The sequence below is a fragment of the Silene latifolia genome, chromosome 6 (assembly GCF_048544455.1).
Source record: "Silene latifolia isolate original U9 population chromosome 6, ASM4854445v1, whole genome shotgun sequence".
In the NCBI taxonomy this organism is placed as follows: domain Eukaryota; kingdom Viridiplantae; phylum Streptophyta; class Magnoliopsida; order Caryophyllales; family Caryophyllaceae; genus Silene; species Silene latifolia.
In genome coordinates this window covers 109,535,007-109,607,095 of record NC_133531.1, presented here as the reverse complement: position 1 = coordinate 109,607,095, position 72,089 = coordinate 109,535,007, and the positions used below count along the sequence as shown (strand labels likewise).

At 36.8% G+C, this 72,089-nt stretch overlaps 3 protein-coding genes and 1 non-coding gene across 4 annotated transcripts; 3 read left to right on the top strand and 1 right to left on the bottom strand.

Annotated features, from left to right (window-relative positions):
* Positions 1-13,022: 13,022 nt before the first annotated feature.
* LOC141589105 (small nucleolar RNA R71) lies at positions 13,023-13,129 on the bottom strand. Its single transcript, XR_012520058.1, has one exon. It is a non-coding gene; the product is annotated as a small nucleolar RNA R71 (small nucleolar RNA).
* Positions 13,130-45,697: 32,568 nt separating this feature from the next.
* LOC141588465 (F-box protein CPR1-like) lies at positions 45,698-46,897 on the top strand. Its single transcript, XM_074409908.1, has one exon. It carries the CDS (start codon positions 45,698-45,700, stop codon positions 46,895-46,897), a length of 1,200 nt encoding a protein of 399 aa, XP_074266009.1.
* Positions 46,898-50,466: 3,569 nt separating this feature from the next.
* LOC141658897 (F-box protein CPR1-like) lies at positions 50,467-52,072 on the top strand. The gene has a single exon (XM_074465643.1). It carries the CDS (start codon positions 50,673-50,675, stop codon positions 51,951-51,953), a length of 1,281 nt encoding a protein of 426 aa, XP_074321744.1. The 5' UTR covers positions 50,467-50,672; the 3' UTR covers positions 51,954-52,072.
* A 676-nt stretch (positions 52,073-52,748) lies between these two features.
* On the top strand, positions 52,749-54,005 carry LOC141588464 (F-box protein CPR1-like). The gene has a single exon (XM_074409907.1). The coding sequence runs from the start codon at positions 52,749-52,751 to the stop codon at positions 54,003-54,005; it is 1,257 nt and encodes a 418-aa protein (XP_074266008.1).
* The last annotated feature ends 18,084 nt before the right edge of the window (positions 54,006-72,089 follow it).

Here is a 72,089-nt window from a genome sequence, read left to right as displayed (position 1 = left end):
AAACGTTATTGTAAAACGCCCATGGTGTGCATCGTGACCTTGTTGTAGTGCTTAAGTGACTGATGATGTTATTGTTATCCCCTAAGAGTGATAAGTGATTAGGTCGTGCCCTTGAGTTAGAGTAAGTGTTCTGTTTACCAATGTGACTAGAGTGTCGCACTACGGTGTAGTTGTTGGTGATGGAATAGTATGTTTGTGTTGGTTGTTTACCTTGAATGTTTTGTTTTATCGGTGTAGCAATGATGGCCATATGGCCAACTACTGTGTTTGATTCGATTGTTTAATGGTATATGAGTCACCATCGGTATTTAGTAGCATCTATGTGATGGAGTAGGAAGGTTTAGAAATGGGTTTGGGAACTAAAATGTTATACCCAGGTGACACTCGACCGAGTGAACTATGTACTCGACCGAGTGGCCGCCTACTCGGCCGAGTGACCTCCTACACTCGACCGAGTGGTCTTCTTTAACCCTTGTTTTGTTGAAATCTGACCAAATATTGAGCGTGTACCCTCATTTCACGATTTATATTAGTTGACTTGTGTTGGATGACCATGACTGACCTTACATGTGTGATATGTGTGGATTTTTTACGCTTGATCATATGGTGTAGAATTTTGCAAGTAATGGAAATCGTTGATCTGACAAGAGTTGGTTGATGACAGAATTGATATGAAAACCTTGTTTGGTGTGTGTTAATCGACGTGAGTTCATTTCGTTGCGTAAAAGTAAGATGAAAAATGCAAGTTATGTGTTGTATAGTGGTCATTTGCATGATTGTGTATATGGTCTTCCATATAAGCGGAAATGTTGGTAATAGATGGGAATGAATGATTGAAAACAAATGTGTGATCATGTGGTGAATTTGACGCGGTATAGGCATGGCATAGTATCCGAAAAATGGGAATGTTGAGCATAGTTGAGTCATATGACGAGTGACGTTGCATTATTTGGTTGTTTCATAGAGTCCGGGCATGTTTATGATTGAATTGCATACACGTGCATGTATGTGATTAGACGTGATATATATGTGTGTAGTAATAATCGAGTTATACGCCGAGACTTTTGCGTAGACTTAGAATAAATTGAGTCGGGAGTTGTTATGGGATTAGGTGTAATACTCCGTATTTATAAGTCTCTGGGTACTCTATCGAGTAGGCCTTACTCTGTCGAGTAAGGGTGAGTTGCGTTTTAAAATAGTTTCTGACCTGTTAGGTACTCAATCGAGTAACTATGATACTCGATCGAGTAAGGGGGTACTCGATCGAGTACCTTAGCTACTCGATCGAGTAGCCGGTTTACGGGGAATTATTTCACGGGTTTTGTTAATTATGGAATTAAGGTATATAATCTTTTCCGTCATTGTTCTAAACACTTTTCAAAACATAATTTACTGTCAAAAGAGAAAGCAAAGTACGTTCATCACCTTAATCGCATTGTTAGCAAATCCCGGAGTTTGGAAGGTCGGATTTCATCGTTCTTTATACCGTTGTGATCCTTGCGTCAAGGGTAAGACCTATATACCATTTTTATAATGTTTCTTTAAAGTTGGTTAAACCCTAATTTGGGAATTGGGGGTTTTGTAGTATGTTATACTTGGTAGTGATTGTATGTTTGTATGTTAGGAGGAGGATTCGTAGAGGAAGCATTTTGATATCAGCTGTGAGATCGTCTGTGCTTTCCATGTAGAGTTTCCCTACTCAGTATTAGTTACATAATGTGTGGTGATTGTGTTGTAATTAGTGCTTGTTGATTGGTTTCATGACGGTTGTTGATTGATTGTTGTTGATGGATGTGATTGCTTGTCTCTGGTTCTCGAGATGCGTTCTCGACTGAGTGGAGTCACTTGCGGGAGTGGATTCACGCCCTAGTTTCGCCCTCCGTGGAACCCGCCACGGGAGGGGATGTGCACATTAATGGGACAGGGTTATCGCTCGGTATGATGAGCGGGGCTTAGGTGGGAACGGCTGCGGTCCCCCATGGCGTGGCTGGTCCGGTGGAGGATCGGTGACGGAGATGGAGTGGAGTGGATGATTGTGTATGATAGTATGAGCCGTATTGTTTTCATTCCGTTGGTTATATGATTTATGTAAATAGTAACGACCCCGATTATTGTTTTAAAACTGCGGTGATCCATTCGGGATGGTGAGCAGATATTGAGCGGTATGAGATGAAATCTTGGGATAGTGGGATGTGCCACGATCTGATGATAGAAGTCTTCCGCTGTAGCTTAGTAGTTTTCATGACATTTCAGTTAGATCAGTAAACAGTCAGTTTGAGAACATGTATTTGTACTTTTGGTTTTGGTTTCGAGATTGTAACCTTTCACTAAGTATTTCTATTTAAACGTTGTTTCTCTATTGTTTATTTGATTATCATTGCCTCGGGTAACCGAGATGGTAACATCCTTATACCTGGGTGGTCCTGGTAAGGCACTTGGAGTATGGGGTGTTACAAAATGGTATCAGAGAGACGATCCTAAAACCTGTAACCAATGAACCCAATGAATATAGGGAGTCAATTAAAATGAACCTGGGGTAAAGGTTTTAGGAGCTAATGCAAAGGCTTGGGAGACGTCCTAAAGTTGCGAAATCGCCCTACAATTTTGAACTGGTCACATGGAGGGGTGTATGTCAAGTCGTATGTGTTGTTTGTTAACTTGTGTGTGTGGATGTGATGAAGTATGTCGTAATTGTTGGATGTTTGGAGTAGAGGATTGATATATGAATGAAAGATTGATGAGATATACAGAATTGTTGTTGGGAATATAAAAGTATGTTGGATGATTACTATGTGGCATTTGATAATATGACGTCACTGTTTAGTTGATTATATGAAAAACTTGATAAAATTTCATGCTTAGCTATATCACATGTTGCGTTTATTATGTTGCTTAGTATGTTGGGAGATGTGAGATAACATGCGGGTAGTTTATGCGAGTCAGCATGACTCGATCGAGTAGGGGGATACTCGATCGAGTAGGTGAGATACTCGATCGAGTGGGTTTAACTCGATCGAGTGGGTATTTGACGATTTTGAATCCAGAATCGTGTTTTTGGGCACTCGATCGAGTACCTCGGGCACTCGATCGAGTAGGGGGTCACTCGATCGAGTAGCCGGGCTACTCGGTCAAGTATGTTAGAGGTCAGAAGGTCTGTTTGGGTTCTGGAGTCGAGGCACTCGATCGAGTATGTTGGGCACTCGATCGAGTGGCCTCTTACTCGATCGAGTAGGTTTGGGTACTCGATCAAGTATGTCCTGGGCAGCCTGTTTTCGTGTTTTGAGATTTAGTGCGTGTGTTTATGTCTACCCTTTCTTATATATAGTTTCAAGATGCCGCCCAAGAGAAACGCTTACTATGCGAGAGCTGAGACCATGAACATAGATGATGTTGTTAAGATGTTGGAGCACCAAGATGCCCTGACTGAGGCCTTAAAGAAAGTGAATAAGGATAAGGAGATTGATCACTCTAAGATCAGTCTCTATATAGCGAGGTTTAACCCAAAAGAGTACACGAGAACCGGGGAACCGAACCTTCTTGACAACTGGCATCGTGAGATGGAGAACATCCTGGACCTGGTTCATTGTCCTGATGAGATGAGAGTAGAACAAGTTGCGTTCTACCTGAGGGACGCGGCTGGCAAGTGGTGGGATACGGTGAAGGTGAGTGCTAGGGAGATGTATGTGAACCAGGGCTTACCTGTTATACCATGGGACGAGTTTCGGAGAGCTATGAGGAAGGAGTTTGTACCGGAACATGTGAGGAGTAAGCTGAGAGAGGAGTTCGATGGGTTTAAGATGACATCTGATATGTCAGTTGCTGAGTATTACAAGCAGTTTAATGAGAAGTCTAGGTATGATGAGGATATGGGTCTGAGTGAGGAGAACCTAGCGCTGAAGTTTTAAAGAGGGTTGACACCCAAGATTATGGATAAGTTACCCGTGGGAGTCCTTACCGATGTTAAGGAAGCTTATGAGAGAGTTGGGAGAGCTGAGAGGCTGGTTGAGATGGCTCAGGAGAGAGTGAGTGAGAAAAGAAAGGCTGAGAGTGAGGGTGGAGGCCAGTCTAGTCACAAGAAAGGCAACCACAATCAAGCTAGAGGGTTTTCTTCTGGGTCAGAGTTTAGTGTTGGGGCTTCCTTCGGGCGTGGCCGTGTGAGTAGCAGTGGTAGTTGGGGTATGACTTGCTTTGGCTGTAGCGGTGTGGGCCACAAGAGACATGAGTGCACGAGTGTGTCTGGAGCTTTTCAGGGATCGGCTCGGGGGAGTTATTCTCAGGGACCTGCTCAGAGTTATGCGAGTAATAGACCGTCTGGGTCATGGTCTAACCGGGGAAGTCAGAGCTATCAGGGTGGAGGTAACCGCAATGGTGGTAATTCTTATCAAAAACCAGCTACGAACAACAACAACAACAACAACAACAATCAGGGGTCGGGTGCTAAGCCGACCACATCAGCCAGTACTGTCCAGGGAGGTGGACAGAAGACCAGTGGAAACCTGTTCATGATGGACAAGAAAACAGCTGAGGAGGATGCCCATGTTATCACTGGTACTTTTATTGTTAACGGTATTCATACCTTTGTTTTGTTTGATTCGGGGGCTTCTCAGTCGTTTGTATCTTCGATTCATGTTAAAAGGTTGGGTCTGAGAGTATATGAGTCTGTGAGTGAGAAAGTTTTTATACCTTCGGGAGAGTCTGTATCATGTGGGAGGTTGTTTAGAGATGTGTCTATGATAGTTGGGCAAGTTGATCTGCCTGTAGACTTGCTAGAGTTTCCTTTTGACGGTTTTGAGATGATAGTTGGGATGGATTGGTTAGGAAAGTATAAAGCTAAGATAGACTATCATCAAAAGAAAGTGTCTTTGAGAGGGCCTAAGGGTGTTAGTGTGTCTTATCGTGGGTTTCTAGTCAAACCCAAAGTTAAGTTGATTGCAGCTGTCACCTTGAAGTCTTATCTGAGGAAGGGATGTCCTTTGATCTTGTGCCATATGAGAGATGATCGGATAGAGAGTCCGACAGTTGATCAGATACCGGTGGTGGGAGAGTTTGCAGTTGTTTTTCCAGAGGAGATTCAGGGGTTGCCACCGAAGAGGGAGATAGATTTCACCGTTGAGTTGAAACCGGGGACGGGGCCAATCTCTAAGGCACCGTACCGGATAGGTCCTAAAGAGATGGAGGAGCTCAGGAAGCAGTTAGATGATCTGATAGAGAAGGGATACATTAGACCTAGTGTATCGCCGTGGGGAGCACCAGTTCTTTTTGTGAAGAAGAAAGATGGGAGTTTGAGGTTGTGCATAGACTAGAGAGTCGAACAGAGTGATGAAGAACAAGTATCCTTTGCCAAGGATAGATGACCTGTTTGATCAGTTGAGTGGTGCATCAGTCTTTTCCAAGATTGATTTGAGGTCGGGGTACCATCAGGTGAAGATTAGAGAGGTGGACATACCAAAGACAGCTTTCACGTCGAGGTATGGCCATTATGAGTATGTAGTGATGCCGTTTGGGTTATCTAATGCACCGACTGTGTTTATGGATTTGATGAACAGAATATTCAGACAGTTTTTGGACAAGTTTGTGGTGGTGTTTATCGATGACATCTTAGTCTACTCTAAGACTAAGGAGGAGCATCTGAGGATCGTGTTACAGACTTTGAGGGAGCATGAGTTGTATGTTAAGCTGTCCAAATGTGAGTTCTGGTTAGAAAACGTTGCTTTTCAGGGGCATGTGATCTCTAAGGAGGGAGTAGCTGTGGATCCGGCGAAGATTGAGGCAGTGACAAAGTGGGAAGCACCAAAGAATGTTGCTGAGATTAAGAGTTTCTTGGGTTTAGCTGGATACTATAGACGGTTCGTGAAAGATTTCTCCAAGATAGCTAGACCTATGACAGCCTTGATGAGGAAAGAGAACAGGTTTCGTTGGGATGAGAGTTGTGAGAAGGCGTTCCAAACATTAAAGGAGCGTTTGACAACAGCTCCTATCTTAGTATTGCCTGAAGGGATCGAGAACTTTGAGGTTTATACAGATGCATCAAAGAATGGGTTAGGATGTGTGTTGATGCAGAACGGTAAGGTGATTGCCTATGCTTCTAGGCAATTGAAGCCGTACGAGGAGAATTATCCTACACATGATCTAGAGTTGGGTGCAGTGGTGTTTGCTCTCAAGATTTGGAGACATTGCCTTTATGGGGCGACCTTTAAGGTATTTTCAGATCACAAGAGTCTCAAGTACATCTTCACTCAAAAGGAGTTGAACATGAGACAGAGGAGGTGGATAGAGCTGATTGGCGATTATGACATGGATATTATCTACCATGAAGGGAAAGCCAATGTTGTTGCAGATGCCTTGAGTAGGAAGAGTGTACATTCCCTGTGTACAGCTCTATCTTTGATGAGGTTGAGAGACGAGGTGGGGAAGTTTGGGATACATATGATACAGAGAGGGGATGCTGTGGGAGATTTGATTCGGCTGATCTTTATGATGATATTCGAGGTAAACAAGGCTTGAGATCCTAAGATGGTTGAGTGGAGAGCTGGAGTAGAGAAAGGGACAGTGTCCCGATTTTCTATTCATACAGATGGTAGTTTGAGGTTCGATGGTAGGTGGTGTGTCCCTAATGATGAGGAGCTGAAAAAGACAATCATGACAGAGGCACATTGTACGCCGTATTCAGTACATCCGGGTGGTGACAAGCTATACAAGGATTTAAAGAACACGTTTTGGTGGCCTGGGATGAAGAAAGAAACAGCAGAGTTTGTGGCCCGTTGTTTGACATGCCAGAGAGTTAAAGGGGAACAGCGACGACCACAAGGTAAGATTCAGTCTTTAGAGGTACCTGAGTGGAAGTGGGAATCCATTTCTATGGATTTTATCGTGGGTTTACCAAAGAGTCAACAGGGTAATAACATGATATGGGTGATAATGGATCGACCGACCAAGTCACTCACTTTGTTCAATGAAAGATACATGGACTAAGGCACAATTGGCTATGGCTTATCGAAAGAATGTGCTAAAGTTACATGGAGTCCCTAAGGACATAGTGTCTGACAGAGATGCGAGGTTTATATCACGGTTTTGGAAAGAGTTGCAGGAATCTTTGGGAACAACTTTGAAGATGAGTACGACATTTCATCCTGCGACAGACGGTCGGATCGAGAGAACAATCAAAACTCTTGAGGATATGTTACGAGCTTGTTTGATGGACTTTAGTGGTAGGCGGGAACAGAGGTTGGATTTGTGAGTTTTTTCTTACAACAACGGCTATCACACTAGTATTGGCATGGCACCGTTTGAGGCTTTATATGGGAGGAGATGTCAGAGTCCGATTTGTTGGGACGCAGTCTTTGATCGAGGCAAAGTGGTTCTAGGACCAGAGATGGTACATGAGATGGTTGAGCAGATTAAGATGATCGGGGAACGGATGAGAGCAGCTCAGGATAGGCAAAAGAGTTATGCAGATCTACATCACCGGGATATAGAGTTTCAGGTTGGGGATAAGGTTCTTCTGAAAGTGTCTCTTATGCGTGGGGTTATGAGATTTGGGAAGAAAGGTAAGCTGAGTCAGAAGTTCATTGGGCCCTATGAGATCTTAGAGCGAGTTGGGGAAGTTGCTTATCGTCTGGCTCTACCTGCTGCGTTAGAGAGAGTGCATAATGTGTTTCATGTATCGCAGCTGCGGAAGTATGTGAGTGACCCGTCACATGTATTAGAGGCAGAAAGCTTAGAGCTAGATGAGTCTTTATCATATCTTGAGGTACCTAAGCAAATTCTTGACCGGAAGGTTAGGAAGACTAGGAGTGGTGAGATAGTTTTGCTTAAGATCCTTTGGTCTAACCACGAGACTGAGGAAGCTACATGGGAGGCAGAGGAGGCCATGAGAGAGCGCTACCCTTTCCTTTTTTATCAGGTATGTTTGGTTACGAGGACGTAACCTTGTTTCTTTTAGGGGGGTAGGAGATGATCGCAATGAGTTTTTAAGAGCTTTATACCCTTTTTATGTTGTGTCGGTATGGTTGTTGTCGTTTGAGTCGGGCTGAGTTTGAGTTAGTAACATGTTTTATGTTGAGTTTTGTTTTGTTGTTGAGTCGGGAATGCGTAGTGTGAGTCTTTGTTTTGTTGTGGTTTGAACTTCGGGGACGAAGTTCTTTTAAAGGAGGGAAGACTGTAATACTCCGTATTTATAAGTCTCTGGGTACTCTATCGAGTAGGCCTTACTCTGTCGAGTAAGGGTGAGTTGCGTTTTAAAATAGTTTCTGACCTGTTGGGTACTCGATCGAGTAACTATGATACTCGATCGAGTAAGGGGGTACTCGATCGAGTACCTTAGCTACTCGATCGAGTAGCCGGTTTACGGGGAGTTATTTCTCGGGTTTTGTTAATTATGAGGTATATAATCTTTTCCGTCATTGTTCTAAACACTTTTCAAAACCTAATTTACTGTCAAAAGAGAAAGCAAAGTACGTTCATCACCTTAATCGCATTGTTAGCAAATCCCGGAGTTTGGAAGGTCGGATTTCATCGTTCTTTATACCGTTGTGATCCTTGCGTCAAGGGTCAGACCTATATACCATTTTTATAATGTTTCTTTAAAGTTGGTTAAACCCTAATTTGGGAATTGGGGGTTTTGTAGTATGTTATGCTTGGTAGTGATTGTATGTTTGTATGTTAGGAGGAGGATTCGTAGAGGAAGCTTTTTTATATCAGCTGTGAGATCATCTGATTGTTGTGCTTTCCAGGTAAGATTTCCCTACTCAGTATTAGTTACATAATGTGTGGTGATTGTGTTGTAATTAGTGCTTGTTGATTGGTTTCGTAACGGTTGTTGATTGATTGTTGTTGATGGATGTGATTGTTTGTCTCTGGTTCTCGAGATGCTTTCTCGGCTGAGTGGAGTCACTTGCGGGAGTGGCTTCACGCCCTAGTTTTGCCCTCCGTGGAACCCGCCACGGGAGGGGATGTGCACATTAATGGGACAGGGTTATCGCTCGGTATGATGAGCGGGGCTTAGGTGGAACGGTGCGGTCCCCCATGGCGAGTGGCTGGTCCAGTGGACGATCGGTGACGGAGATGAAGTGGAGTGGATGATTGTGTATGATTGTATGAGCTGTATTATTTTTACATTCCGTTGGTTATATGATTTATGTAAATATAATCGACCCGATTATTGTTTTAAAACTGCGGTGATCCATTCGGGGATGGTGAGCGAGATATTGAGCGAGGTATGAGATGATCTTGGGATAGCCGGGATGTGCCACGATCGATGATAGAAGTCTTCATTTGTAGCTTAGTAGTTTTCATGACATTTCAGTTAGATCAGTAAACAGTCAGTTTGAGAACATGTATTTGTACTTTTGGTTTTGGTTTCGAGATTGTAACCTTTCACTAAGTATTTCTATTTAAACGTTGTTTCTCTATTGTTTATTTGATTATCATTGCCTCGGGTAACCGAGATGGTAACATCCTTATACCTGGGTGGTCCTGGTAAGGCACTTGGAGTATGGGGTGTTACATTAGGGTTTCGAACCGTGGGCTGAACCTTGTACCTTGACGATTGGGAGGCTCGTAGAGTAAGGTTATATCATGGCATTAGAAATATGTGTGATTCATTTATAAACTTACAATAAGTAGGAGAGAGTGTTGAACCTAGAACATGGTCACTTGTGGAATTTAGTAATGAGTGTATAAGACCGTATTTTTGAGATTGATAGTTGAACTTCGGGACGAAGTTCTCTTTTAGGGAGGGTGAATGTAACAATACGGAAGTTTAGGAAAAAGGAAATACGGAATGTGAGAAAATAGTGAGAGTTGTGAGGAAGTAGTGAGAGTTGAACACCGAACTTTGGGAAGAAAGTACACATGAGATTTGCGGAAATAGTCGGAAAGGGAAGAGTGAGGTGAAACTTCGGGGACGAAGTTTATTTTAAGGGGGAAAATTGTAATACTCCGTATTTAATAATTATATAATAATAACATTTTATTATATTTAGCGAGTTATGTTGAGACAGAATAATATAATAATAATAATAATAATAATAATAATAATAATAATAATAATAATAATAATAATAATAATAATAATAATAATAATAATAATAATAATAATAATAATAATAATAATAATAATAATAATAATAATAATAATAATAATAATAATAATAATAATAATAATAATAATAATAATAATAATAATAATAATAATAATAATAATAATAATAATAATAATAATAATAATAATAATAAGTTGTAATTATAATAATAATACGTAATACGGCACATGTATAATATATCTATACTATACTCACCTTATATACCCTTATCCACCCATCAACCTTATCCTAACACAATCTCACAATATCCACCAAAATCCTAGAGAGAAAGAAGAGAGGAAAAAAAGAAGAAAGGGAGAAAAAGGGAAGATCGTCTTTTGTCCCTCCGCCTCGAGATCGTAAGGTAAACCATCTTAAACTAGTTTTTATATTATTTAATTAAGACCATTGACCCTTCTTGACCCCGACTCATCTTTGACCCATGTCTTTGACCACAGTTGACCGTGTATATGGGCGTGATGCGACCATAATTGGCGCATATTTAGCCCCCGAATTACCATTGTTTCTATGCTTTTTAGTGTCTATTTGGGTCATTTCTTATCTTTAGTTCTTTGTTTTGCATATTCTTTGAGATTTTGATCCCTTGGTAGGAAAGGAGTAAGAATCTTGCATTTTCATGGCAAAACAAGGCTAAATTGATCATATTCAATGACCAAGCATCAAGGAGAGACAAGACTAGAAGGCCTTTGTACATAGCATAGTAGAAGAGCATTGTTGAGAAAAGGATCCTTGAGTCCCCAAGGAAATCCCCAAGAAATTCATGAAGAAAAGGGAAGAAAAAGAAGAAGGAAAGTTGCTGAACTACAATCCGAACGGATTGTAGAGAATCCGTCCGTCCTCGCCAATCCGAGCGTCCCGCAAAGGAATCCGCTCGGATTCCCCTCGCCTTGATCCGAGCGTCTTGCCCAAGAATCCGCTCGGATTCCTCAGCCCAGATCCGGCCGTCCCGACTCCCACCCGCACGGATTGCAGCACAGCACGTTTTTATTCCTCAAGCATCGATAAGAGAAGCCCTTCTCTCGGATAATCCCGGAGGCTCCTTGCTCAACTTAAAAAGTGTAATTACTAGTTTAGCCCTTAGTTAACCCTAATGCATCCTCCCTAATTTTCACTATAATTACCCATTAGTCTAATTAGAGGAGCATGTTCTTCTTATCAATAATTAGTGTAGTTAATATCAATCAAATCTCTCTTCAATATTGTAATCAAATATTAATCAAGTTTTAATCCAAGTTTTAGTTCTTTAATCTCTCTCTTGTTCTTACTTTATTTTGGGTAATTGAAGATTATTTGGGTTATTGTTGGGAGATTGACAACCTCTCAATCTAGGATTCAAGTACTTCTATTATTCTTGCTTTATTATTGGAATCATTAGTAGGTATAATCTCTTAATCCCTTTCTAATTATTGCTAATTACTTTCATTTATTCATCATGTTTCATTATGTTAGTATGATTGACAACCTTTCTAGCATGATCAATATGATAATGAGTGAGTAGTCTCTTAGCTAGGGTTTAATGGGTGATTAGGGGAAACCAACATGGGGAATGATTCATGCTTAAATTAATATGCTTTCATATCTTATTTGCTTGCTTGTTTTGATCTTAATACATGCACATGTTATATTTGATGAAATGCTAAGCCTATGAATCCTTGCATTTACTATCATCTTCTATCCTTTCAACTTGACTTGTAAGACATAACCCAACTCGAGTCTTGTTAGACCATGCATGTGTTAAGTAGGGAAGATTAAGTCGACTTTTAGGTGTTGTACAATCCAAGAGATTCCTCAAAGGACCCAAACTTTCCTAGGATTGTAAGATATAACCCAACTCAATCCATCACAACAATAATTGCTTGCTTATAATTTGAGAACATGTTTGTATGATCATATCCCATGATTCCCCTATGAACCCATGACACCCTAGTGCTTTTAATCAATTGTTTACACCCTTATTTTATTTATCTTGTTAGTTTATTTTCATTGCTATTTTAGTTTAGTAACCTTCTACATCAACCCAATTTGTGACACCCCTAGACACCACTAGTTACAATAGAGTCTTCATTTCAATACCCGTCCCTTGGGATCCGACCTTTACTTGCCTCTTTACTAATTGTAGAGTTGTTTGTGAAGTATAAATTGTGTTTTGTATCGACCATTGACCAACGACCACATATGCTTAATTGTGAACACGAAATGGCTCCGATCAAAAATGGCGCCGTTGCCGGGGACGGTGTTTAATTGATTTAAGATTTCTTTTGTTGTTATTAGTTGTGTCTTTCTTCACCTTGGGGAAGTAAAACTCCTCAAGGTTTGTTCTAATTGTTTTTGAGTTGTTTGATATTTTGCATGTCTAGAAGGTTACAAAGAGATTTGTTACCTTTTGACCGTGAAATCGAAAGAACCTTGACGAATAATAGGAGACTTGTTAGGAGGAATTTGGGAGGTGTTGGTGAAGTTGTTCAACCCACTAGTGAGTTTGTCAATCCCTTTGCAATAGAAGGAGAAGAGAACCCATTAAACAATACCACACAAAATCCACCTACAATGCCTAAATTCTCGTCACACTCTATACCCACCGAGGAGGATTTACCAAATGGTACTCCTACCCCACAACATCTTACCGGAAACTTTATTGCCAAGTCCGCCTTCATCCAACTAGTTGAGAGGAGCCAATTCGGGGGAATGCCTAGTGAGGACCCTCATTCTCATATGGAAACATTTTGTGATTATTGTGAAGCTATCTCTCAAACGGGCGTGACTCAAGACCAAATAAGATGGGTCTTATTTCCTTTTTCGTTAATCGGCACCGCAAAGCAATGGTTGAAGGGCCTTGATAAGGCCACCCTTGGAATAGATTCTTGGAAGAAGCTAGCTCTAGCTTTCTACAAAAAATTCTACCCAGCGGAAAAGACCAATATGCTAAGAGCTCAAATTACGGGTTTTAAGCAAAGGGATGAAGAATCTTTGTATGAAGCTTGGGAGCGGTTCAAAGGTATTTGTCGCTCATGTCCTCACCATGGACTTAGCGAATGGTTTTTAGTGCAACAATTTTGGAATGGTTTATATGAAGATTCAAGGAACATTCTCAATATGGGATCAAATGGAATGTTCACCGAAGTTGATGACAATCAAACATGGAACAAGATTGAGGAAATGGCGGTCCATAATTCGCAATATAGTAGGCCTCGCAAGGCTACTAGAGGAGGAAAGTATGAAGTGGACACCGTTACTCAATTGGGTGCTCAACTTAGTGCTCACATTGACACAATCAACTTGAAGTTTGAACAAGCTATGGCTAGACTTGAGGAAAACTCAAAATCATCAAAGCATCATGTCAATGCCATGACGGCATCCTCATCAATCCCAAGCGGGATATGTGAGAATTGTGGAACCTTGGGTCATGACTCAAGTGAGTGTAGGGGAACAACCGAACAAGTTAATGCTTTCCAAGCTTACAAAAGTGGTACCCCTTATTCAAATTTTTACAATGAAAACACCAAGTTCCATCCAAATCTCTCATACAAAAGCCAAAATGTTCAAAACCCTCAAACAAAATACACTCCACCACCCATGAGAAATCAAAATCAAAGACCCTTTTTCAATCAAAACCAAGGTTACCAAAATCAAAATCCATACAATCACCACAATGACCAAGGTTTTGATGTCCAAAAAGCGGTCCTCCAAATGCAAAAGAATCAACAAGAATTTTTCACCCAAATGCAAAAAGATAGCCAAGCAAAAGACACCACCATCAACAACATTCTAGCTCACACCAAGATGTTGGAAACACAATTAACTCAACTAGCATCTTCTAGCTCACAAAGACAAAAGGGGCAATTACCACCTCAAGGTAATCCCCCTAGACATGAAACGGTTAGTGCCATTCACTTGAGAAGTGGTACAAGGTATGAAGAACCGAAGGAGCAAGTTGAGGATGAAGTTGTGAGAGCTAGTGAGAATGAAGTTGTGGTGCAAGGTCCCAAAGAAGGGGAATCATCAAAAGAAGAAAGCTCAAAGAAAAATGAAGACAAAGCCAAAGAAAAGGAGCCCATTGTGATTAGACTTCCTTTTCCAAGTCGTCAAGCCAAGCCTAAATTTGATGATCAACTTGGGAAGTTCATGGAGATTGTGAAGAACTTAGAAGTCTCAATTCCTTTCACGGAATTAATCAATCACGTTCCGGCCTATGCAAAGTACATGAAAGATATCCTCACAAAGAAGAAGTCGATCCGGAAACTTGAGACTATCGCCTTTACTAAGGTGAGTAGTGCAATACTTCAAGGGAGTTCACCTCCAAAATTAAAGGATCCGGGAAGCTTCTCAATACCGTGTACCATTGGCGACACAACGATCAACAAAGCCTTATGTGATCTAGGGGCTAGTGTGAGTGTCATGCCGTACTCGGTAAGTAAAAGGTTGGGAATGGGAGAACTTAAATGTACCAATATCACTCTTCAAATGGCCGATAGATCGACGAAGACACCGCTAGGGATATGGGAAGATGTCCCCGTGCGAATTGGGAAGTTTTTCATCCCGGTGGACTTTGTCATTGTTGATATGGAGGAAGATTCCAACATTCCAATCATCTTAGGAAGACCTTTCCTACACACCGTCGGTGCGGTGATTGATGTGAAACATGGAGAGCTCACTCTAGAAGTGGGAGATGAAAGCATAACTTTTAATCTTGACAAAACCATGAGAGCTCCTCGTTTGCATGAGCCATGTTTCATGATTGATCATTATAGCCGGAAAGATGAGAAGAAGAAATCGGAACTCCAATGGAGGAAGAAAATTGAAGATGCTCCATTCAAAGAGCAAGTGAATTGTGACAAGGAGAGCTTGCAAAGCTCATCAAAATCAACCAAGGAAGAAGATGATGGCCTCATTGGCCAAGAGAAGAAATTGGGAGAGTTGTCTCCATCTAAGCAAGAGATTTTCAATGATCAACTCAATGAAGTTTGTGGTCTTTGGGACGACGAATTTGAAGGGATCTTTAATCCCTACATTGGGCATGCCATCGATCATGATCAACAACAAGAATCACGGTCTATTGAGGACCTCTACCATAACAATGAACAAGCTTTTGATTACTTCTTCAAGGTGTTGAGCAACATCAACAACACCTTGAACATGCCTCCTTGACATCTCATCAAGAATGAGAGTTTGGTGGAGTCCTCCCTAAACCACCACTTGTAAATATTTCTAACTCCCTAACTTACTTTTCAATTTTTGTATTGCATTTTTGTCATTTTTGGATTTATTTTTACTTTGATCAAAATAATTGTCATGAAAAGAGAGAAGTGAGGGAGGGACTAATGATTTTAATTTATGTGTAGTGCTTTACCTTAGTGTGGGGATGGCAATTGCCTAGGCTATTCATGCCTTAGTAGTGCCCCCACAATGAAGAACACAAGATTTGAAAGAAAGAAAGAATGAATGATAAGGGAATGCGTTGGTGCACGGATGGAACTGAATCCGTGTACACAAGGACCAATCCGAGCGGATTCCGAGAATCCGCCGTCTGAGAGAGGATCCGAGCGTCCTGCGAGAAGACGCCCGTCTTGGCTGAGCTGAAATTGCAAAAATTCTTGATGTTGAAGAATCCGAGCGGATTCCGGAAAGACGCCCGTCTCACGTAATCCGTCCGTCTTTTGAAAAAAGACGCCCGTCTTGCAAAAAAACAAAGAAAAATCTCCGGATAAGAATCCGTCCGTCCCGCACGAAATCCGCCCGTCTCATCTCGGAAGAATCCGAGCGGATTCCCTGAATCCGCCCGTCTCTAGGCGGGATTTTTGAAATTTGAAGTGAAGAATCCGAGCGGATTGCGCCTAATCCGCACGGATTGCCCTGCGTCCTAATATTGTCGAGTTCTTTAAATACCCATCCCACCTTCATTCATTCATTCATTCACTCATAAACACTACCCACAACATCAAAACCCTCATCCTCTCCATCTCAAAAACAAAAACCCTCAACAAAACTCACCAAAATCAAATCAAACCATCTTTCAAATAACAAATCAATCACTCCATCTTCATTAACAATCAAAACCAAGCACAAAATCTTCACCTTTGAATTGATTTTTGTTCTCATAAAGGCAAAGCCTTTCACCTTCAAAATCGATTTGGGCATTCTACAAATTGAAGATTTTTGATCTTTTTCTTGGTTAGCTCATCAAATGGCAAGAACAAAGGGAGCAACAAAAGCAAAAGCAAAGGCAACAAAGGCACCAAAGGCTACAACTCTCTCTCAAAGGCAAAAAGCTCTACAAATGAAGAAGGCTTTGGCAATGGTGGTATCAACACCAAGCTTGGAAGTGCAACAACCTCAACAAATTTCTATGGAAGCATCACCCTCTACTCCGGTAATTAATCAACTCTTGCATTATCCAGAGGTAACATTCATTTCCGATTCCCATAGAAATACATTTGTCAAGTTTGCTATGAAACAAATTCAATCCACCAAATTCATATGCCAAGATGCTTTAGAGAAGTTGGGTGTTCTTGAACAAACAAGAGTCTTTTTCAATGCCATGGGTTTAAAGAAATTGTTTGAAATGAAGGAAGTAACATACCCTTCCCTTGTCTTGGAATTCTTAAGTTCTTTAAAAGTGACAAAAGTTGAGAATAGGGAAAATATTGAGTTTCGTCTAGCTAACACTAGTAGACGCATTACCTTTCCGGAATTGGGTGCAATTTTGGGTCTTAGCGATGAACATAAATTTTATAAGCAATATGGGAAGTATGATCCCGAGCCTCTTTGGGAGGCAATCTCCGGGAAGAAATTTGAAGATTTTAAAGCTTGTCGTGCTCTTTTGGTCCATCATCCGGGCATAAGAATATGGCACAAAGTTGTGGGAAATACCATAATTGCTAGGAAAGACACCAATCATTTCACGGGACTCGATTTTATTCTCCTTGAATCAACTTTGAATATTGGAAGAATTCACACCAAGCCTTACAATTCTTTGAGGCTATTGGTTGATAGATGGCTCCATGTAGATAGTGGGAAGAAGGGTCAAACCGTTATTGTTAATGGCGGCCTTGTCACGGTCCTAGCCAAGCACTTTGATCCTAATTTCAATAAGGATAGCAAGTACACGGCTAAGGATGGTGGCCATCTTATTGATATGTCCATCTTGATTAACAAGTTTAAGTGGGTTGCTCACAATCCCCTTGATACCAAGTATGGGTGGCTTACAAGTGAGGCTCGATCATTCACTTTACCCGCAAAGATTTGCCGTCTTAGTGTCCACCGGACCAACTATTTACTTCCCCTATCCAAGGAAGCCGAGTACATCATTCAACAACAAAAGGGTGATCATGAAACCCCCTCCTCTTCCATTGTTATACCACCTTACCCCTATGATTATGAAGAGTTCAAACCGCAAGGAGTTGAAATTGGGAAAGACTATGTAACTCTTCTTATGCAAGCCATGCACAAGCAAGCTTATGAAGATCGGAAGAATGCATATTTGGCTCAATATCCTCCCCTCCTACATCTAGCTAGGCAAGGACTCCTCGATCCATCTTGTTCTTTGCCTAGTTGGGCGGATAGAGAAGCCTTATTTCCGGGTGCATCAAGGGACGTGGTGGAAGACAATGAGGTTGTTGGAAATGATGAGGAAGAAGCAAGTGGAGATGAAGAAAGAGATGGTGAAGATAATGATGAGGAAGATGATGGTGAAGAAAGCAAAGAAGAAAGTGCCAAGGAAAGTGGCAATGTGACCACTTCTCATGAGGGAAGTGGTGATGATAGTAGCATGATGGAAGACTAGCCTTGGAGATTCCTACTCTCCCACGGTTTGTCTATATCTCTTTGTATTTTATTTCATTTTGATCATTGTTGGTTTAGTCCTAGCAACATCAAAGGACTCACACCTCGGTTCCTTTGAGGTGTTCTTTATTGTTCCCATTTTTGAAAATCCAAAATGACAATCTAGTTTCATGCATAGCATAGCATGTGCATGAACTCCCCCATGCTTTGACATTAGCAATAGTGTCTTACTTGGTTTGGGGAAGCTAATGCATACGCAACGGGAGGTAATCTAAATTATCCTCTCCGTCATAACAAAAACCATGCATCATGTAGTATAGCTTAGTGTAGAATTGCATTTAGTATAGAAATCATGCATCATCTTTGCATAATTTCCATCATTTTGGCCATTGAGGACAATGCCCATATTAGTGTGGGGATGGGAATTCTAACACTTAACTTTTATTCAAAAACCATAAAAATTGAAAAATTTCAAAAATCATAAAAATTTGAAAAATTGAAAAACCAAAAACAAGTTCATTTCCTTTGTATATATTGTCTTGTATATATTGTGTTTGTTCATCCTTGTTCACTTTGATTGACTACGCCACATCCGAGACATGAGGATATTGAAGACCGCATGGTATGATCTTTCCAATCTCCTTTTTCCTCTTTATGTTAATGACTATGTGGCTTTATTTTGATTGATGCGGTAAAACAATGTGAACTTAGGATTGCATTTAGAATTATTTGGCATATTAGTTGGTAGAATCATTTGCATTAGGATGTTTATATGTTAGTTGCATCATGGCATGTAGTTGCATGTTAGAAAAACTTTGCGAAACCGTCTACTTGGGAAGCTGGACAAGTGTATATAGGCCCTAGTAGATGCTTTTTATTCTTAAGACTTTGCTTGTTAGAATACTTGTAAAACACCCTAGGATGTGTCATGCTAGTATCCTTTGACCCATGGTTTAAGGCCTAGTCAAGAGTACCTTGTGGTGTGATAACTCCTTGGCTACCGTTTATTCCAAGGTGACCCTTGAAACCATGCATACTTCTATCATTCATCCATGTTCTACCATATTTTTGTCATCAAAGGGAATGGGCACAAAACAAAAAGAAATCAATTTGAGTTCAATGAAATGAAAAGTGAAAGAAAGTTTGCAAAAAATGCATCAAATGAAAAGAGGAGCAAAAATAGAACTCCTAAAACTTCAAATACAAGGCACCCTCGTTACTAATTGGGGTGACTTTGAAAATGTTCAAAAGAAATGCAAAAAGTTGTCAAGTATTGAAATGCCAAAAATCAAAAAGAATGGCAAAGAAAGTGTTCTCAAAAAGTCAAATGCCAAAGAAATTTGGGGGGAAAACAAAAATGAAAGCAAACTCCCAAAATGAAACTCAAATATCTATTGATCCCTTTATCCATCATATCCATTTTTGTGCATGGTAGAGAGGGGACGACCCTTCTTCTTGTCTAGGCAAGAGGGGGAATTCCGCGATCCTCCAGTGTTTCTAACACCATAAGGAGTCTACTCTTGACAAAAGCATTTAACGATTGAGGACAAAGGTACCCTAGCTTGACACATTTTGGAGGTGATTTATTGGTATCCTTCTAGGCTTAGTAGTTTGAACAAATTGCATCTATGAAGGATTGTGTACCCTTGAATTGCTTCCCTTGTAGATAATTTCCGCCACTTAGATGAGGAAAGTGGCTATTCTTTTTGTAGATGCATCCATTATGTGTTTTTGTGTGCTTTAAAGTTTGGATGTGTCGCCATTTTGGCAAGACCCACCTTGCCTTGCAAGAAAGCATCCTACCTCATGGTTGTCTTGTTGTGAGTTGAAGGGGCGGAGTGAGACCCGCTAATTGTCTCATATCGGCTATTATTATTAGGTTAGGTCAGTATTGGTCCTAGTCTTTGTCACCTCTTTGCTCGGGACGAGCAAAGGTTCGGTTTGGGGATATTTGATGCGACCATAATTGGCGCATATTTAGCCCCCGAATTACCATTGTTTCTATGCTTTTTAGTGCCTATTTGGGTCATTTCTTATCTTTAGTTCTTTGTTTTGCATATTCTTTGAGATTTTGATCCCTTGGTAGGAAAGGAGTAAGAATCTTGCATTTTCATGGCAAAACAAGGCTAAATTGATCATATTCAATGACCAAGCATCAAGGAGAGACAAGACTAGAAGGCCTTTGTACATAGCATAGTAGAAGAGCATTGTTGAGAAAAGGATCTTTGAGTCCCCAAGGAAATCCCCAAGGAATTCATGAAGAAAAGGGAAGAAAAAGAAGAAGGAAAGTTGCTGAACTACAATCCGAACGGATTGTAGAGAATCCGTCCGTCCTCGCCAATCCGAGCGTCCCGCAAAGGAATCCGCTCGGATTCCCCCTCGCCAGTCCGAGCGTCTTGCCCAAGAATCCGCTCGGATTCCTCAGCCCAGATCCGGCCGTCCCGACTCCCACCCGCACGGATTGCAGCACAGCACGTTTTTATTCCTCAAGCATCGATAAGAGAAGCCCTTCTCTCGGATAATCCCGGAGGCTCTTTGCTCAACTTAAAAAGTGTAATTACTAGTTTAGCCCTTAGTTAACCCTAATGCATCCTCCCTAATTTTCACTATAAATACCCCATTAGTCTAATTAGAGGAGCATGTTCTTCTTATCAATAATTAGTGTAGTTAATATCAATCAAATCTCTCTTCAATATTGTAATCAAATATTAATCAAGTTTTAATCCAAGTTTTAGTTCTTTAATCTCTCTCTTGTTCTTACTTTATTTTGGGTAATTGAAGATTATTTGGGTTATTGTTGGGAGATTGACAACCTCTCAATCTAGGATTCAAGTACTTCTATTATTCTTGCTTTATTATTGGAATCATTAGTAGGTATAATCTCTTAATCCCTTTCTAATTATTGCTAATTACTTTCATTTATTCATCATGTTTCATTATGTTAGTATGATTGACAACCTTTCTAGCATGATCAATATGATAATGAGTGAGTAGTCTCTTAGCTAGGGTTTAATGGGTGATTAGGGAAACCAACATGGGGAATGATTCATGCTTAAATTAATATGCTTTCATATCTTATTTGCTTGCTTGTTTTGATCTTAATACATGCACATGTTATATTTGATGAAATGCTAAGCCTATGAATCCTTGCATTTACTATCATCTTCTATCCTTTCAACTTGACTTGTAAGACATAACCCAACTCGAGTCTTGTTAGACCATGCATGTGTTAAGTAGGGAAGATTAAGTCGACTTGTAGGTGTTGTACAATCCAAGAGATTCGGCTCCGGGACCCAAACTTTCCTAGGATTGTAAGATATAACCCAACTCAATCCATCACAACAATAATTGCTTGCTTATAATTTGAGAACATGTTTGTATGATCATATCCCATGATTCCCCTATGAACCCATGACACCCTAGTGCTTTTAATCAATTGTTTACACCCTTATTTTATTTATCTTGTTAGTTTATTTTCATTGCTATTTTAGTTTAGTAACCTTCTACATCAACCCAATTTGTGACACCCCTAGACACCACTAGTTACAATAGAGTCTTCATTTCAATACCCGTCCCTTGGGATCCGACCTTTACTTGCCTCTTTACTAATTGTAGAGTTGTTTGTGAAGTATAAATTGTGTTTTGTATCGACCATTGACCAACGACCACATATGCTTAATTGTGAACACGAAATGGCTCCGATCAGGGCGTTTGACCGAGACATTTGAATGGTGTTTGTGCTTTTGGTGACCCGATTTTAGGGTGGGTTTTCACCCTTTTCCACGGCTAACATAGGACAGTGGTGGGGTGGTTTGGGTCGTGGGTTGAGTAAGGAGTATAATGGTTGTCTTAGGTGGCGGAATGGGTGGTGAGTGGTGGTCGGAAATGGGCTGCAAAAGGAGGGTACAGGTGTTGGCTTTGTCGGGTTGTTGTATGTTATTGTTGTCGTGGTTGCTGCCTTGGTTGGCGTCGTGTGGGGGTGGCCGAGGGTTACTGGTGTCGGCAGAAGGAGGGACAGCGGTGGTAGGTGGCAGCAAGGTGGCGGTTGGTTGTTGCTTGTGTGGTTGTTGCGGGTTGTTATTGTCGCTAATTGTTGTTGTTGTGACCGGCTGCCACTGTTATGGGTGCCGTGGTGGTGGCCGGTGGTGGCAGGGGAACGTCATGGTTGTGGTAGTGGCGGCTCACAATTGTGTAGTGGTGGTTGGGTTGAGTCGGGTTTTGGGTAGTTGTATAAGACGGGTTTAATTTGTGTATACGTATTCAATTAGTATAATTATACATATTGGTATAAACAGATTAGTATATTTATATGTATTTGTATATCTATTAGATTAGTATATTTATACGTATTTTTATGATTAGATGAGTATATTTATACGTATTCTTATTATTATCGTATTTTAGAAAATGAGTTTTGTGAGACGGTTTTACGATACAGGCCTAGCTTGTGTAACGGATTGCTTATGCGGATTTGCTGTGAGGTAGGTTTATTCTACTCAGTTTCATTGTTGCATTTATTTATAAAATGAGTCTTTTATCAGTTATCTGCATTGAGTGAGTCGGTAATTGGCATGTTATATGATATATCGTATTTGTTGTGTTGTCTTGTGTGTCGGAGGACATGGTGGTTTGATTGGTTACTTGTTTTGGAGACGTAAGATGGTTGGGAGACCGTCTTGCGCTTAAGTCGCCTCTTGGAGCTTCCCACTCCAAGAGGGATGTGCACATTAATGGCTTGAGTTACGGATGGGCTCGTGTGGTTGAGACACGACGTCTGGCAAGGGATCCGGTTGGCTTTCGGATCCGGTACATCTGGGCGTGTCTCGGTGCCTGTTTGTGGTTATCGGTATGTTTGAGTGTGTCCCGATACCATTGTGGTTGTCGGTATGTCTGGGCGTGTCCCGGTACCGTGGTGGAGGTTGATTGACAGTGGTTCATTCATATCATGGTCATGTTGTATGGTCACACACTCGGGTTGTGTCACACTTTATTTATTTAATGAAACTGACGTTTGTGTGTCAGTGTCCTTGTCACCTATCTCTTTTGCGGTGACCTGTGTCGATCCATATGATATCCTTTGGTCATATGGCGAGCAGGTTAAGTACATGTTATTTGGATAGTACGCGGGAGACGGACGAACTTGATGATATCACGAGACGAGTCTAGTTGGCTAGAAGAGTATAGATGTCACGAGTTGTATTTTATTTATTCATTTGTTTATGTTTATGTAAACCATAAAACAATACATTAATAAAATGTTCTTTGATTGGAGTTTTGAAATCCTACCTCGGAAAACCGAGATAGTAACGCTCCAATTATATTGGCCGGATAGTTGGGGTGTTACATGTAATGAGCCTTATCCTTGTTTTGATTATAATATAACTTATCTTTTCATCAAAAAAAAAAGAACAAGGAAACTAGAATTTTATTAGCTAATAAAATTCAGAACTAGGAAAAATAATTAAAATTTTGAGATAAAAAAAAACTTATTTGTTTTCTATATATTTTTGGTGTTGATTTTCGCAGTACGCATTTTAATCAATACATTACATTAATGACCCTTTTACCCTTCTCATTTCCCCACTTTTTCCCCTAATTTTCTTTTTCCTCTCAAGTGTCTCTAACCTAATCCCACCTTGCAGATCTCATTGCCATTGACGATTAAAACTGAAGTTAATTGACAATTGTTTTAGGTGACTTAAAAAATGCAATTGATGATATTAGGATCATGATTAAAATGTCCATCTTTATTTCTTGAAGTAGGACTTCGTTTTGAATGAAATTCACCAAACATCCATGTTTTTTTCCGCTACAGTTGTTTTTAAATTTCATTTATGTTTAGTTATCAAGGAGGAGTGGCATAGCGGTATCACGGAGGTGGTGATGATGGTGGGCACGGTAGCTGAGGTGGAGGATTACGAAGGGGGTTTGATGGTGTAACGTGGCTGATACAAAACAACGGGGGGATATGATGGTGGTGCGGCTGTCGGTAAGCGGGGATCCGGCGATGGGTGTAGAGCGGTGGAGTGGTGGTTGTACTTGGTGGTGCGTGATGGGTGGCACTATGTAGGTTTCTATTTCGTGGGTTTTTTATTTTTTCTCGAGGTAGTACATTAGGTTTATTTTTTGAGGGGTATGCAAATGAAAAATAATTGACAAAGAGTACTGTATTGAGTAAAATTTGTACTACCAAAATAAATTACGTATATTTTCTATACTTTTAAATTTTACTATATTGTGGAACTTCGAAATAAAATATTTTGGTAGTCAAATAAGGTATTTTTATTAGAGATTTTTTTCATTTTTTTTATGACAAATTATAATTTTGCTTGCAAATTTATAATTACCTTTATGAGTTGCTAAAACGTTTACCAGAAAACTAATTATTTAAAATAAAACAATTTTTTTAGATTTTTGGTAGTATTCTGAAATAGTTATATGTATAATTCAATGTAAAGAATTTATATTTTATTATAAATTTATAAATCACATTTTTTTCCATACACTATGGTTTTTCTTCGAAATATAAATGTGATTTTTTCCCCTTAAATCTAGTAATGTTTGTAGTTAGATTTTTGTATTTAATTTTCTGAAATAAGATATAATTTGTTTCTTTAGATTTTTGATAATTAAGAGGTCCAGTTTTGTTTAACTTATGAGCCCACCCACTTCCTATGATACTTAAAGGTTTAGGGCTTGGTGCGTTTTCCACGTTTGGTATGAGATTAATTATTCGCTTATTAAATCTATTTCCCTCATGAAGGGGTAATACATTACCCACCCTCCCCCATGGGTAATGATTAAGGGAGTAAAACATATCCCCGGTAATCATTACTATTATATGTCAAACCTATTTTCAAGGGACTCATTACCCAACTAATTAACTTCCCAATTAATTATCACCCAATTAAAATTTACCCCCTGATTATTCCATGGATTTCAGGTAATCTTACTACCCGAATGCTAATTATTGTTCCCTGGAAATCATTACCTAAATAACTTGATAATAATTGATCCGAAATTAACTTGAACTCGAAATGATCCCAATCGATGGGATCTAGCATTAATTGTTGCAAAATCTAAATGATTCAAACTGACCTGCCCCGACTCATACTCGATCCGATTGACCCGTCTGCTAAGTATAGTTATGGGTTCGAGGGGTGTTTTTATTACTGTGGAAGCCGTTTTGTGGGTGGGCTGCGCTTTTAGAGCAGCACCTTGTATTAACTCGAGTTCAGGAAAGAGTTAAACCAAGTCTTAAGTTCACATGGGGGACACCACTCGCTGGTTTACCCGATTCGCTTAAGTGGCCAGCTCTAATTAGGCCATATTTTTTTAACATTTTAAATGGAGGAGTTGAATTAAATTGAATGAAATTAGCGAAATCGAATTAAACTAAATAAAGCTGAGCTATAGACACAAATTAAGTAAATGAGAGTGAAAGTTAACCGGAGAAGAACCTTACAATATCACAAAAGTTAGTGAGACTTACGAACCCATTCGGGTAATATATTCTTTCATCTTTTTCTCACCTTTATTCAATCCCACATTAATTTTCCGGGTTGTTTCATATCTTTCTCACCTTTATACAATTTCACATTTGTGATATGTTAAAGGTTGTTTCATGTCTTTCTCATCTTTATTTAATTCCACATTTATGTTGTGAATCATTTGGTTCAAGATGAAGAAAATGAACAGAAAATTCCATATGGTTCTATATAGAGGTATTAGACTCAAAATTCATTATTTTTAAAATTGTTTGAATCAATTTAACATTTGTAAGCAAAAGTATGAAATTTGAAATCAAAGGGATATGGTAGGTATGTATTTTCAAGTTTTAAATTGAAAGGAAAAGTATGAATATAGACTAATAGTTAGGCTCTGTTTGGTAAAACTAACTGAACATGTACCTGAAAACTAAAAAGCTAACTGAAATATGAAAAGGTAGCTGAAAATTAAGAGCTGATAAGGTAATTATATGAAAAAAGTGTTTGGCAAATTAACTGAAAAATTAGCTTATTTGGATGAAATGACGAAAAAGGATATAATAATTAGGCTAATTTAATAACTTATACCTAGAATAATTCCATTTTTTAAAACTTATACCTAAGCTAACTTTTGTTAAAAACTTATACCTAAAATCCTATTTTCTCCCAAACTTAACACCAAATCTCAAAAAAAAAAAAAAAAAAAAAAAAAAAAAAAAAAATTACGCGAAAAGATTATTTTTCCCTTACCAATTATTCCACCCACCATTTCTCATTTTCTCCCACCACTTTTACCCATTAACACCCACATCCATCATAACCAACACATACACCCCTCCTTTTCCCCGGCACCGCCACCCGCATCATTAGTGGCGCCCATCACTGCCCTCATGCCGGCGACCTCCTTTAGCTCCACCACCATCATGTCGAACACTTTATCCTCGCAAATTAAATCCTTCTTCTTCTTCTTCTTCTTCCTCTTCTTCTTCTTCTTCTTCTTCTTCTTCTTCTTCTTCTTCTTCTTCTTCTTCTTCTTCTTCATCATAAATCACATATCTTTTAATTAACATTTGCTTCCACTCCTAATAACTTTACTACTAACTATTTTTCACCCTTTTTACTGCGATGTTTTCACTGCTTTGGCAATTTTTAGTTGGAACTTCCTTTAGTCTTCCCATTTATCCAAGATAGACGAAACCCTTAATTTTTTGCTATTTTGGGAGTTTCTTAGATAACAACTGGGTATTTGTTAATTTTTTATATTTCCCACAAAGTTTTGATTTTAAGGCATATTGATTATCACCCACAGGGAAATTTTTACAGTAAAACTAGAAGAAAAATATGGTACAACTATTGTTTGTGGTGATGTTTGTTGAAGCAGCCGTTGCATTTCTAATGCTGCTAAAATTGGATCTTTGAGAGGGTTAGTAATTAATGAAGAGCTTGGATCAGGTAAAAATGGGTAAAAGTCCGAGCTGGGGCGATGATCACTTGGCCAATGCAACCCCTGAAGGGGGTAGCTTACATGGTCCATGTGGTGGTGCGGGAATACATGGGTTCGGGGGGATTCAACCCCCTCGTCATTAAAAAAAAAAGGTAAAAGTCCTACAACTGAGAAAACAATTTGTGGGGATACGGTATTCGACGAGATGATGGTTGAGCTACAAGGTCGTCGGCAGGAGTGCAGTGATGGGCGCCACCAATGGCACCGGTGGCGGTGTCGACGAGGAGGGAGGGGTGTCGTGGTGTTGGTTATGGTGGATGTAAGTGTTAATTGGTAAAAGTTGTGGGAGAAATGGTGGGTGGACTAATTAGTAAGGGTAAAACAGTCTTTTCAAGTATCTTTTTTGAGATTTGATATTTAGTTTGGGAGAAAATAGGATTTTAGATATAATTTTTTAATAAAAGTTATCTTAGGTATAATTTTTAAAAAATTGAATTATTCTAGGTATAAGTTATCAAATTAGCCGAATAACTATTTAATATTATAGATTGAAGCGGCAAAAAGGAAATATAAATTAGGATCAAATACATGAAATCACAAATGCTACTCTAGGTAGCATTTCATTTCAGGTAAGCTACTTGTCAAACACTTGCAAAAATATATGCTACCTGAAATTTTGGTCAAATAAACTCTTTTGACCAAATAAGGTACCTGAAATGCTCCGCCAAATTGTGCCTTAGCCCATTTCAAAAAGCCTAACTATGTAACACCCCCATTTATTAAGAGCCTTGACTAGGCTTTTCTAGATAAATAAGAGCGTTACCATCTCGGTTTCCCGAGGAAGTGAATAATAAAGTCCAACTCATCAAAGTACTTTAAATTAAAACTTAATGATTACATGTTTATTACAACTTAACCAACTAAAACTTAATATAAAATAATTACAACTCGCAGCGGAAATAAATAAAGTGATTAAATATTTTATGTGGTCTAGACTTCTAGGTAGACTGGCCAAGTCCTCACGCATTCCCATAAGCTTCCAAGTCAGCTAATTTTTAGTACATGTCAAATCTGCTCCCCATTATGGTTCATCACAGGTGTTCACGAATACACAGTCAACCACGAGGTTGAGTAGGAATAAACACTAACAACAAGAACATACGATAACAATCCACTTTCCATTTTCATGGCACAACTCCCTGACAACGTGCTCCTTTCCATGACTTAGCACACCTCCCTTAACAACGTGCTCACAATACTTTGGTACCCCTCCCTTAACAACGTACCGCCAATATGTAATAGTACCCCTCCCTCACAACGTACATATTACCATCACCCCAGTGCACAAACTCCCTCAACAACGTACAACTGACTGTCGCACAACTTTTCACAATTTCCACATTCACAATAAACGATAACAATTCAAGTCACCTCATCAATATTATTAACCAACACAAATCAATATAATTCTCCGGATCCCTTCCACCAAGTACGATAAAATCATCCAACACAATGCAATATAATTCTCCCTTCTAACAATTATAATAATACCAACCAACACAATAGACATATGATCAATTCCATATTAACATAAACCATCCATTATACCAAATATTATCGAACAAGAGTTGAGTAGGATTTATCCCTACCTGGCAAGCGATTCCAATTAAGCAGCTCAAGCAATCCAAATAATTAAAGCAATCCGAATCCGATTATAATTTCTTCACAAATCGTCACCTAACAAAATATTATAATATTTACAATTACTAACTATTTACTTTGTTTAAATCATTTTATCAATTATTAATTAATTAATTAATTAATTAATTAATTACGTTAATTATAATCTCGTAAAATTAATCCTGTTTTAATTATACCTACCTGGCAAGCGATTCCAATTAAGCAGCTCAAGCAATCCAAATAATTAAAGCAATCCGAATCCGATTATAATTTCTTCACAAATCGTCACCTAACAAAATATTATAATATTTACAATTACTAACTATTTACTTTGTTTAAATCATTTTATCAATTATTAATTAATTAAATAATTAATTACGTTAATTATAATCTCGTATAATTAATCATGTTTTAATTATAATACGAAAACCCGTTTATTAAAGTCAAGACCCGATTACTTAGTAATACCCGATTTAACCCGTCTAAAAATAAACAATCATCTCACCACACATACCCACGCACCCCCTGAAAACCCACGACACAAACCACATACAACTCATCGAAACCGTGTGCAACACCCCCACCAAAACCCGTCCTTCACGACTTCCTTAACCACCATCAGCCCCGCCTAATCCTGCCATCTCCTAGCCCACACCACGATGAACACCCACGACCAAAACCACCAGCCAAACCGCCACCAGCAGCCCCCAAACACCCCGCCCTAACAGCCCCCTTCAAAATCCGGCACAACCAACACCACACCCTCACTCACTTCTTAAACCACCCTACGACCACCGTGGTCTCCCTTGACCCACGGTGGTCCCACCACTGGCCACCACCCTTCACGGCAGCCTACAAACACCCAGAAACAACCCACGACTCATATAAAAGACAACTCGCTGCAACCACCACCATCCGACATCCACCGCACCAACCACCACCTCCGACCACCCCACTACCACCAGTACGACCGCCTACCGCCGACCTAACCAACCACCCAAACCCCAGGTCACGTTGACAACCACACACGACACAAACCCCGTCTTTCTCACCCACGACCTCCCCTATTTAGACGTCCAAACCGCCACCCACGGTGGTCAACAGTGGTCGAGGTTGGTCTTATTAGAGTCACGACGGTCAAGGGCAACTATTAAGGTCCACGAAATTGTTCACGGTGGTCCATACGGTGTATAAACGTTAACTTAAATTAATTAAGACGATATAAACATGAGTTGTGACGATCTTACCTTTTATCGCTTTATTTGCTCTTTCCGTCTCTCAAACTCCTTCTCTTATCTTTTATGAATTACTTTTCAGAATTAACATGGTATTTATAGTCTAAGATTAGAGAGTATGTGAGGCCAATTAGGAAACTACTACAATTATCTTATTCTAATTATTATAGGAATTACCTATTATTATTACCATTATATTATTATTATTATTATTATTATTATTATATAATATATTAGTCTTACCATAAGTAGGATTTCCTCATACTATCTTTACTAATTTTATTATTGCCATAACACTATTATTATTTTGCTTATTATTGATATAATTATTATTACCTTTACTTATTATTATTTCCATATTATTATTATTAAATCCCGAAACAATTCCCGATCACACTCATACTAGATTAATAAATTTTGGTCCACATAATTATGGCACACAACCCAAAGCTCAATTACTAGCTAAGCTCAATTCCCGACTTGGATACTTAATTTATTATTTAATTAACGTCTTACTTGTAATTATTATTAGAAATGCCTTTAACTAATTATTAAATTACATAAATTATTCTCATAAATTATTATCAAATTACGGAGTATTACAAACTATATATAAGTCTATTACACGCAATTAAAGTAGAGTTGTTCATGGTTTTTCCTCTCTATTAAATCCGGTCCATGTCGCTTGCAAAATTAGCGGGTATGGACAAGACATTTTGAGAAAATTACAAAGGCCCGACCCACTAATCCGTTCTAAATCCGCTAACCCGCGTGTCCGTGGTCCAAAAATTTAACGTGAATCCAACCCATATCCGAACCAAGCCGGCATTTAATAACTCTTAATTTAAAGTTTCGAGAAGGAGTATCATAAAATCAAAACCAATGCAGATCGTTTTTATAATAACTAATTATCGTTTCGTCGCATATTTGTTTCGGAGACGGTTTTCATAATAAATAATTACCGTTTTGTCGTAATGAAAAAAAAAACTAAGCTTATAAAAAGCATCCATCACGTAGGTTCTAGGAAAGACCACAACATGTTGCCCGTCTCAGTCTTCTGTCAACCTGTCTAATTAATAAGCAGACTATTACCACTGCTTCCTCCCGAATTGCGACCAATCATTCAGATAGATAAGGACAAACTAACTTTTCTATTGCATATTTATAAACGACAATTAATAACAACAATAATAATAACAACGATTTTAAATTTGTTATTTTTTTGCAATAAAAACTTAAAACGACCTAAAAATTGCGACAAAAAAATTGACTATCACGAATAAAAAAAATGGCTATAACTTTGCGCTTGAGTGTTCGTTTGCGGTGATTTTTTTTCAAGTCGCTTATCTCGACAAGACAAATGCAATGGGAATTTTTTTTTTTTAATTTTCTTTACCTGGTCCAGTCGTGTGTAACACACGACCTCGCCTAGGCCAAGTCATGTGGTTTACACGACACTCGTCTAAGCCAAACGACTGAAACAGGTAATTTTTTTCCCATTGTATTCGTCTCGTCAAGATAAGAAATTTGAAAAAAAAAGTCATCGAAAACGGACACCCGAGCGCAAAGTTATAGCCGTTTTAAGTTTTTTTTATTCTTAATCGTCAATTTTTTTGTCCTAATTTAAATCGTTATTATTTATCGTTCCTGCCATCAATCATCATCAAATGAGAGCGTTGGAGGAAAGCACATATTTTTAGAATCGTCGTATGAATTAAACCGGGTTGCGAAACGTCGTCGACGATTTATAACGGATCGTCGACGATTTTCATAAAAAAGACCTCCCTTACCCTTGAACTCTCTCTTTCCCTCTAACCTGTCTTTCACTCTCCCCCTTCAACCCAACACCACCAAAATTCTGACATCCACACCCACACGCACTGCCACCTCCAACCACCACCACCACACCAGCCCGCCACACCCTCGCCACCCTACGCATCTCAGTCCTTCTTGCCCTCTATTTCAATTACTCAATTCGCGCTCTCTCTCTCTCTCTCACACACTTTTATTTTTAATCGAAAACCACCACCACCACGCATCATCACCGCCGGACATCATCAACACCACGCACCACCGCCAACAAACAGCAACGCAACACCAACACCGACCACCACAACACTACCACAAGGAAGTAATACACATCCATTTCTTTTGTTTATTAGTTTAGGAAGAATTAGTTTTATGCATTCAATTGGATAATTTTAATTAATAATGTTGTTGAATTCGATTTTATTGTTGTTGTCGTTGCTCGCTGATTTTTGTTGTCGTTGCATTTCTTATTGTTGTTGTCGAGTCGTATTTAGTTTGTTGTTGGTAGTCGAAGGGGGTTGCAGAAAGGGTGGAGAGACAGTGAAATTCATTGTCATGGAGGGCGCGGGGCGTTGAACAACGTCAGTTGTAACAACCCGGATTTTCCAGACTTAATAATAAAGTCTAAAATAGGAAACAACGGAAGACAAAATACATATCTGAGTCAATAACTGGTTAACTAATTCAAAATATTACATAGGTGTTCAACATTATCTCAACTTAGTCAAATTACAACATATTATTGATATTGTTGGGAAATGTGTCCTCAACAATAGTGCGATCACATGATTTAAATATCATTATTAAATCTCATTTTAAGAATACATGTGGGATGTAATATTTTACAGTCAACTGGTCCACACATATCGGTAATGATTGGCTGACTAGAGTTTGACATTACTGTCGTGCGACGTTGGTGATCAGTTGATCCCCTTAGGTCATACCTATAGGGAAATACTCTTAATTGATTATTTAATTAATCGTATACCGATACGAGTTAATTAAATTGCTTAAAATTGACGGATAATTTAGTGAGTATAATTTACGTATCTCATTGTAAATATGATTAAATGAGACACGGTCTAAGTAATCGAATTGTTTTATTACTTAGATGAAATTATTGTTTACAGAAACAATTGAAACGGAATGAATAAATTATTATAAATACAGAATGTTGTAGTTTATAATTTGGAAACATTTTTGGTACAAGTAATTACGAATTACTAGTCGATTTTGTAAATGACATATTTTATGAGTATGTTGATTTTTAATATGTTAAAAATACATTACAAATTCACATGTCAAGTAACATGTCACATATATCACACTTGACAAATGACAAAATAAAATGGACCTTCCATTTTATCTTGTATAAACCGAAAATTAGGAGTGTTAGTGGAATAATTATGTTGATTATTTTAATAAGAGAAAACATAATTATTAAAGTCTAATCTCTAGTCAAGAGGTCATGGGTTCGATCCTCACTAGATGACAATTTAACACACTTTATATATTTATGTACCAAAAAAAAAAAAAAGTCTAATCTCTAGCCATGCCCACCTATGCTTTTGAGAAGAGCAAAAACAAAAAGTATTGGGCATCCTACCCAAGCCAATTTTTGGCCAACCATACAAGAAAAGAAAAAGAGCTTTTTCTTTTCAATTCATTCATTCATCATTTTTACATATAACATTTTCTAGTGCAAGAAAGTGAAAAAATCTCTACAATATATGAATTTTCTAGAGAAATAAAATCTCACATATACTCCCTCTTGACCGAGTGATTCAAGAGCCAAAAATACAATTTATTTTGTATCATTTTTATAGCAAAAACTAATATTATTACTAGATCTAAATAATATTGGTTATTAAGATGTATTCCTTGGGTATATGCTTTTGGGAGGGATTCTACATTTGAATCCTTGTTCTTCCATTTGGAGAGCTCAAGAACAAAAGAGAAGGAGATCTCTTTTGTGCCCATATAAACCGAAATACCCATTGTAAGAATATGATTTCTCCTCCATTTTATCTTTTGTTTGCATGCATAAAATCCGTATTTAATTTTATGACAAATTAATTTAGACATATATGAGTATGTTAGTATGTATTTGAATCTACATTTCCTTCAATCGGTATCAAGAGCCACGGTTGTTTGCATGCAAGTCGGTTAAAAGTTTTTCCGAGTTACAAGAATAACAAATAAAACTTGTAAATTTTGTGTTATTATGATATATCACGAAATTAATCCATGCATGTTAAAATTTCTGGTCCTAAAATGTTTTAGGATATTTTGGTCAATTTTACGGATTTTTATTGTTCATATTTTACAATAATGGCATTTAAATATGATTTTATGAGTAAAAATGTCATTTTTGGTCTAAAATTAGCTATACTTCGAATTTTCCAGTAATTTTTGGATATGTTGTCACATATATTATTTTGAGATAACCTGTAAATTTTCATAATTTTTGGACTTGTTATGCTCGAAAAATGAATTTTTCATTATTAAATTCGGATTTAAGTGAAAAATAGGTTAATATGAGTTAAATTTCGAATCTGGTCATAGAAAATTAATATGTTGTCACATACAATTTTACAAGATGTGTGTAAAATAATTGGGTATAAAGAAGTCCTTTTGCATGATTTATGAATTTTTGAATAAAAATAGCATAAATAGTGACATTATTAGTGGAAAATTAATAAAACATAATCTATGACTTAGGAAAAACGTCTAATGTTGCATTTTATTATCTTTTTCAGATCTAAAATTGAAAAGTTAATGAAAATAGTTTTTCCATGTTTTTATGATTATTTTATTAAAAATCGATAAACCGCAACATTGTTTTTCCGGAAAAATTTCGAAATTTTTAACCTAAGATTTTGAACATTATGAGTGTCATGGTATTTTTCCAGAATGTTCATGAATTTAAATTTTGAATTTTAAATTTATTTGAAATTTTGTGATTTATTTGAAGTTTAATAGCTTATTTTTGTAATTTTGGACCATTTATGAACAATTTTATAAAATATGGGTTAATTATGGTCAAATTATTAGTGAAGACTAAATTTTGAGTCCTAAGAGGTTAGGGTAATTAACTTATGCATAAATATGAGTTTATGTATTTTTGTGATTATAAAATGTTGAAATCACGCAAATCCGTAAAAACCGAGTAATATACGATATTGGCTATTTAAAGGCGATTTAGCATAAAATTGAGCATGTTCATACATATTATAATGCTGCATTTTTCTTTATGATTGTCATAATTTTAATTTATGTAATTTTGAATTATGTAATTTTACTTAGTATGGCCTTAGATTTTAATTGGTATTTCTCGAAATGTATGGGAATATCGATTCGGTTGTAATTTTTATTGTGATCTCGTATTACCGTTTTGTAATTTAATAGATTTATTTTATTTTAGTTACAAATGTATAATAGGAAATTATGTATTTTATTATGTAATTTTATTCATTCCGGAGTTCCAAAAGACGGATTTCTTCAAGAATGACGATACATAAAGACGGTGTTACCTCGAGATGCGTGCAACAACCGAAGTTCAAGGGACCAATGGAGTTGGTTTCCGAATATGTAATAGTTAAATAGTTTTTCTATTTTAGGAAAGGCCATACTAGGATTTATTTATCTTTATGCTTGCATTTTATTTTATGTCACATGCATTGCTAAATCGCCATAACTAAACATGCATTGTCATTTTATCGAGTTTATCGACCGTGTCAATTAGAATTATCGTAGTTCACCGCTTTAGTTCACTTAAAACGTGATAGATAATAAATTGACATGACCTCTCGCTAAAACAATCAATTGAGACATAGCCTTACCAAATAGTAGAAACCATGAAAACCTATTTCGCGAGGGAGTGCACTCGGCCCTACCGGGGTACAAACCTTGTTACGTAGGGGAAGTGGGTGATGAATGTTAATCCACCGAATTCATGTTGATAAGGGATGAATCGGCCCTACCGTGCCCAAGTTGATATGGATTTGGATCATTGACACATTTATTCGAAATTTGGATTGAACTCAACAAAAGTTTTTGATAAGGGATGAATCGGCCCTACCGTGCCCTTGTCGAATGTGTTTTGGGCTATAGATAAATATTAGAGTAATTTTATCGACCAAGAGTTCTAAAAGTAGAATCGATTAAAGAGTTAATCCACCGAGTTATATTGATAAGGGATGAATCGGCCCTACCGTGCCCAAGTTAATATGAATTTGGATCTTGGAATCATTTATCATAGTTGGGTAGAGGTCACTATGTAAATGCTTTACTTGTTATTTACAAGTATTATTAAAACGATAAATGTTAAGTTTTCCACTATTCCGTTTTTATTTTGTTCTATTTCTTTACCACAATTCATATACGATATCATTTCGTTTTTGATTCAAATCTCCATTAAAACATCGTAACTAAAGACAAAAATGAGTTTGCTTCTAAAACCTCAAATGAACCATTGCTAAGGATCTCTTGCAAAGAGTATAGATTAAAGTTATTCATTATCAAACAGGTTTTTGATTCTTGACTAACACATCTACTTACAATGGATTGTTTTTCATGTACTTAAATGAATTAAGTACCTTGAAGCGATAAATTGTTTTGGTAATTAGTTTTGTCAAGAATTCGTAATTGACCAAAATAACGCAACCACTTCAATGAGAGTTTTAAGACTAAAACGAACAAATGAAGAGTAATCTTCATGAATTCAATTTTGCTTCTAAAAGCAAAGACTCATTGAAATGAGTGGGAGCATTCTCTTAAACCGTTAAGATGAGGACGAGGTTCAAGAAGTAAAGATTATAATGGAATTGATACAAGGTAATGTTAAAGGTAAAGTTGTTGAGAATGACGATACTAAACCTATCAATCCCAACCGATAAAGTTTCCATTGTCTTAAATGTTGGACACGAGAAAGGAAACTACCCCAAATTATTGAAGAATCAGCAAGTTAGTTGTGGGACATCTAATGGGACCTTCTTCTTTAAAAGTGTTTATTTGATTAAACATAAATTTTGCTAGTGCCACTTCGTCAATATTAGAAACCAGTGGAGGTTTTCATCATTGTATTCGACACATAAGATGATTAGAATATGACGACTAGCAACAATAATGTTGAGAGATAGAGTAATTGTGTACTCAATCTAGTTTTTGGATTAAAGTTGTACTTAATTGTGACTATTAAGTGCATAAACTCTAAATAAGAATATAAACTTGTTAAGATACAAAAGAGGTTTTCACTTTTGTGACCCCATACACCACGATTTGATGTATGGCTAGCCCATTATCAAGGTGATTATATTCTAAACCAAACTAGAATGATATATCATGTAGATGATGTAAGATTTAAACTGGTAGCCCAAGATTAAACCTTAAATTTTGGAATGATGAACGCAAGAGTTATCGAGTACTCTTGAAACCATTAGATTGTTAATGGTATATGCGTATCTTGTATTCAAAGCAAGATGTCTCGTGCCTTTTGGTTGAAAAGGAGATCGAGGTTGTAAATCATCAATCCAAAATAGGTTGATCATTATCTGTTACCAACGATTTAAGTTGACACTAATATGTTCACTTAATAAGGTAAATAGAGAAATCTTTGAAGAATTTCAAAGAATTCAAGGAATCACGATTTAGTCGTGATGGGATTATCAAAGTGAAGACTTTGATATAAGCCAAATGAATTGTGATATAGTATCACAAATTAATCTCTCTTAGCACGCATTATGGAATAATGTGTGGTTGGATAAGAAATCAAACGCTATTCGATATGGTTTGGACTTCGATCAAGTTACTTTGAGTCACTTGATCCTTTTGGGGATTTTATCATTTTGTCTAAATTATTTTTTCCACTAAAACGAATCATATGAGATATGATATGGTAAGGTACCATGTTTGTAAGTTTTCACAAGAAACAAATGCTCATTTTTCCCTTTTCAATTATCACGAGTACACCGGGTTTGTGGCTCGTGAAGCTGTCTTTCTAAAATACAAGTTTATTTCTAGAAGACAGAGTGGGAGAAATTATTCAAGAGCCACAAAGAATGCCACAGAGAATGTTATGTCGCAAGAAACTGGTCTTTCTTGGCTACATGAGACGTTTTGTGTAAGACATTGGTTCTTCAAAACCTAGGAGGTTAAATTCGTCACTTGTTAAAAATGATGAATTCATGCTACTTTTAAGAAAGTAAAGAGCTTATAACTTACAAAAGAAATTGTTTGATTCAAGTTGATTACTTCTAGAAAGTAATGAACATATGACTTACATAAGAGTGTTGAAGTCACAACTCAATACAAGGCTTAGAGCCATGAAAATCCGAAACAAAAGGGCTTGATTAGTGACAAAGGGTTTTGCACTAATAAAGAGAGATTTCAAAGCAAGATTGGTTGCAAAGGGTTTTGCACTAATTGAAATGCTTAAGTCTATTTGGATCTTCTTAGGGATTGTATTTCATTATGAGGATACGCATACAGCATGTGAATCTAAAACCCACTTCTTCAAAAGAAGGAATGTATTCAATACATGTCATGAGTTTAATAGATTCTTGCAATCCTAAGATAATGTGCAACTTAAGAGATGGTCTTAAGTAGGACATCAATGAGTTAGAATCAATGTTTTTGATCATGTTATAAAACTTTTCTCGATAAGTCGAGAAGTTGTGTTTATACATGGAGTTTAGTGGGAGTTACGAAAATTTTAAATAGTCTTATATGTGAATGACATATTGATCATCGAGAATGATTTAAGACTTTTGGAGTATTATAATACATCTTAAATATCCGGATTTATGAAGATAAATCCACATAATATTAGCGTCAATAAGAAGTCTTATGTTGATAAGATTCATGACTAGTTCAATTAAATTGAACATATTTGATTGATTCCATTTGCTTCCGCTGCCGGATCAATTAAATGAGTAAAGATGTATAACACTTCATATACTTTGAGTATGATGAATTGTTTTCAAAATCGAATTTAAGTAATCTTTACCAAGTAAGCCATAAAGATTACCCTTAAGTGCTTACAGAAGCATTAAGGCTATAAAGCAAAGTGTTTATGATGCAATATTGTGTAAGGGTGTTACACAAGTGACAATTGACAATTGAGATTGCGCATGGTTTCCGACAAAACCATAATCAAAACACATTAAGATGGTTAAGATACCATTGTGGCTATATTAATTAAGAAGTAGATTTTCTAGAATCGTTCTAGGAAATAAAGAACAATGAGAGATATTTATAACGGAAATTGAGTACACTTGTGATCATGAGATGTGCAAGAAGGATGAGTCCCGCACACTGTGAAAACAGTGGGATCTATTCTTAGGCTAGAGGGCCTATGTCTTGATTGGATCTCGACACGTACTCATAAAGTTTTGTAATGCAAATGTATACATTACAAAAGGAAAACGAGTATGTAGTGAGGTTGAGTAAGGTACAAGAAATTGATAAAACCTACTAACCAAAGCCTTCTCAAAGGCTAAACATGATGAGTCATGTCATTTCAATTGAATTGAAATGAACAACTACGTACAAGATCAAATTAGATTATAGAACATGAAATAGTAATCAGGCATTGACTATTCATGTGTGATAATCGCATTTGCCGTTCGAGTTTTATTTTAAAACTCTTTTATTATACTTTGTTACATCCAAACGGGTTGTGGAGACAATTGAACCCCGTTAAAGTGAACACGGATTAACATTGTATTTGCCCATAGTTACTTGTATGAGGTGACGTCTCGAAGTAACTAGAGTGTGATGCGATTGATGGCAAGTTCAAGTGCCATAGAGTCATGTGAGATGACTAGTCGATCATATAGGCAGACTGTTAGGAACATTTTGTCGGGCCTTATGACCGCTTATAGAGTTCTGGCAATTTATATAGCCTGGTCGTGGCGAGAGCTACTATAGTATTCAAATGAGTCGATTCTTTTGACTAAAGACTATTCACCTAAGATGGCACAGTTTCAGATTAACTTTGATTTGTGTTACTACGACCTTCGTAAATGGGGTCAAATGGGCATATTTTGGGTTATGATGGTTGTGGCTAGTCGAAGGGAATGAGTGCGATAGGAATTGTCCATCCCCTTGTCAGGGTTAAAACAATATCTCAGGCCCACTTGAGGAGTAATGAACTGGAAATGCGTGGCCACGCTCGGAAGGTATCTGTGATAGATAAATCCGGTCAAACAGTTATTCTCCAGATCGAGGAAACCACTCTCGATATGATCACTTGCAAGTACGACCTGAAAGACACCTTGCATTGAGTGGGAGATAGTAATAGGACAAGAGAATTGGTGACGCACGCTTGTCGAGGACAAGTGGGAGATTGTTGGGAAATGTGTCCTCAACAATAGTGCGATCACATGATTTAAATATCATTATTAAATCTCATTTTAAGAATACATGTGGGATGTAATATTTTATCAATTTGGTCCACACATATCGGTAATGATTGGTGACTAGAGTTTGACATTAATCGTCGTGCGACGGTGGTGATCAGTTGATCCCCTTAGGTCATACCTATAGGGAAATACTCTTAATTGATTATTTAATTAATCGTATACCGATACGAGTTAATTAAATTGCTTAAAATTGACGGATAATTTTGTGAGTATAATTTACGTATCTCATTGTAAATATGATTAAATGAGACACGGTCTAAGTAATCGAATTGTTTTATTACTTAGATGAAATTATTGTTTACAGAAACAATTGAAACGGAATGAATAAATTATTATAAATACAGAATGTTGTAGTTTATAATTTGGAAACATTTTTGGTACAAGTAATTACGAATTACTAGTCGATTTTGTAAATGACATATTTTATGAGTATGTTGATTTTTAATATGTTAAAAATACATTACAAATTCACATGTCAAGTAACATGTCACATATGTCACACTTGACAAATGACAAAATAAAATGGACCTTCCATTTTATCTTGTATAAACCGAAAATTAGGAGTATTAGTGGAATAATTATGTTGATTATTTTAATAAGAGAAAACATAATTATTAAAGTCTAATCTCTAGCCATGCCCACCTATGCTTTTGAAAAGAGCAAAAACAAAAAGTATTGGGCATCCTACCCAAGCCAATTTTCGGCCAACCATACAAGAAAAGAAAAAGAGCTTTTTCTTTTCAATTCATTCATTCATCATTTTTACATATAACATTTTCTAGTGTAAGAAAGTGAAAAAATCTCTACAATATATGAATTTTCTAGAGAAATAAAATCTCACATATACTCCCTCTTGACCGAGTGATTCAAGAGCCAAAAATACAATTTATTTTGTATCATTTTTATAGCAAAAACTAATATTATTACTAGATCTAAATAATATTGGTTATTAAGATGTATTCCTTGGGTATATGCTTTTGGGAGGGATTCTACATTTGAATCCTTGTTCTTCCATTTGGAGAGCTCAAGAACAAAAGAGAAGGAGATCTCTTTTGTGCCCATATAAACCGAAATACCCATTGTAAGAATATGATTTCTCCTCCATTTTATCTTTTGTTTGCATGCATAAAATCCGTATTTAATTTTATGACAAATTAATTTAGACATATATGAGTATGTTAGTATGTATATGAATCTACATTTCCTTCAGATATATAATAAGAAAGCTAGCCAATCTCATCTTCAAAATCCAAGCCCAAGTCCTAGGGAAGCGTCGGTCTTCTAACGAAATCTGTTGTTAAAAGTCATATACAAGTATAGAATATACAAGTATATAAATGAAAACAACAGGTAAGTGAATCGATGATCAACATTTTTAAAATATGCAAACATCAAATGAATAATCACCAAATAACCAAATCATATATTAATAATTTATGAAAGATCAAAATCAAAGAGGTCGTATTATATGTTTTAAAAAATTTATCAAGACATACCGACCTATTATTACACCGGTTCCATAATTTATTTAAAATCCGTATAATAACGTATATATCGCCAATCATCCCTATACCAGGGGGCTTACATTATTACCCCTCTTTACCGTAATGACATAAGCACGTTTATAAATAAGTTAATCCTCTAAACTCCAGGGTCGAATGCCGGTGCGTGGGGTTGATAGACCCGCACCGCGGACTAAACACCACCCGGTTAGTTATCCCCTAGGTCTATCACTACATCAAGACTTTCGGGAACCCGGATGCGATCCACCTAACACGTACGAGACTGATCAGGTCCCCACCTAAAGTATGGCCACACTCCCGCCTACTCTCGAGTCAATATCAATACATCCAAAGACCCTTCGCACGCAACGGACGATTTTATACAGTTAAGCTAAGTACTATTCATCCATGTCTATATGTTTACAATAGTATAAACATGATTTCCCGCTCGTAGAGATTCTGAACTATCTCATAAAAATGCCCAATAAAATACAAAATATCATTTTGTTTTCGAAAATAAATTTTCATTTCTTATTTCCCACAACCAAGTTCTACTTGGTAAAATAAATTTCGTTTCCTTGGTAAAAGTTTTTTTTTTTACAACACGTAGCAAATAATTTAATTTTTACGGTTTTCTAAAGTCGATTTTGTCCCTATTAATTAGCCGGAATTTTGCCATTAAACTTAACTATTAGTCCTGGTGGGTCATAGACCCATTTGACCTTTAGTTAGCTGAACTTGTCCAATTTGACCAAGGGTTGGTTTTAAACGCGTAATAATCAATACAGTTTTTATTTTATTAATTACTAAATATAGTTAGACTTAGAATTTTTGAATACTACTTAACAAGTAACTTAAGTATATTATTTGAAGTCTCACAACAGGATGTGAGCTTATTTTAGTAAGTATTTTACTGCTTTTTATTTTTAACTTTGTTTAAGATGGTTTTAATTACTATTTCGAGAAATAATCCCAAATGACCACCAAATTTTACAAAATTTTTATGAAACTTTTTGTGGAGTTTTCCTACTGTCTAAATGGTCCCCATACCGTATTTTATCCCAAACTAAGTTTTCTAAGTCGGTTTTCAAATTCCGGGCTCGTTTTTCAATTATAAATACATTTTTAAATTTTTATAACTCCTATGAAGCTAATTTTTTATATATAGGCTCATAATATTATACTTGAATAGTGTGTAAAATTACAGAATCATTCGTGGTTCAAAACTCCATAAATTAAATTTTTAGTGAATCGTTTATGACCCGAAAATCGGTTTTGACCAAAACTTTACCAAATTTTCGACCCATAACTAATTTTACAGAATAATAATAATATTATTATGACCCCAAAATTTTATCCTTATAATCTTCCCATATTTTAATTTTTATTAGTCCAAATTTAAAGGTTTTAAGTGATATTAAACCATTATTATTGGATCTAACTCTAATACACTCAAAGTGAACTTTTACCAACACAAAACCATTTTATTTAATTTAATAATCTGTTCCATTATTAGTTTTAACATGCAAGCAAGGATTCATAATTAATACCTTAATTAAAATACATTTAGTGCATAATTAATTATTTTTAAGCTATTAATCTAGTAATTCATACTACTATCACCATATATAACAAAATAAAGGTCTTTGATCTCATAAAATTAACATGCAACATAATATTCATATTCTTATATAAAAATAATTAGCTAGTAATAATTTTTCTATACAATATCATATAACATTCACTTAAAATAACATGCATGCAATAATTTCAAGCAATATAATGAAAATATTATTTTTGCAAATAACATTTTCAAAGGTTAGTCATCATTCACTTACATTAGCTAACACAAATCGTCAAATTTCGCTTCTTGAGTGCCCGAAATGCCGTCACCACCTTCCCCTTCTTGTTTTTCGGTTAAAAGGACCACACATAAAAATGATATAAATTTTTCCACCCTTAAAAATATATTTGTGACTTTCTTGGAAAAATTAGCTTTACAATAGTAAAATGTAATTACTTGGGAGTAGCATAATTTTATAATAGAAATCAAAGTAATAATAAGAACTTAGTTTAAGAAGTAAAGATGTGTAAAAATTACATTTATTAATATGTATGAATGGGCTTGATTGAGTTGATGAGTAATTAGTTTATAAATTAATGAAGAATGAAGAGTTTATTTTTTTGTTTGGTGGAGGGAGCTTTCACGGCTTAGAGGTGGAAATTTTTCCATCAATTTTGATTAATAAATGAATTAAATGGAGTAATGATGTGGAGAATGTAATGCATGGGTTTTGATTGGTGGAAAGACTAATTATCCCACTTGTCCAATGCATGCATTATAGCACATGCGTAATGCCAAGTGTCTCATGGGGAGCCGTGATCCAATCGCAAAATTTGCTTGGGGTTTTAACTCGGTTTTTAATAAACGCGTTTGAGAATAACGGTTTTGAGTCGCATTAAGTAATTTGAAATTCGAGACGGAAATCAAAAATAAAGTTTTATTTTAAAAGTTTTAGGGTAGTGAAATTTACATTAACGGGTTGTTTTTATTAACAAAATATTATAAGTTCGGGTTCCGATTTCATTTAATGGTTTCACATATATTACTATTATCTACCAACTTAATACTACTACTACAGATAATAATAAACATAAAAATAATACTAACGACACTGATATTACATAAATTTAACTCGGATTAACAGACAACGTTAGAAAGTATTATAAATAAATTACTTAAACAACGTACTTAGAAGCATATTATCAATCGTAAAAATAAAATATTATGCTTTAAAATAATATCCTTGAAGATTTAGTTTAATACGAAAAATATTATTTTAGAGCTTAGATCCACTTATTATAGTCGTACTAACATTGGGTTAGGAATGCGCACGATTATAATAGATAGTAAGAGAATTATGTCCGTCTTAAGTTGCGCTGAAGAAAATTATGGCTAAAATAATTAATCAAAAATGACATGTTTGAATTTAGAAGAGGGTCAAAATACGATGATTTTTGAGAAATAAAAAAATGTGAATTTTTTGTCCATCCCGCGGAAAGGGGTCTGGAAGTTTCAAAAATCAATTAGTATATAACGTAAAATAGAACGAAATTGTTAAAATTTCGGAGTGTTACATCAGTGGTGGAGGGGAGATGTTGATTGTTCACGTCGGGTGGGGAAGGGGACGATGAATATTCACGTCGGGTTTGGGCTGGGACAATGGGTTTCAAAGTCCGTCTATGGTTCAGACTTTTTATTTCATGCCCAAGAGATGTGCACATTCCTCATCCTATGCCCATCCAAGACGTTGGGTTTCATTGTCTATGTCCATTATGGACATTGATTTTCGTCGTCTATGTCCATTATGGACGTTGGTTTTCAACATCCCATACATACGACAAAAAAAGAAAAAATTACAATTCGATTCATATTGGGCGTTGATTTATATCGTTCGTTGTTTGACATTGAATCCGATTAACAAAGTCTTGATTTTTTTTTTTTAAGTCTGTTGTTTATGAGGATTTGGGAGAGAATAGAGTACAGAGAGAGTGAGCAAGGGCAGTGATTGTTTTTTTTTTTTAAAACGTCGACGATTCGTTACAAAACGTCGACGACGTTTCGCAGCCCCCGAATTAAATTAGATATTTTTATAACACATGTCGTAATATAACAATTCCTATTAAAAAATGACATATTTAAAAGACCGTCTTACAAATTAAATTAATTATATTAAAAATTTGTCGTCGATCTCATTTCCGAGGAAAATGACGGGGTGTAGCAAGTGAAGATCCCCTTATAAATTACTCCCTCCTATTCCGAATAAATGTCCTATTTGGACAATGACACGAAAGTTAAGTAATAAAGTTAAAATAATAAAAAGTATTCTATAGGGGTAAAAATATAGCAGTTAAATAATGAAAAATATTGAATATGATAACTTAGGGGTGGTTGAGATGGTAAATAAAGAAAATAGCAAAGGGTATGAAAGTAAAAAAATATGTCTAAATATGGCAAATGAGACACTTATGTGAATAGACGAAAATGACAAATGGAACAGTTATTCGGAATAGGAGGTTGGAATGAGAATTGATTCGTCAAATTTGGCTGATCTTTCAATTGACATCGGTGTGATGAACTCACCCTTCATCGTATATTAATTAAATCAAAACTGGTACAAAATTCAGTAAATCCTCTCCCTCCATTTTTGATTTTTGATACCCCAAACAAATGAATGGAAGAAACTCAAACTGCAATCGTAAACTCAATCCAACAGATTTCCCTCTCTTCACCACCACCGCAACCAGTGACGGATGCAGGATTTTGGTCTAGACTCGAAATTGACTTCGTCCTAACCGAAATTCTCCCAAAACTTCCATCAAAATCCCTAATCCGGTACAAATCCGTCTCCAAATCCTTCAAAACCCTAATCTCATCCCCATCATTCATCCGCCGCCACCTTCGTGAGTCAATCTCATCATCCACCAACCGCCTACTCGTAATCCCATCCACCTCCTCAGTCCTCTACATCTTCAACCTCGATCCACCTTCCTCCGTCGCATCCGCCACCTTCCGCTGGTCCGAAGGCGATATCTCCGTCGTTGGCGCATGCAATGGTCTCATCCTCATCACCTGCTACGTCGCCACTCTCATGATTCTCAACCCCTCTACTCGAACCTACGTCGACATTATCTGGGCTTCGCGTAGTGATAATTTCGGGTTCGGGTTCGATGAAGCTACTGAGGATTATAAGATTGTTAATGTTTCGGATGTACACAGTGGTAACGGTAATGTTGTTAAGAAGAGAATTACCACGGTTTATAGTGTGAATTTGGGGACTTGGAAGGTTGTTGATCAAATGCTTCCTGATGATTCCATGGAGGATCGGTTTGGCGGGGTTTTGATTGATAATTGTTTGCTTCATTGGATGTTTTGGAGTCCGTCTAAGAAGAAACGGAGAATCGGTTGTTTCGATATTCGAGTGGAGAAATGGGTGGATGATGTGATGTTGCCCGAGTATTATTACAATTCAGAGCAGAAGAAGTATCTTCTTGATTTTGGGGTTGTTGATGGTCGGCTGTTCTCTTCATTCGAGAATCGGGTCAGTTCGTGTTACGATGTCTGGGTGATGAAGGTGTACGGTGTTTCTGAATCGTGGGTTAAGTTGTCCAGTGTTGCTATTTCGGAGAATTTAACAGGGGGAGTTGTCCCGGTCGCTTCTAGAGGAGTGGATTCGAGTGTTGTGTTGCTACGGCAGCGACATAGGTCGAAATTGTTTTGGTATAATAAGGAGAATGGTGCGATTAGCGTGGCAAAAGTTCCCAGTTTTTGGAACCTTCAGCCTTATGTATGCAAAGGGAGTCTTGTTGATCTACCTGGTGCCAAACTATTTGGAGATGTATATGAACGTCCACCTGCTCCACAACAAGAGTAGCTTGCTTATTCTTCTTAAAGAAGAATTTGTGATAATAATAAATATGTACTTCGTAATATAATCGCATTGCCTGTTTACGGGACTTTTTTATGGGTTAAAACTTAAAAGGTTTGCTTCAGATGAAGGTAATTGTTACTTCTTTTTTATCATTTTATGACATTTGCATATGGTTTTAGGACAAGTTTAATCCATCATTTAAAGTTTAAACTAAACTCATCAATTAAATTAAACTCCTTTCGTCATAATAATTTAATTACCTTTGATTAAATATTGTTTCGTCCCCAAGTAAATAATTATACTCCCTTTATCCTAATCATTTAATGGTGGTCATAGTGTGTTGTCTTCCTTGGCGAACGCTTGTTTTGGATTAGGGAGGATGGGTTGTTGACTGGATGGCTGAGATAAGGAGGCATGAGGAGTAGGGTTGAGGGTCTGCTATGTTGGTGGCCTGGTGGAGAAGAGTGAGGGAGAAGGAGAGAATCTAATGGAGTTGCTAAATGCTAACCATTGACATCGCCCCTGTTGAAAATTGAAATCCTTTTAAAAAAATTCCTTCAAATGGTTTATAATTATAACTGTCCTCAAGGCTGTCCCCTCAGATTTCGGGGGCCTGTGCGATATTTTATAATAAGGCCTTGGATCAAGCCACAACGGTTTTATAGTTTAAATTAGAAGTAAATTATAAAAAGAAATACAAAAGAATCTATGTGCTAAAAACATCTTTAAGAAAAAATTTTACATTGACAACAATACAAAATTAGAAGTTACGAAATACTCCCTTCGTACCACACCAAAGCGAATATGGGAAAATTGGAGATTTAAGAAAAAGTGGAAAAAGTAAGGGAAAGAGGGAATAAATAGGTGGGGTATGTAATTGGGTGTTTAAATGTGGGTTGGTAGGTGGGGTATGTAATGACATTTTGTGTAAATATTAAATGGTTATAAGGATAACTTGGTAATGTTGTGCCAAATAAGATGTTACGGCTTTGGTGTGACAGACGTCCGTTTATAGTAAGTGTTACTTCGCTTTGGTATTTTACGGAGGGAGTAGGAAAGAAAGAAATTATAATAAGCGAAGCCAATAATATTGCTAGGATGCAAAAGGCTGGAAATTTTTGGCGGGCCCCACAATTTAGAAAAGGAGGAAAAATGTTGGGAGTAGGATTTGATCTCAATAACTAGTTCTATTGCCCGTGAAATTCACGGATCGTTTTTGATTCGTGGCATTGTTAGTGCCGTGAGTGTTGTTAAACAATTAACACCATAATAACAAATATGTGCGTTAATCCTATTGAATTTACCCTTAACCAAGTCAACTCAATGATTTTATCTCATTTTTGGTCCTTCATTGTTAGGAATGATAGCGTCCTATGTGCTTATGAACTCTTCTTGTGAGTCACCAAATCGGTTTGCAATAGAAGTAAGAAATAATGAAAATTTACAATCTTATGCGCGCTCCTAAATTTCTCCGCCCACTTGTTTTGTTTACATACATTTCTTTTAATCTAACAAAGTAGTCCTCCACCTACAAGAAAGGCTTTAGATCTGAGATCATACCAATCCCATTTATAGTATTACTCCGTAGTCTCTAAATTTATTTTTGTAAGGGTTGCCACAATAGAGTCATTTTCTACTTATGCAATTAATTAATTTTCCACTAACAAATTCCCTGATGAGTTTTCTTTTTTCGAGACTTAAGACGTATATACCCGTCTTAAATAAGAATTTTTGTTGTTCTAATGGCGACCATCGACCAGTGGGGAGTTTCTGATGTTAACCGACTTCAAATTGAGGCAGTACTCCCAAGCGCATCCGTAATCCATCGCTCTCGTTTCCTAGATCCTTATCCATAACTGTAATTTCGGCCTCATTCTTACTATAAAGGTCTTCCCACGGGATCGTGCTTAACAACATAAGACAACGCTTCGAAACACTAGCACATGTACTCCTCTCTTCGCACGGTAAGCACCTAATTAACGACTCATGTAGGCACTCATCTAGGAGAGAATTGGCCCGCTTTCTCAACTCCACAATCTCTTCCCTAGCGACCAAAGGGTCATTGACTCGAGCCCTCTTACAAGCGAATAAAACATCCACAGGATTGTCACCGAGGGACAAAAAGCTACCAGCTTCCTTAGGATTCGAGTATATCGATCCCCCACGGTAAAGTTCATCTTCTCCTGAAAAATCCAAATAGACCAAGGTTGTACTCATCTATAGTTTTCTAATATGATCATAACAAACCATTAACATAACTCATATATATCACTGGAAATCTAGTGACAGTTAACATATACGGAGTAATATATGGCCCTAAGTTATAAAAATTGTCAGGTAAACTCGGTAAATAAATTGACTTGATTTATCCTTCTTTCAGCAGAAATTCGAAGAATATACACAAAATAACCTAAATTGTTTAACATGGAAATAATGTTAGTAATCCCTTTAGTTAGTCAATCCATAAAACAAAATCACCCATTTACAATATGGGTGGTACGTACTACAACCAACAAACCATAACAGCTATCATCCAATAAAAAAAGGGCTACTCTAATCGATCATTCAATAACAGAAATTAAGCAAGTTAATTATCAGAATAAAACTATAGCAGCTATCATCATATAGTAACGTATAAACATAACATAGTGTATAAAAAACAACAAAATAAATAACATACCAAACTACCATTGGAAGCAAAGATCGAAGACATGCTGCAAAGTAAAGAAAAATCTCAAAGAGGTAAAAAACTTGAAAACTTGTTGAGTAAAAGCCAACATACCTTTTATTTTGTGTGTTATATGCTAATTGGATTGCTGTTCAATACATATAATGAATTGGTAATGAAGATGTAATAATGGGGTAATTAATTGAGGCATTTAATTATGAACTTCGGTTATTTTTGTGTGGAAGCTCTACGGTGAGCCAGCATGGAAGACGAATGAGTGTAGAAGTTATGTCTGCCGTTTTTAAGGGACTAAATGTTACTGTAAGTTGTAAAAGATATGTCGGCAGCAAATGGTAATTTTTTAAATTAATTAACAGGCGATAGGTGGCAGGCATTTTAGGCGTGACACGTGGCATCTCAATGGAGGCTCAAGAAGCCTTTTTATGTTATTATATAGATATGCGAAGCCAATAATATTGCTATGATACATCCCTTAATATGGTAATATCATCAACTTATGTCAGGAATTGGGCCCTGAATTTTCGGAGGCCTATGCGATCTCACGGTCCGCACATCCTAAAAGCCGGCTGACTGTTCTCTAAAACTGTCTATTTATGTTCCATCACTCTGTCACATCATTGAATTAATGCAAGTAAAAGACAATAAGCTGATATTAAAATTCATAAAATAACCAACTACTCGTTTAAGAAAGTCAACTAACATATACTCCCTTTGTCCATTATTTCTTGTCCTATTCCATTTTGGTTTGTCTCTATCAATTGTTGTCTTTTTTTATTTTAAGAATGAATTTAATGAGCAATTTGATTATTCAATTTGTTCCACTTGTCATTTATAATTAACCCCTATCCATTTTCTTTATTTCGCACAAAAATCAGCGAAACAATTGATCTGAAGTGGGAGAGTATCACCTACGTGCAAGTGAGTAAGGAGTATATTTGTTTTTGACTTCTACGTGCTAAGTGAGTGCTCACCAAATATGGTTAACTTGGAAGAAGTCAACTATTAATGCATATATGAATCGCAGGAAATCAAATATGGGAATTAAGCCTTTAATTTTTACTTTCCTTCACAAGTCTTTAATTTTGTTAAATGGCGTCAAATCTGGTGACGGTGTTGGAAAAACCAATTGAACCGCCAATTACATCATTTCTACCCATTGACCTCATCCATGCTGAAATACTTCCAAAACTCCCGCCTAAATCGCTTATCCGCTTCAAAACTGTGTGCAAGTCCTTCAATGCCATTATATCGTCCCCTGAGTTTATCCACCTCCACCTATGCCACTCTCGCTCCTCCAGCAACCGTTTCCTTGTTACCAATAGCACCCCTCGTACCACTGACATGTACGACCTCGATTCACAGTCCTCTGTTCCCACCGCCACATTCAGTTGGCCATGGGACACTTCTATTCTAGGCTCATGCAATGGCCTCCTTCTTCTTACGATCAATTGCCACTACAGCAAATGTCTCCATCTCGTTTTGCTCAATCCTTCCACCCGAACCTACGTTGAGTTGCACTCAGACGACAAAGACGTAGTCGAGGGAAACATTGGGTTTGGGTTTGGGTTTGACGACAGCAACAATGATTACAAAATTGTTGTGGTGTCAGACATGTCTGACAGTTCTAATACTTGGAGGGTTACAACAGTTTACAGTGTGAACTTAGAGTCATGGAAGGTGGTTGATCGATCATTGACTTCCGATTCTATGAAAGAGCAAATTAAATGGTACAATGGTATACTAATAAACAACCATTTGTTACATTGGATATTCGAGACTGAGTTCTGGAATTACCAAAGGATCGGTTGTTTCGATGTCATCAGCGAAGAATGGATATTGGATGTTCGTTTCCCGGACTATTATTATGATCGTAGCAACAAGGGCAATTTTCTCGACCTGGGTGTTCTTGACGGTTATCTGTTTACTTCGTTTGTGAATCGAGTCGGTTCGTTGTTCGATGTGTGGGTGATGAAAGAGTATGGTGTTCAGGAATCATGGATTAAGTTGTTGAGCATTAACATTGGGAATGATCCAAGTGGGGAAGTCGTCCCTATCGCTAAGCTATTCAATGAATCAATGGTTATAAATGCAGGTACCCGTTGGAAAATTGAAATTCCAGGGGGTGTTATCCCGGTTGCTTGTCGCAGACCGGGTTCGAGTGAGGTGTTGCTTAGGAATCGTATTCGTTCGAATAAGCTTTTTTGGTACAATTGGGTGGACAATGCGATTATTAAGCCTAAAATTCCCAGCGTTTGGCGACATCAACCTTATTTTGTCAAAGAGAGCCTTGTTAGGCTTCCCAATACGAATCCCAATCTACTTGGCGACATGTACCAACCCGATTTATTTGCTAGCCATCTTCAGCGTTGATAATTCACCCATTTTTAATCTTTCATGCTTTAAAAATTCATCTCTTGTCTTCTATGATGTTTGAATCCCTCAAATTTGCTCAACATACATTTTAGTTTCATCTACATCTCATATCTATGTACCTATACGAAAATGTAACAATTTTTATGGTTTGTGTAATTGATTTGATGATACTTGTGATACTTTTTAATCGGTATCCATTTTCAGTTAGTACGTGATTTATTATATCTCGTTAAGTTTTATTATGTCTAGTATCTCGTTTTGTATCTTTTCGTACTTGTTTTATGACTTTTGAATACTAGTTATTCATAGAATCATAGATGGTCTCATAATAATTTAACCGTAAACGGTCTCTCACAAGACTTATTCAAAATGCAAATGTCAACTAGTATTGTCCTTGTCGCCACCTTGCTTAAACTTTGCCTCCCTTGTTACCACCTCGTTATATTAGTTGTTAACGCAGCCACCCCTAGTACAATTATTTTCTCTTATATTCTCTACATTTTATATTACTATTGTTTTAATATTGACATGTTTAACACTACGTAGTTAAATAAATGATTAAAGAAGTCAAACATAAGATCTACGTGCAAGCTCGTTTATTTTTAGGTGACTTGAACGTGTAAGTTAGTGCTCACCTTATAATGAAATGATTTAGAAAATGTCAAATTTCAATCCATCTTTAGGACTATACAAGAACGAAAATGGTGGAAGAAAGCCAACACATTTACCTCCTTTCTTTCCGGTCTTGATATCTTCCACACGACCACAGGCAACCCCACCTCCTCACATCTCATGGACGTCATTGACGACATGTCCCTACCGTCGGTAATCCCAACAGAATCTTCTCCATTGCCGCTGCCTGTATCCGATTTAACCATCGACATCATCCACGCTGAAATCCTTTCCAAACTCCCACCTAAATCGCTTATGCGCTTCAAAACTGTCTGTAAATATTTCGACGCTATAATATCATCCCCCGAGTTCATCCGCCTTCACCTTCGCCACTCTCTCTCATCCAACAGCCGTCTCCTTGTCACCAACGGCAGCGATCACACCATTAACATGTACGATCTCAACTCACACTCCTCCGCCCCCTCCGTTACATTCCGATGGCCAACGTATACCACATCCGTTGTTGGCTCCTGCAATGGCCTCCTCCTTCTTAAAATCAATTACGACATTGGCAGACTCCTCCCTCTCGCTTTGGTCAACCCTTTCACCCGAACCTACATCGAGTTCCAAACAACTGATCCAGATATTGTCAAGGGATACATCGGGTTTGGCTTCGACGAGTGTAGCAATGATTACAAAGTTGTCGTAGTCTCCGGTATGAACAAAAGTTACAGTGATTACAGAGTTACTACAGTTTACAGCGTCAATTTGAAGTCATGGAAAGTCGTTGATCGAGCATTCACTTCAGATTTTATGGAAGAGCCATACACAAGGTACAATGGCGTGCTAGTCAACGACAACTTGCTACATTGGATTATCGTGAAACGGTCTGATCGTAAACGTAGGATTGGTTGCTTCGACATCATCAGCGAAACATGGCAGGAAGATGTGCTTTTTCCAGATCATTATTATGATCCTACCCGCAAGGGCAACTTTCTCGACTTTGGGGTTCTCGATGGTTGTTTGTTTACTTCGTTTGTGAACCAAATTGAGTTGTTTTTCGATGTGTGGGTGATGAAAGAGTATGGTGTTCATGAATCGTGGACTAAGTTGTTGAGCATTAACATTGGAGCTGATCTAAACGGGGGAGTCGTCCCAATTGCCAACCCATTCGATGAATCGATGATCAGAAAGAGTAAGAGGGGTTTCACTAAGGCCATTGCAATCCCGGGTGGAGTTATCCCCGTCGCTTGTCGCGGAATTGATCAAACTGAGGTGTTGTTTAGGAAACGTTATGATTCATATACGCTGTTTTGGTACAATTGGAAGAACAATTCAATTAGTAAGCCTGAAATTCCTAACGTTTACGGCCATCAACCGTATTTCGTCAAAGAGAGCCTTGTTAGATTTCCTAATGCTAAGCAATTTGATGCCTAGTATCAACCTTGATATATTTGCTCCACTTCTTCTTACCTCATGCTTACTCTCTTCATTTTTTAAGTTTATTGTCTTGGTTTTGAATTACTCCATTATAAATAAAAATCTCCTCTTTTGTATTGCTCTATTTATAATTATGCATTATTATCACTAGTTTAGATCCCGCGCAATGAATACGCGGTATTTATAGAGTTTTTATTTTTGTATTACTTAATTATGCTAAATTTAACACCTCATTAAATTTTCATATTTCACTTCATTATATTTTGATACGAGAAAAAAAAAATGAACTGCAAAATTATTCAAGAAAATTGAGTAAAATTGAACTGTAAAATAATAGCACTATGTCATTAACGTAATTGTTCATTTTTCTCGTTATCGTATTTTGTTTTGAGAAAAAAAACTGTAAATTAATTCAAGAGAACTGCGTAATGTGCTGAAATGTATTTTTTTTAAAAGTATTTTTTTATAACTAATGATTCCAATTTATAAATTCTCTCAATTTTTTTTTGTCATGAAATTAATCAAAACGATTTATATGTTGTTTATACATAGAATGAGTCAACTCATTCTTAAATAATGAAATACATTATAATTATTAATTTCTTTCTTTATTTAGTGAATACGATTAAATTATCAATGATTTTCTTATTTAAAAAGATGCTTTTTAGAGGGAAAATTTGTTAGTTCGCCTATTTATTTAGTAGTTAGGGGATTTCTAATGTCTCATCTTAATTTTCTCATCATACATTCTTTTCATCTACGTTACTTTATGCATAATGAGTATTGTTTTTGGGAAACAAGCACAGTACCTTAAGGTATTCTGGATACTATTTTGAGAGATATTATTTACTACAAACGGAATAAGAAAGAAAAGTATTAATATTTATCATAAAAACATACTTGTAAGACGATTTTAACGAGTTTTAAAAAATTGCATTTATATAATGATCTCCCACCTAAATTACGGAGTATATAAATTATCCCGAGATCCGTCTTAAATTAAATTCAGGCACGATGAGCCGATACATCCCAAATCTAACTTAATTCGGTGAGTCAACATTTAACTGATTCAACTCCTAGAACTTTCGGTCGATAAATTTCTTATAAATTCATCTCTAGCCCCGGAACTGAGACTCATCTCTGCATCCCGTTGAGTCCAACCAATTATGGCGTGTAATAATAATTATTACCCTATTTAACCGAGGTAAAAAGAGAACATCCCGGTGAGGCGAGCGTGGCCCTAACTAACAATTGATTCATAGGTGTTACTAAATGGTAAGGCTAATCTCAATTTTAAGATAATGTGAGAGATCTTGCCGATTTATTATCAATTCCCTTTAAGTGAACTAAATTGGTAAATTCTAGATAATTTTAAATTGACAATAGTGGAAATAAAATGCATGATTTTGACGATTTGGCTTGATATGCATGAAAACTAAAAACATGTATGAGATTAAATCCTAGTATACCTCCTATAAAAATAGCTAATCTAATTAACTCAAAATACATCTTCGAAAACCAACTCCTTGATCCCATGAACTTCATTGGAACGCCTTCCAATATTGCACCATCTTTGGGAAAATACCAGTCTTCTTCAGAACTCTTTTCCAAATGGCACCGTCTTTTGACTCCGCTGGCATTATTACAAATATATAATAAAAATAAATACATTGCATTTTCCTATTATACATTTGAATACAAAAAAATCTTTTAATTTTACAAACGGGGCAATGCAAAATCGCAATTAGTATACAACCAAATCGGTATTCCCTTTCATTACGGGTAATACCGATTAACTAACTAGGCCATACTAGGTACAAAATTACATGAATATACATTATGAATCAAAATCAATAAATATTACCATTATCTAAATAATGCAATAAAAATCCATGCCAAATCATCCATGTGTACCGACATTGATATAGGCGAGCTGAGCACGGTATTATGGAATTTTAGCGGTTTTAACCATTAAAATCACAAATCACACTTAAACCAAATTTAAGCTCAAGATAATTAACAAAGTTTTTTTAAAAGTTAAAAATTAGTCCCCACTAATTTGTTGATGATTAATTAATATAATTTGATTTATTGTTTAATTAAATCACCTTTTATCATTTTTGTTATGAATTAATTCCAAATAAATAATAAAAATTATAAAAATTTGAAATAAAAATTTTGATCATTCTAGAACATTTTCAAGAACCTCAAAATGGCAAAAAATTGGATCAGAAATTTCGATTAAATTTTGAGAAGAATATAGTTACGTTTTACCGGTTTTTATCATATAAAAACAAATAAACATGCAAAATTAATCAAATTAATTTTCAAATTTCACATCCAATGTGTACAACGTGCATGTAACTTTAGATAAATTTATCATGCAAAAAATTTTGAATTAAGGTTTTTTAACCAATATAATCACATTTTATCGATTTTTAACTATTAAAAAATCAATAATCATGCAAAATTAATCAAATTAATTTTATAATTTTCACCTACCATAATTAAATCATGCATGTGTAACTATATTAAATTTTCATGGCCATATTTAACATGCAACTAATTTAAGTTAACTTTTAACCAAATTTCATGCATATTAAGTCATTTTTAGTCGAAATTATGAAATGATTAGCAATAAAATTTCACAAATAACCAAAATTGACCAAAAACACATTAATGTTAGTAGCTAAATATGCAAATGAAAGTTTTCATGAAAAAACATTTTTACATAAAATTTCCATTTTATCAATTTTATCCCATAAAATGATTTATGTGCTAGTCACAATCTCCCACTGGTATTGAACGCATGAATTTGATCCCTTATGCTTCCGCTGTTGGATCAATCATGTATGCTATGATGTGTACTATCCCTGATGTATCATATGCTTTGAGCATGACAAGCCGTTACCAAGCAAATCCAGGTGAAAGTAACTGGATTGCTGTAAAGAATGTCCTTAAGTACTTAAGAAGGACTAAGGATTCATTCTTGGTGTTTGGAGGAGATTCTGAGTTACGTGTAAAGGGTTACAGGGACGCCAGTTTCTTAACGGATAAGGATGATTTGAAATCCCAAGCTGGTTTTGTCTTTATGATGAATGGAGGAGCGGTTTGATGGAGGAGTTTCAAAGAGTCAGTCATTGCGGACTCTACAACGGAAGGTGAGTAGATTGTAGCATCTGAAGCTGCAAAGGAAGCTGTTTGGATTCGGCAATTTTTGGAGGGACTAAGAGTAGTTCCTACAGCCAAAGATCCTATCACTATTTATTGTGATAATATTAGGGCTATTTTTCAAGCTAAAGAGCCTAACTCTAGTAATAAATCTAGACATGTAGTTAAAAAATTTCATGTAATTAGAAATTACGTAGAAAGAAAGAAAATAACGATTTGTAAGGTTGTGACATATGAAAATGTTGCTGATCCTTTAACCAAGCCTTTGTCGAAGGCTAAGCATGACAGTCATGTCGTCTCTATGGGATTGAGACGAATGTCGGAAATTTTGTAGATTATATGATATGTAATAATTAGATATTGTATTAATTGATTGATTGGGATTAGTAGAATGATTTTGTGGGCTTGTAGTACAGTAAACTGCATTTATTCATTCTGCAATTAATTCTACTGTTTAATGTGCCGACAATGAAGACAGTTTTGTAATACTACGGTTTTTTTAAGTGGGTTACTCGACCGAATATGGCTTACTCGGCCAAGTAAGTGTGTTGTGTGTTTCTGGACAGTTTACTGCCTAGGAATACTCGGCCGAGTATGGGAATACTCGACCGAGTAGAGGATACTCGGCCGAGTATACTCTATACTCGACCGAGTATCCGGTCTGACGGGTTTATTTCCGCGGTTTGATTAAGGTGATTAGGGATTATTATAAATTACACTTTTACGGTTTCTAAATCATTTTACCAAAACTCAACGACGCTCATACCTCTCTAATCACCCTAATCACTCTCTAGGCTAATTGATCGATCTCAAGTCTACACTTCCGTCTCTTGTCTATATTTCTTTGGTAAGTGATAGGTGGGATGTCGTCGGGTCTCCCAATCAAACACATTTATATTCTCAACAAACAAATAGTTAGCGGTAAGTCGAGGTCGATCCATGGGACGATGGTTACTCAAATCATTCAATCTAATTATGGTTGTGCTTGGGGTTGTCACAATTATAATGGGTTGATGATTCTAATCTAATAAAAGCAATAAACAAGCAACAAAAGGAAAGATGTAAACAAATGACTAAAAGTGCTAGGACATCATGGGTTCATAAGGAAATCATTGGAGTTGATCATACAAACATGTTCTCAATTATAAGCAAGCAATTATTGTTGTAAAGGAACCGAGTTGGTTTATGTCTTACGGTTCTTAGAAAGAGTTGGGTCCCGGAGCCGAATCGATTAGATTGTACAACACCTACAAGTCGACTTACTTTCCCCCTAATCACTTCTATGCATGGTCTAACAAGACTAGAGTTGGTTTATATCTTACAAGTCAAGTTGAATAGATATGAGATGGTTGTAAATGCAAGGATTCATAGGCTTAGCATTTCATCAAACATAACATGTGCATAGGTTGACATTACAACAAGCAAGCAAATTAATTATGTGAACATATTAGATTAAGCATGAATCAATCCTCATGTTGGTTTCCCCTAATTACCCATTAATCCTAGCTAAGAAATTACTCACTCATTATCAAGTTTAACATGCTAACAAGGTCGTCAATCATATTAACAAGGTAAAACATGATGAACAAGTAAGAAAGATTAACAATAATTAAAACAAGGATTAAGAGAATTATACCTATGGAGATTCCAAAATAATAATGAAAAGAATAATAGAAGTACTTGATGATTGATGGAAGGTTGTCAATCTCTCAATAAACCCAAATGATCTTCTAATTACCCAATAATAAACTTGAATTACTCAATAATAAACTTGAACAATAATTAAAGGAAAGATTAATGTGTGATTTGAGGAAAGATTAAAGAGTAATCTATTCTAATCTACTCCTAATGAAAGCTTAACCTAATCTAAAGAAGGATTGAATTAATATAATGAAAACTTGATGGTTTGATTATTATAAATGGGGTATATATAATAGAGCATCATTAGGTTAAGCAAGGGTAAAATAGTAAATAACAATGCTAAATGTTGGGTAGGGAATCGCTCCTCTCAAAGGAGATGTCGGTCTCCTTTTAGCCGGTTTTTCATAAATATGCGCATCTTTCATGGAGGGAAGAAGAGGACGTATGGGCCAGTAAGAGAATCCGGGCGTCCAAGGGGTCGGGACGGGCGGATTCTGGGGTTGCTGGACGGGCGGATTGTTGCTTGGACGGGCGAATTCCTAAAGTGTTTTTCTTCATTCTTGTCTGTCAAACAATCCGAGCGTCTTGAAGGGAAGACGCTCGTCCTGCAGGAGACGAGCGGATTGGGTCTCGGGACGAGCGGATTGGCGGACAGGTTCTCTGTTTGAGCTCGGATTGTAAAACGGACGTCATTTTCTCATCCGGACTTCTATTAGAGTGATTCAAAAGCCTAGATCACTTGATTTTTCGACTCCGTTCCATCTAGCATACTTTCAGAGCCAAAGGAGCAACCCTTGGTTTGGTTCCGAGCAATTTATTCTTGCATTGACTTCCTTCTTGTCATCCTTGCTTTTTAACCCTATGATCCTTCTATATACTCTTTATTCCTACATACTTGGCCATCATTCTCACCTCCTCTTCATACTAGTCCATCAAATATCGTCAACAAGCTTCCAAATATGCATGAAAGACGGGAATTTCCGCCTAATTATCTTCCTTCCTACAAAACATACGAAATGCACTAGGAAAGCAAAATAGAAAGCATTTGACGGATAAAATGGCTATGGAATGTTATAATAGTATACAAAATAGGCTCAATTAGGGGACTAAATGTGCGCAAATATGAGTCACATCAAATATCCCCAAACCGAACCTTTACTCATCCCGAATAAAGAGGTGACAAAAACTAGGACCCTTATTTAAACTAACCTACTAATATAGCCGATGTGAGACAATTAGCGGGTCTCACTCTGCCCCTTCAACTCACAACAAGACAACCATGAGGTAGGATGCCTTTTTGCAAGGCAAGGTGGGTCTTGCAAAAATGGCGACACATCCAATCATTAAAGCACGTAAAATCAAGTAATGGATGCATCTACAAAAGAATAGCCACTTTCCTCATCTAAGTGGCGGAAATTATCTAAAGAGGAAGCAATTCAAGGGTATACATTCCAATATAGATATAGTTTATTCAAACTACTAAGCCTAGAAGGATACCAATAAATCACCTCCAAGTTGTGTCAAGCTAGGGCACCTTTGTCCTCAATCGTTAAATGCTTTTGTCAAGAGTAGACTCCCTATGGTGTTAGAAATACTGGAGGATCACAGAATTCCCCTTCTTGCCTAGACAAGAAGAAGGGTCGTCCCCTCTCTACCATGCACAAAAGTGGATACGATGGATAAAGGGATCGATAGAATTTGAGTTTCATATGGGAGTTTGCTTTTGTTGTTTGTTTTTTTTCCCCCAATTTCTTGTGGCATTTGACATTTGAGAACACTTTTCTTTTTGCCATTTCTTTTGATGTTTGGCATTTCAATACTTGACAACTTTTTAACTTTTTGCATTTTCTTTTGAACATTTTCAAAGTCACCCCAATTAGTAACGAGGGTGCCTTATATTTGAAGCATAGGAGTTTTCATTTTGGTTACTCTTCTTTTCTTTTGATGCATTTGCAAACTTTTTCTTTTCTTTTCTTTTCTTGAACTCAAATTTGAACAATTTCTTTTTGTGCCCATTCCCTTTGATGACAAAATGTGGTAGAACATGGATGATAGATGCATGGTTTCAAGGGTCACCTTGGAATAAATGGTAGCCAAGGAGTTATCACACCATAAGGTACTCTTGACTAGGCCTTAATCTATGGGTCAAAGGATACTAGCATGACACATCCTAGGGTGTTTTACAAGTATTATAACAAGCAAAGTCTTAAGAAGAAAAAAGCATCTACTAGGGCCTATATACACTTGTCAAGCTTCCCAAGTAGACGGTTTCACAAAATTTTTCTAACATACAAACTACATGCCATGATGCAACTAACATTTATACATCCTAATGCATATGCTTCTACCAACTAATATGCCAAATAATCTAAATGCAATCCTAAATTCACATTGTTTTTATCGCATCAATCAAAATAAAGCCACATAGTCATTAACATAAAGAGAAAAAAGGAGATTGGAAAGATCATACCATGCGGTCTTCAATATCCTCATGTCTCGGATGCGGCGTAGTCAATCAATGTGAAAAAGGATGAACAAACACAAACAAGTATATACAATATATACAACTCCACACTAAAAAGGAATGAACATGTTTTTGGATTTTTAAATTTTTCAAATTTTTATGGGTTTTGTTTTTATGAAATTAAAAGACATGTTTTTGTATTTTTCAAAATTTTTCAATTTTTATGTGTTTTTGGAATATAAATTCCCATCCCCCACTTTATTTTGGACATTGTCCTCAATGTACATGTAGGAGTCGGAATGAAAAAGAAATACATTTTTTTGGATTTTTGATTTTTTTAAATAAAGTACAAATGCAATGATATGATATGAATGAATGCATGCTCTAACTAAATGCAATTCTAAATGACATATATAACAAATGAATGCAATCTAAACTACACTAAATGATGCATGATTTCTAGTAAACTATGGTCACCTATAATCAAACCTCCCCAAACCGATTTAAACACTACTTCTAGTGTAGAAATGAATAGGTTTGGCCATTAGTGACTATGCATGAATTCTAATCTATATGCAACTATCTACATGAATCATGTGAGATAAATACAATGCAAACTAATCTAATCATGTGAGATATATTACAATGCAAACTATACTATATGAACTAGCTAATGTAAATGCAATATGAAATATAATACAAATGCAAGCCTAAACTATATGATATATGTATGTCGCTTCATGGTTTAACCTCCCCAAACCGATTTTAAACACTATTGCTAATGTAGGAAGAAAGGGGTTTAATCATGAGGCAAATACATAAATGCAACTATACATGAGAGAAAAGGGTTCTTACAATCATTGTAGGAGATTAAGATGGTAGATAGGAAGCATATATAGCCATAACACGAGCCAAATGAGAGAAAAATATGAATTTTAGCCTGAACCCGCTCCAGACAGGACTGACCCGCTCGGGTTGTGGGTGAAGACGAGCATTTTCCTCAAAATATGCGCGGATTCTTGGTCAGAGAACTTTTGCTTCTTTTCTTGTCCATCAACTCGCTTGGATTTATCTCGGGATGCGCATATTTTGAGAAATTTCGACCCAACACCTTTCTTATGATAACAAAGTTACTCATAAGCCCAAATTCTCTATTTTATTCATTTCTTTACATTTGCTACCTTCCCAATTTCATCAATTTCCTTCAAAAACTCAATTAAAATATGAGATCCCTCCCTTTCATCTCTCATGCAATTTATTAAATGAATGCAAAACTACACTAAATGCACATATATATAAATTAATGGTTATTAAGGAACTCCATCAAACCAAAGATTATCAATAAACAATTTCATGGAAGATTATCACTAGCACTCAAAGCACGTAGAAGTCGGTCAAATTCTTGGGAGTGAGATATAAATAGGCATGCATAGCAATACAAGATTATACAATTGAAAAATGCCTAAGTAAAAGACCGAACAAGCATGTCAAGAATATTATGACAAAAATCATAAGAGAAATAATGGATGGAAGGAACATGAAATGGGTAGTTGGTTGACAATTCACTCAACTCATCCTCCAAATAGTCAAAATCACCACATTCAATGCAAATACTCTCATTATCATTTAAGATGATTTTAAGGGTGTCTATTTGGGGTTCCCAAATGTCCTCATCATATTCCTCATCCCAACAAGGTCCATTATCAAAGGGGTTGTCGTAACAAGGCTCACCAAGTTCAACACAATTGTCTCCCTCAAATATGTCATCCTCAAAGGGTGAGTTTTCACTCAAGCTCACATCCATATCATTCTCACTTTGCCCATTAACATCAAATTCCATGGAGCTTGATTTCATTGAAACACAAGAAGAGTAGGATGACGGCATCCAAGCATTGGTTTCACAATCAAGAATGTACTCCTCCTCATCATCACTCTCCTCATCTAGCACTTCATCCTCCCAAGGTGGGGTAATTTTGTGGGCATAGTAGGTTGACTCAAGGTTATAGGAAGGTTTCTCATCCTCACAAATCTCATTTTCATCATAGTTTTCCTCAATAAATTTTTGAAATGTGGTTTTTATCGCTTCTATACCTTCCTTGGCACTTTCAAATATGTCATGTATAGTTTGCTTGAGACAATGAATGGTCATGAACTCAACAAATTCCCAAAATTCCTCACAACTCATCTCACATATCCTACCACCACTCAAGTGAAATGCCAAGTTACGGGTCTCAAGGTTCATGCCATTATAAACAACACAACATGCTTCATAATTTGAAAGAGTAAAACCATGATGCCAAGCATGAGTCATATAATCTTCAAATCTTGCAACATATTTATCAAATGATTCATTTTCATATTGCCAAAAAGTGAATGTAGACATGTTGAGCATATGAAATAGAGCGAGTACAAGAAATAAATTCCCAAGGAACCAAAATTCCTCAAGAAGAAGCACAACTAAAACTAGACAAAAGAACAATTCAAATAAACAACACCGTCCCCGGCAACGGCGCCATTTTGATAGGTGGAATGTCGTCGGGTCTCCCAATCAAACACATTTATATTCTCACCAAACAACTAGTTAGCGGTAAGTCGAGGTCGATCCATGGGACGTGGTTACTCAAATCATTCAATCTAATTATGGTTGTACTTGGGGTTGTCACAATTATAATGGGTTGGTGATTCTAATCTGATAAAAGCAATAAACAAGCAACAAAAGGAAAGATGTAAACAAATGACTAAAAGTGCTAGGATATCATGGGTTCATAAGGAAATCATGGGAGTTGATCATACAAACATGTTCTCAATTATAAGCAAGCAATTATTGTTGTAAAAGAACCGAGTTGGTTTATGTCTTACGGTTATTAGGAAGAGTTGGGTCCCGGAGCCGAATCGATTAGATTGTACAACACCTACAAGTCGACTTACTTTCCCCCTAATCACTTCCATGCATGGTCTAACAAGACTCGAGTTGGTTTATATCTTACAAGTCAAGTTGAATAGATAAGAGATGGTTGTAAATGCAAGGATTCATAGGCTTAGCATTTCATCAAACATAACATGTGCATAGGTTGACATTACAACAAGCAAGCAAATTAATTATGTGAACATATTAGATTAAGCATGAATCAATCCTCATGTTGGTTTCCCCTAATTACCCATTAATCCTAGCTAAGAAATTACTCACTCATTATCAAGTTTAACATGCTAACAAGGTTGTCAATCATATTAACAAGGTAAAACATGATGAACAAGTAAGAAATTTTAACAATAATTAAGACAAGGATTAAGAGAATTATACCTATTGAGATTCCAAAATAATAATGCAAAGAATAATAGAAGTACTTCATGATTGATGGAAGGTTGTCAATCTCCCAATAAACCCAAATGATCTTCTAATTACACAATAATAAACTTGAATTACTCAATAATAAACTTGAACAATAATTAAAGAAAAGATTAATGTGTGATTTGTGGAAAGATTAAAGAGTAATCTATTCTAATCTACTCCTAATAAAAGCTTAACCTAATCTAAAGAAGGATTGAATTAATCTAATGAAAACTTGATGGTTTGATTATTACAAATGGGGTATATATAATAGAGCATCATTAGGTTAAGCAAGGGTAAAATAGTAAATAACAATGCTAAATGTTGGGTAGGGGATGGCTCCTCTCAAAGGAGATGTCGGTCTCGTTTTAGCCGGTCTTTCATAAATATGCGCATCTTTCATGGAGGGAAGAAGAGGACGTATGGGCCTGTAAGAGAATCCGGGCGTCCAAGGGGTCGGGACGGGCGGATTCTGGGGTTGCTGGACGGGCGGATTGTTGCTTGGACGGGCGGATTGGTGCGTGGTTGGACGGGAGGATTGTTGCTTGGACGGGCAGATTCCTGAAGTGTTTTTCATCATTCTTGTCTGTCAAACAATCCGAGCGTCTTGAAGGGAAGACGCTCGTCCTGCAGGAGACGAGCGGACTGGGTCTCGGGACGAGCGGATTGGCGGACAGGTTCTCTGTTTGAGCTCGGATTGTAAAACGGACGTCATTTTCTCATCCGGACTCCTATTGGAGTGATTCAAAAGCCTAGATCACTTGATTTTTCGACGCCGTTCTATCTAGCATACTTTCAGAGCCAAAGGAGCAACCCTTGGTTTGGTTCCAAGAAATTTCTTCTTGCATTGACTTCCTTCTCGTCATCCTTGCTTTTTAACCTTATGATCCTTCTATATACTCTTTATTCCTACATACTTGGCCATCATTCTCGCCTCCTCTTCATACTAGTCCATCAAATATCATCAACAAGCTTCCAAATATGCATGAAAGACGGGAATTTCCGCCTAATTATCTTCCTTCCTACAAAACATACGAAATGCACTAGGAAAGCAAAATAGAAAGCATTTGACGGATAAAATGGCTATGGAATGTTATAATAGTATGCAAAATAGGCTCAATTAGGGGACTAAATGTGCGAAAATATGAGTCACATAAGTAAGTCTCTAGTTCTTTTTAATTAGCTAATAGGTTGTCTTTTAGGGTTTGGCCCTAATTATGGTTTTGGTTTAATTTGGGGGTTTAGGGTTTGGTCATCATATGTGTGTTGATTATCATTGTTGTCAGTGATGATGTGGTATTCGTTATGCATTTGTGATAGGTCCATTTTATATACATTTTAACCCTCTATATTAGCTCTATTTTACATGTCATTTGCGCTAATGTTAGTGTTTGTGAGCTAATTCCGTGTTCTAGTTATGTTTGCTTGTTTTCATTATGTTTTGTAGGAATATAAGCTTTTAGTAGCTTTTTCCCGTCAAATTAGCAATTACCCAAGTTCACGAGGCTAATGAGAGCAAGTCTTGATCATACAAAGGTGTTTCGGGAAGCATAGGGGCATTTTGGGTAGAAATTTGGAAACCCGAGCAAGAAGAAACCAATCTTAGTTGGTGGATATGTAAAGAAATGAACCACAAGTAAAAGCCTAAGCAATATGCAAGAATTGGATGCCAAATGATGCTTAGGATGCCTTAGACGGGCGCATTAAGAAACAAGCATCGGATTCCGCATCAACAATAAGTGCAAAGTTAAGACGAATTAAGAGAAAAATGAGAAAAGTCACGGCCCCGATAGGGGTTGGTAGCCCCGATCGGGGTTATCCCCCTGTAGCCTTTTTCCGTTACACCCTTCACTCCTATAAATAGAAGCTTTGGTCGACACTTTATAGGCACTTCTTACATACTTTCTACACCACTTTTATACTCTCAATTTAGTTCTTAGTTTAGGTTAGATTAGATTTCCTTTTAGCATTTCCATTTTGTTATAAACAATTTTAATTCAAGTTATATACAATTTATATTTCATGTTATTTCCATTTGTTCTTCATTTCCATGTTCATTCCCAATTATTAAGGTAATCTTATTTCCAATATTGTTTTGTTATTCATCACTAATTAGTATGTTTATCTTTATCATTTCATATGTCATTAGATTAGTTTTCATTATGCATAAGTAATTCAATAGTCTAGGGACTAAGGAAGCCATGCAAAATCTAATATATGTAAAATGATAAATTAGGTAGATATAATTTTGTCTAATTGTTTCTATCACATATTTGCACTACCACGTTTAATCTTTGGTTATTGGCCGTAATCATAGATTAAGTTTGTTAATTCGTTCTATAAGTCGAGAGGCACGGAATCGGATTAGACTAAGCATGTGTAGTAGGACGACCTAGTCATAAACAAGAGTTTCTCTAGGACCCGGTCTACGGTTGACACTAATATCGTGAGGTGGGTGTCTCTAAGCCTAAACAATTGACAATGTTATTATTTCCGAGTTTAACATGAATATATATTTATATTTGCATGTGTGACCCGACTCCCCTAGACTCCTTTAATCATATATTATTATATCACTTTATTTGCTAATCATCAAACCAAACCAAGACCTTGATAAAATTCATTCCATAACAACTAATTAACAACTCCCGTCTCTCTGTGGATTCGACCCCTACGTACTACATTAATTTGTGTCTAGGGTATTTATTTTTGCATAGGTGTGCGATAGCCTATTAAATTTTGGCGCCGTTGCCGGGGAGCACGGTTTTGTTTGCTAATTAGTTGTTGAATTTTATCTTGTTTTATTTTGTCTCGAGGAACACTTGTTCCTTGAGATCTTCTCACGGTTTCTTTGTAGTTTTAGTGCCTATTTTGTAGGTGATAAAGTTTGGCCTTTCATAATGAGTTACGAATTCGTCCCACAACTCCAAGATGAGCCTTTTCCTGACTGTCTTGACCGATTCTACTACTTTTACGATAGTCTCATCTCCCTTGGACATGTCCTTGATGGGGATTACTTGGGTCATTTTGTGCTTGGTGGCATGGATTTTGAGACCCGTGGAATGGCTCTAAAGTTGAGTAATGGGAGTGTCTACTACATGGTCGGGCCGGAACTTTGGAATTTCTTAGATTTCATGGATTCCGAATATTGGGAATTAGCACGCCAATTCCATTATTGGCGCATCGAAGAGGAGCTCAAAATGCTTCAAGCTCGTTTGGAACAATCTTCTCAAAAGGAAGAAAGCCAGTGTGAGATTATTTCCTCTCCTCATGCTCTCTTAACCTCCCAATGTGAGTCTTTTGACCCTAACCATTTTGATTTATTGGATGACGATAACGATGAACCGACTTTCATTATTGAAATGCCCCCTATTGTCTTTCCAATTTACCATTTCGTGGAGGAGGTAGTTGAAATACATACCATGGATAAGCATGAGCCCGACCATAGTGAAATGGATGAGGTTTTATCCGAGACATGTGAAACCTTTGAAAATCCTTCCACAGGGAATTGTAGATACCTCATTTCTGCACCTCTCGCGAACCACCCGGTGATGATTGGGCCGCATGTTTGCTACGCGGAACGATTTGTGACAGTTCGTAAGTTTATCGTCAAGTGATTGCTCAAACACTAATGTCTACCTCTTAGTTGTCATCTACGTGCCGATACGGTCGTTTTGTGATAATTAGAGTACATTTGGAGTCCGGGCCTAAAACCGTCTTCATTTTCTGATATCCGTTAAATCCCGAGTCAGAATGTTCTGGAATGTTCCGGATATTTCTATTCCATATTTTATAAATATTTCACAATCTTTATTCTTTGGTAAACAATTTCCCGTAATATTCATACAAAATATTAAGGAAAACCAAATTATTCCGTCCTTCCATAACTTAAACACGGAAATCTTTCTTCCGCAGGAGGAAACCACTTGGGAACAGATGCAGCAGGTGCTGCGCCTCTTCCAAGAGACGCAGTGACTGCTGCGCCTCTTCCCAAGTCCTTTTCTGCGTATTTTTTCGTATCTTTTTCATATCTTTCGAAGATTCACTTCCAAAGTCTCTTCGAAAACCCTATTCCGTCGCGTGATTAGTATAAATAGAAGCCTTCGCTCCTCATATTTCTCACGCGAGTGTCCGCCCTTCTCTTCTCCCTTTGCATTCTAGACCTTTGTTCTTACTTTTTGGCGTCTACGTGCTTGAACATTCGACCATGTAAGCTCGGATCCTTCTGAGTACCAGCCTCGTTTGCATGACCGACCAATTTGACCAACTCCACATCAATCAACTTAATTAATCTAATAGTTTTCCTCTTACGAGGGCACTTTCGTCTACATTCGAGTCGAGCATCACTAATCGTAAACTTCATCTCGTTTCGTCAAACATGTAAGTCTGAGGGTGTATAATCTCTCTTTTATTTATTGTTCTTTACTTTTGTATCATCATTAATGTAAGATTTATGTCGAAAATACCTCTTAAAACCGATTTCTAAAACCGTGCTTTAAATCTCTTTTACGGATTTCAAGAAGACAAACCGTCGAGAAAGGACGCAGCAACTGCTGCGCCTCTTCGAAGGAGCGCAGCACCTGCTGCGCCTCGTCGTGAGGCTGCCGCAGTTCCTGCTTCCTTTCTTCTTCCTTCGTCCTCTGTAATTCGTTCGTGTTTATTTGTTTCGTTTGTTTCTCGTTAATTCTTTGACATAATAACATATTAATTTCATATGTATATTAATCACCATCATTAACACGTTTAATTCTTCATTAAAATTCGACTTAAATCCCTTATAATCTCATATTTGCGGGTTTTTGTCATAAAACTCAATCCGGGTTATAGAAATTCGATTTGTTCATATTGAGTTTCTGGAATTCGACCTTTGATATATTTCCATCTGTTTATTACATTATTCGTCCTTAATTGTCATTAATTTGTCATATTTAACCTATTTTGTTCACCCATGTCATTAATCAATCGCTCATCCATGTAATTAATTCATCTTAATTCCGTCTCATCCATGTTTATTGCTTTTACACTACTACAGATACAGGCTATAACAACGGTTAAAAACCGTTGTTATATAAAAAAGCGGACGTTGTTAAAGCGTCCGTTGTAAACGGTTTTAACAACGGTTGGTTTTCTTAAGGAACCCGTTGTTAAAACTATTAACAACGGTTTTAAGTATAAAAACCCGTTGTGGAAAGTGTGACTCAATTTTGGTGGGAAAGTTATAACAACGGTTAATTTACAAAGAACCGTCGTTATAACTAAAGACAACGGGTTGTTTCTACATAACCGTTGTTGTTTGTTTTTACAAAATAAAAAATAAATAAATTAAATATTACTAGATGCATGCATAATTACGGGGCCCGTTATAATTCCGATGCATGCATTATTACTGCCATCCCTCCTGTACTGTGCATATGAATGGACAATATATGGAATGAGAAGGGTTTACATTAGATTTGAAGCAGGGAGATATGATGATTATGGCACAACTTCCTAAACATGCATATATTATATTAATTAAAAAACAACTCAAAGGACACATTACTTAGTATAAATACATACATTATCTCAACCACCATTCCATTATCTCACTATCTTCAAACCCTAACTGCTAAAACAATGTAATACCCCGTATTTTATATAATCGATTAAACGGATATTATTATATATTAGTATTATACATTTTATATTGGTTGCATCGTAATATCGTGAATGTTATTAAGTCGGGTTTATATCGTATATGTTGAGTCGGGCTACATCACATTTTGTCTTTTGGGTCAAGAATTACCCATCTACATTTACCCAACGACCATACCCGTTTAACCCATTTGCCCTACCCGGAACATGTAACCACCATTTACCCTAAACCTAATCTAAGAGCCGCTCTCCCTCTCCCCTCTTTTCATTTTATCATTCATAAAACCATTTCTAAACCTAGAGAAAGGGAGAGGAAGAAGAATTGTCGAGCCTTTCATTTGATTGAAGATTTCTCATCGATTCCAACCTAATTCCATTTCTCTGTTTGTAAGTCGATTTCATTCCATTGTTTATACTGTTTTAAAGTGTTCGTCTTCAAAAAGTTTGAAAAGAGAGTCCTGTTTATTTGATGTCTAGTTTATGCATATAAAATCTTGTCGTCAAATTCTTTATGGTTTGTCCTAGGTGATTTATTTATGAACATGTCGCTGAAAAGTCCGCGAATCTGATTTGGTTGTGGAAAATGATTTGAAACCCTAATTTTTATGTCGATTCAGTTATGAGGCTTCTTCATACATCATCTTTGTATAGTCTAGATGATAATAGGATTTGGAATTACTGCAAAATAATGTTTTAAACTCGTTTTATGAATCAATACTTTTTATGCGATGGTTTCTGTCAGTTTTTGGAAATCAGTCTGACAACTCTTGATAAGTTTGGAATTTGAGAAAAACACGTTAGATATAATTTGTAGCTAAGACTCATGGAGTTCCAATCCAATTGGCCTTGTATCAATTTGATTTTTCTGGAATTAGTTATGTATTTTATTCCGAGTCTGTCATGTCTTTGGAAAATCGGAAAAATCGTGTTTGTTCTTTAAGTTGATATTCCTATTAAGTTATGATGAGTCTAGGTTATGTGCATGATTATTTTATTGAGTAGGTGGTAATTATACATAATTATGTTATGTAGGTGATGGATATGTGAAAGATTATAATTGATTGCTTGTGTGCTTGGATTGCGAAAAGGTAGGGAAATACACTTGACTTATTATCGATTTTGTTGAATTGTGTTGACTTGTTTGTGTTTCATATGACCAAACTATGAACGTTGACGTGATTCGTGGTTGTTGATTCATGTTATGATTCATATCCTGGAATGTGCTTGACTGAATTGATCGTATTGAGTATATTATCACAACATTCGGTAACCGGCATGATTCTATGATTTACCAGTTCAATGATATACATATTGTGTTGCATTAATTTCTTGAGCATTCATATGCATTGGAGATGGAGGATGTTGTGGTGACGTGGTGTGGTGATGATGATGTTGTGATAAGGCCCAGACAGGTTCTGCAGGACTTACCTTGGTGTCCTCAGCTGCGAGCTGGCAGATCGGCTACGGTCGATATATAGTCTACCGGGGATCGGTATGGCTGGGCGTTCCGGGTTATGAGATATGAGTTGAGATGGAGGTGGAGGTGACGGAGGAGCATGCATATCATATTTTGATCATCATTTAGAAAACAGAAGCTTCGCCGAATGAGAACAGAATGGGCTCTCAAGATTAAGGAAGAAGTCGATAAGCAATTCAAAGCCGGGTTCATCAAAGTTTCCGAGTATTCTGACTGGGTAGCCAACATAGTACCTGTACACAAAAAGGATGGGAGAATCCGTGTTTGTGTTGATTTCAGGGACTTAAACAAAGCAAGTCCTAAAGATGACTTCCCTCTACCACACATCGACATATTGGTGGACAATACTGCAGACCACGCATTACT

Coding starts and splice junctions, on each gene's coding strand:
- LOC141588465 (XM_074409908.1), top strand. CDS start 45,698: ATGGAAGAAACTCAAACTGCAATCGTAAACTCAATCCAACAGATTTCC.
- LOC141658897 (XM_074465643.1), top strand. CDS start 50,673: ATGGCGTCAAATCTGGTGACGGTGTTGGAAAAACCAATTGAACCGCCA.
- LOC141588464 (XM_074409907.1), top strand. CDS start 52,749: ATGGACGTCATTGACGACATGTCCCTACCGTCGGTAATCCCAACAGAA.